General features: G+C 40.1%; 1 protein-coding gene across 1 annotated transcript; it reads left to right on the top strand.

Moving 5' to 3' along the window:
- Positions 1–43,960: 43,960 nt before the first annotated feature.
- Positions 43,961–71,206, top strand: ube2e2 (ubiquitin-conjugating enzyme E2E 2). The gene is made up of 6 exons (XM_038710626.1): positions 43,961–44,116; positions 45,615–45,798; positions 46,871–46,921; positions 63,156–63,288; positions 68,610–68,757; positions 70,356–71,206. Exons 2-6 carry the CDS (start codon positions 45,623–45,625, stop codon positions 70,451–70,453), a joined length of 606 nt encoding a protein of 201 aa, XP_038566554.1. The 5' UTR covers positions 43,961–44,116; positions 45,615–45,622; the 3' UTR covers positions 70,454–71,206.
- Positions 71,207–72,089: the final 883 nt, after the last annotated feature.

Raw genomic sequence — 72,089 nt, 5'->3', positions numbered from 1 at the left:
AGCTCAGTTGTGGGAGAAAGGCTTTGGAGGCCACTGGAAATGTGTGACATCTTGACACCAAAAGCTCTGGAGGAAGCAAAGGTTTCAGGCCAAAATCACTTCCCTGTTATCGGAAAAAGGAACAGTAAGCAGACAAAGTACCATCTATAAGCTGGATCCGATCTTGGAAGATGGACTCCTAAGAGTTGGAGGGAGATTGAGCAAAGCAATGTCATTGGAAATACAACAACCACTCATTCTTGTGAAGGAGCAGCATATTTCCAAGGCCGAAGCCAAAGCCAACTCGGCCGTGAGGAAGGTCAATGCTGAGTGTAGTTTTTGCAGACGTTACAATGGGAGAGTTATGGAGCAAAAGATGGTAGACTTTCCTAAAGAGAGAATAGTCCCAGATTTACCTGGGACTTGTAGAGCAGTTCATTTGGAGGTGGCCAATTCTCTTGAGACTGATGCCTGCAGAAATGCATTATGACGGTTTATCAGCAGGAGGGGTTAACTTGTCCATGTTACATCAGACAATGGGACCAACTGTCATGATTAGACTTTGCCTCCTGTCCCTTCCTAGTGTGTTTCAAGTTATCTATCCCCTGCTGTCTCTGTCAGTCTTGTTTGTCTTGTCCTGTCTCTGTTAATGTGGGCATTTCCGGTCCTGGCTCTTCACCACCTGCAGCGTCTCGCACCTGTGGTTCATCAAGCAATCAACCCATGCAGCCAAATACTCTGGTTCAGCTTCCACTCTTTGCCAGTTCGTCCTCCCGTGGTACAATTGCTCCTGCCAACTGTTAGAATTTCAGTCTTGTCGAGTGTTTTTGTGATTTGTGCTTAACGACCTGTTTTTTGTCTACCTCAGTTACCACCTCAGATCAGTTTTGCACCAGCAGACCTTGGATAATGATGGCCTCCACACCAATATGTGTGAAGTAGAAGCCATTCTCAACGATCGTCCTATTATATAGCTATCTGACGATCCAAACGATCTGGAACCTCTCACACCAAATCATCTCCTGCTACTAAAGGGAAAACCAGCTTTGGCGCCTGGACATTTTGAACCCTCAGACATGTATTTGAAACCGTGATGGAAACAGGCTGAATATCTTGCGGATTTGTTTTGGAGAAGATGGATCTGAGAGTATCTGCCATTGTTGCAAGAAAGACAGAAGTGGAGCCAAAGGAAGAGGAGTCTAGTTGCTGTAGATGTGGTAGTCATCATGGATTCAACAGCTCCACATTGATCATGGCCACTTGGCAAAGTGCTGGAAGTTTATTCTGACAAAAGGGGCCTAGAATGTTCTGTCAAGCTAAAAACATTATTGAGAGACCTATAACTAAACTGTGCTTAATCAAAGAGTTGTATTCTGATTTATGGTGATATAAATATGTATGGGTATTGCACATTGCTCTGCTATTGTTTTTGTTTGAATTTTAATCTGCCAATTACTATTAGGGGCCGGTGTGTAAGAGCCAATTAGCACTCTTGGCATTAGTGGGAACCAATCTTTGGTTCCTCAGATGCTACCTGGAAGCATAGACCAACGCACCATGCCCACACGGACATACACAGACGTACACACGGACATACGAACACACCACACCATATCAGTACAAAGCCACATATGTACAATGAAGTTTGTCTGAAGAAACAATGGAGATGGATGAAAATAAATTGAAACCAATGGTTTTAACTGCAAATACGACTTGGACTTTCATAAATACAACAAGATAAAAAGTGTGTCAATTACTCAACCCTGGGGCAGCACCTCAAGGGCTTAAAGCTTGGTCTTAGCCTCTACAGTGGGTGTGGTAGTGAGGTTGGAGAACCCAAACGCAGGACACCGAGCAGAGCAGGTACAGTTCAAGAGGTTTACAAAAAGTGAGCACACTTACAGTCTGAGTCAAAATAATCCAAAATAATAAATAAATTCAAACTAACCAGGCATCCAACTGAAAATCCAAAAGGGGAATAACCCAGAAATCAGGGGAACAGGCAGGACACAACGAGACAGAGCATGAAAAGCTACACACGGCAATGACCAGGGACAGATTGAGCGGAAACACAGGCAATATATACACAGGGTTAACGAGCTAGGACGGAATACACAGGTGATAGACATGAGGGACTAATCAAGTACAATAGACACAAGGGCTGCGGTCGAAAAGTGTTTTTTGCTTAGGAAGGTTCCTAACTGAGTGAAGTGAACCAGAAATATTTCATTGGCAGCCATGATAAGAGCTGGTTGAATTCTCTAAAAGCTAAGGAAAGGTGCTTCAATCCTTCCTTTCACCAGACCATCCTTTACGAAAGGATAAGAGATAATGCCATCCCACAGTTCCTTGTGGCAGCAACATTTAAAGCGACGCACATTCTCAAACTCAAACGATAAAATCCATTGACCACATTTAGCAAAATCCTTGCGATACAGAAGCACATCATGATACTTGAAAAAGACACTCACAATTTCCTTTCTTTTGGTTTGTTTTCTTTGGCTTTGCTCTAATAGAATTCTGTTTTAACACCATTTTAGTATTCGGATAGTTGAAATAAGTGTTGAATTAGAATTTTCTACAATACAAAAAAAAAATCACCAACCATGACGGATAAAGAATGTTATCAAGTTACCATTGGCTATTAAGCTTTTTCTCTCTTATGCCATAACTTGCTAATATAATAATAATAATAATAATAATCCTTATTTGTAGAGCACTTTTCAAAAACAAGTTACAAAGTGCTTTAACAAGTGTAAAGAATAATACAAAAAAAAATAAAAATAAAAATATATGCATATGTCTTGAACTGTCAACAATAACTGAGACCCATGTGAGCTATGTTACCAGTTTTGCAAAATGATCAAAGTGAGAATAATGTTGCAGCGTTTAGGCTCACATTATGTATTGCCAGCCTTCAGCGATTCTTACCTTAGAGGTGGTATTATGCTCATTTTCAGGTTCATAATCTTATTTAGGGGTTGTACCAGAACAGGTTTACATGGTTAAATTTTCAACAAAAAACATATTTTTTTGTCATACTGCACATTGCTGCAGCTCCTCTTTCACCCTGTGTGATGAACGCTTCGTTTTAGCTATGGAGTGATACATCTTGTCTCTAAATGATCTTTGTTTGGAGTTGCACATGCGCAGTTCCTAGTTAAGAACTACTAGCCAATCAGAAGCAGAGAAGGGCGAGCTCTACATCACAGTAACATCTTTATGTCCATTGATAGCTAGTGTTTGGAAGGGAGAGGAGAGTGTGTGCTGCAGCTCAGTGTTTTTCCACCGGTGTTTTTGAGGGTGTGTCGGACTAGCCGCTTGGCGAGCCTTTTGACATGCATTTTGACATGCATTTTGCTTTCATCCCTGTGACGTCACAGGGATGAAAGTGAAACGGCTGGACTACAAATGAGCTTCTTTTCGGGCAGTTCAGAGCAGTGTTTTCTGTGGGAGATGGGAACTCCCTTTGGGGTGGGCTTTTTCACTTTGCAAACCTATTACATGCACAACAAAGGTATACAGAGGGAAAAGGCCAAAAAGCATAATACCACCTCCTTAATAAAGGCAATGATCACGCTGGATAACCTCTACAGTAAATGTAATGTATTATTAAGTGTTTCCCACACATAGATTTATTTGTGGCGGTCTGCCACATTAGCAACGCTGACGGCCACATGTTGATTTTTTATTATTGTTTTTTTTTTACTAGGCTATGGGTAAAATCGTATTTGATTACAGACCTGCGCGCAGCGCATATATTTGCTCAGCACCTCCTCTTGCTCGGTCGCTCTCTCTCTCTCTCTGTCTGTCTCACCACAGTTACGCCTTCATTCTGTGGGAAACACTGTGTTTACATACAATAATCGTGATTCATGTTGATAAATATGGGTGGGCAGGAGGGTGAGTATGACCACCTTTAGATGGCCTGCATTAAAACAACACGGGCCGCAGTGTGAAAGATGCACTTTTTGTAGTCTATCTTCAGAACAACATACGCCATTGCATAATTACGTCACTTAGAAAAGAGCAGTTGAATTCTCTTAGACCTGCGATCCCATTCCCTTATGAATTCTCCTTAACATCTTTCCTTAACCTCATGACATTTTCCATCGAGGTCAAGGAAAAGTGGTTAGGAAAGGAGATTTTTTGGACTTTTCAACCACAGAGAGAAAGGCAGAGAGAAAGCAGGGGAATCAGACAGGACCAAACCTAAATGCAGAATACAACTCAACATCATAAGGCAAAACTAATTAACAACAGGAAACAAGCAAGCAAGACTGAACAATGAACACAAGACACTGGCCACTAAACACAAGAACAGAAACCAAGCAGAATAAACACTGTCAAGTAAACCAAAAGAAATCTACGATGGCAGCCAAGGCAGTCCATTGTTTTGTGTGTTAGTATGTGAGATCGGAGTTTTGATGTTTTTATGCAAGATATTTTATCATTCGGGCCCGGATGAGTGGAACTTTCCAAGAAAAACATCTCTCTTTTAGCTTGGATTTTTGGATGGTCCATTTTTTATTAGATACCTTTGGATTGCCACAGAACTCTGGACGTCTGGACTGTTTGAGGCCTAGACCTACCTGGACATAACACTTTGCAGATCTCCTAAGTGGGTCAGTGGTTGCCAGATTTGTATTATTCTGCTATTTCGGTGCAGATCAACACTCACTGTGGATTACATGCTTCATTTAAACCAAAATTAAGGTCTCGTTCCTGCTGCTGGATTTTGGATTTTAAGGTAGTAGCTAGTAGCACGCTGACTGTCATAACTGTGGACCCTGGGTGAGGTGGAGCAACTGCACGTTTCCTGGTTTGCAGATTTGCCCACAGCCATTGTTTCAATCTGAGATTCCACACTGCTACCTCGTCTGTCCGCGATAAAACAGCAGATAAATTGGCATCATGTATTTCTTTATAATTCTGATGCTTATTCATTGCAACCTGGGTCTAAATGTACCAACTGGGGACAACGGGGAGAGTGAATCCTTTTTGTACTTGTTGAACTCCAGGCAACTCTGAATTTCTCAGACGAGAATTCTTGAGTCACATCATCAGTCTACTTCATCAACTGAAGATTTACTACTCTGAAGGGCAAGTCAAAGAGGTCCTGTATCTTCAGAATCTAATGCTGTTGTCTGACTATTTTACTGTCAAAGGGGACTCTTTCTCACAGTTTGCAGGTAACAGTGGTTCTGATAATTCATCTCCTGTTAAATTAAAACTGCGATGTATAGTGATGCTTTTATTGTTGTTATCTGGAAATGTTCAGCCAAATCCTTGGCCTACTACCTCTGTGCAATGTCTACCCACTCTCTCAGATTTCAAAAGTAGATCAGGCCTTGGTTTCATACATATAAATGTTAGAAGTCTGGTCCCTAAAATGGATATGATCAAGATCTGGGCAAATACGACAAACGCAGATGTAATGGTTCTATCAGAAATTTGGCTTAAGTAATCTGTAACTGATGACTTAATTTTTATAGATGGTTTCAAAGTCTATAGAACTGATCGGTTGGGTAAAGGAGGTGGGGTTGCCATGTATGTCAAATCCAAGCTCATTAGCTCTGTAACTCTGTCAATTACTAAAGCTAAACAGTTTGAGGTCTTGGCCATCAAAGTAGGCGTATCAAAGGATTCTTACATCACTGTGGTTGGTTGCTATAGACCCCCGTCTGCTGCAAAGTTTCGTTTGAAATCTATTTCAGACATTTTACATGAAATAAATGACTCTGAATTCATCCTTATGGGTGATCTAAATTGGGATTGGCTTTCAGGAACGTCAGACTGAACAACTCATTAATGCTCCAACAAGGCCAAACGCACAACATAAATCTACCTTGCGTGATTGAATTATAACAAATACATCTCACAAATGCACCTCAACTGGCATATTTTGCAATGATGTCAGCGATCATTGTGCAATTGCTTGTGTCAGGAATACAAAAATCCCCAAAGTAAAACCCTGGTTCATTTTTAAAAGATATTTTAAATGTTTTCAAGAACAGGCTTTCCTGCCTGATTTATATCACAGTGATCTTAACAGAGTAACTCTGATTCTGGATGTTGAACTGGCATGGATATATTTCCACTCAATTTTTCTGTCTATCTCTAATAAACATGTTCCCATTAAAAAGTTTAGGATCAGTGGTAGGCAAAATCCCTGCTTCTCAGACAGTCATTCAGAGCTAATTCATTTAAGAAATAAATCGTGGGCCCAAGCTAGATTTTCCAACTCCTGTGCTGATTGGTCTACATTTAGAACCCTAAGGAACAAGTGCACCTTGATGATAAGAAATTCCAAATCAGAGTTTAATCTGAAGACAGTTACAGAGAATCTAAATCACCCCTCAAAATTCTGGAAAGTAATTAAATCCATGTCAGGTAAACATGTTGTTTCAAGCCTCCCTGAACACATTCCGGTTGGCTCAGATGAAATAAATGATAAAGCTGGTATGGTCAATCAGTTAAACAAACACTTTATCCGTGCTGGGTCTGCAGTTGAAAGCTCAAATGTAAATGCACCTACCCCATGTTCTGCCACCACTGCAACTGATAGAAATCTGGATTTGTTTGATATTAAAACTATTTCAGTTGCTCAGGTTTGTAAAGCTCTTAAATGTATCGACCATAAAAAATCCTGACAATCTGAATCCTTATCTCCCAAAGGTGGCGGCAGATATTATTGCTGTCTATTACTCACATTTTTAATTTGAGTCTTATGTCCAATTCAATACCCCAAATCTGGAAAGCTGCTCATATTCTCCCCTTATTTAAAGGTGGGGACCCCTCAGAGCTAAACAACTACTGTCTGATCTCTAAACTCTCAATCCAAGCTAAGATCCTTGAATCCCAGGTAAATCTACAGTTAAAACAGTTTTTACTTGATAATAATATTTTAAACAATTTTCAATCTGGTCTTACAGTACAGTACAGTATCATTGCTGCTGCTATGGTGGTAATAAATTATCTTATTGGTGCCTTAGACAGAAAACAGCATTGCGCTGCCTTATTTGTAGATCTATCCAAAGCGTTTGATTCTGTGGATCATGAATTGTTGCTAAACAAACTTGAATTGTTGCTAAACAAACTTACCATTTAGCAGCATTAGGACAGAAACCAGCATCCCGGTTTCTGTCCTAATGCTGCTAAATGGTTTAGCAACTATTTTGTAGATTGGACTCAGTGTGTCTAAGCAGAGGGCCACAAATCTGAGTTTCTTGAAATAGCTAAAGGTTTCCCCCATGTTTTTATTTTGGAACCTATTCTGTTCTCTATTTTTATAAATGATTTAGGTAAGGACATTCAAGCAAAAATACTTTTCTATGCTGCTGACACTGTCATTTGTACACATGCTCCTTCCATGGCACAGGCTGTGCAAGAGCTTCAGACTGCATTTCAGTCCTTACAAGCTGCTCTGCTCAATTTAAAATTGGTTTTAAATCCTCACAAAATGAAGTTCATGGTCTTTTTGCTTGATAATCTTAGTATTTTTACGTCTGATGGTAAATCCATTGAAAGGGTGCCCATGTACAAGTATGACAAACTTTTATTTAATGTACATATGGCTAATCTAGTTAGGAAGCTCAAAGTGAAGATTGGCTTTTATTTTAGAAATAAATCTAGCTTTCCTTTCAATGCCAAAAAAAAGCTACGCTACTCCTAGTGGTTACTTTTTAAAGTACCCAGGGTTTTGACAGATCTGGGGAAAACTGCATTTTCATACTATGCACCCTGGGCATGGAATAATTTCAATCAATTAATAAATTTAAGAGCGTCATAAAGAATGTGGTGAAGGAGACATGTGGTTTTTTTTCTGGAGAGGTTTTTGAATAGATGTGTTTTTTGTTTTTGTTTGTTTCGGTTTTTTTGTGAATTTTGTCATGATTGTATGTAGCATTTTCACATGTTTTGTTTATGTATGGCTGCTACCTTGGCCAGGTCTCTCTTGTAAAAGAGATTTTTGATCTCAATGAGACTTAATAAAAAAATAAAAAATAAACAACAACCAGAAAGAGAACACAAACCAACACTTAGCAGACAGAAAATTAATAATACAGATAAATTACAACCTAAGTTCCCTTAGGTTGACTGAGACTGAGACTAGGATAAAATAGAACACAAAGAGGACAAGACCCAAATAATACAAAAACAGAATCAGGAGTAAATACAAAGACATGAACTAAGACACAGAACCAAAATGCAGGACTAAAACTAAGATACATGACAGGACAGGTACTAAGTGAACTAAACATGCAAACGAACAAAATAATAAACAAGGCTTAATAGAGGAGACACAAGACAAGGATCAAACCCCTAAAACATTACAAACAAAAGCCAAACCCAAGATAACCGACTAAAACAGGAAAAAAAACAAAATCCTAACAAAAATGGGCTAATTGGGTGGAAATGTGTTGACATTTCCCCAACACGTCTCTCTAGAAGTGGCATGAGATGTATCCAATCAATTATTCCGATATGCTAAGCATGAATAAAACGTCTCGGGTTACGAGAAGGGGAACGAGACACTGCGTCGGTTACGACACTATACTGACGCAGTTTGAGCAGCTGGAGTTGACAAATCAAGTGGGTATCTTTCAAAGTCCCTTTAGCGCAGCTGAGAAAACACTGTCTGTGGAAAGAGAGAAAATGTCATTCTACAAAGACTTTTGGAAGATCCCCACTTGATATAACTATAGCTTTTCCTGATTGTGGATTCTTTCTATTTGCAGCTAGTATGACAAGAGGAAGACTTACAATGACCAGTAACGCTTGCAATGTTCATAAGGGTATGTGAGTGTTGTTTTAAAACAGGCTTGAAAAACCAATGCAACCTACGCAATCTGCACAAGTGGAAGTTTCATTCATAGTACAGCAGCAATTTCCCATGAAGTCTCTCTTTTTCCTGGTTTAGCTATCTGGCTTTCCAGATGAACAGTTGTCTAATTTAAAATGCATGTATATTGCAGTATTATACACTAACACCACTTAAACATTTCCCTTACTGGCTACTTCATGACAGATAAATATTTTATTTGCTTCTGTGCTTTGCTGCCTCATTTTTGACTGCTGTTCAATACCGTCTTTTTAAGAGAGTATGGACAATAAATGACAATATACATTGAATTATTTCAGGATCTAAAAATGTGCAGGAGACTGATGTGTTTTTACAGCCCTGTATCTGCAGGTCTTCCTCTCAGGCTGCAGGTATAACCTCCGCCTGTCAGAGTGTAGAACAGTAGCCTGGAGCAAAAACATTTCTTCATAAAGAACAATTACTGAAAGCACGGTGAGCTACTTAGATGAACAGATCAACATTTTTATCAAGTCCTCTCTTCTTCCCTTTGGATATTGGCAGCTTGACAATACAAAGATTTGAGTGAGTAAATAAAACTAAATCCCCAGCAGAAATTATACCCTTGATTGTAGCTGTCAGAAATTGATGATATCTGAGAGGAGTCTGACAGAGGATGGTTATATTGACTATATGATCTGTATAATATGACATGAACACAGACACAAAACAAAAAATAATCTACTAATTTCACTGCACAAGTCTGCAAGCAGATCTCTTCTCACATAAAACCCGCCATATCATGGAAGGTCTCTCTTCTCTGCACCATTTTCAGCACCTAAAAACATCTCAGATTTCAAAGCCTGATATGAATACCACATTTCTGCACACACAGCAGTTGCCCACCACCACATCTCCACTCTGTCCCACATCTGTTCCGTTCTCTTCATCTTTTACAGCACACTGTCCTTGGATAGTCTGATAGGTCCTTAAAATCCAATTTATCATTATTATGGGTTTCTGAGAACAGCCTCCAGCCATTATTTAAATGGCTGTGGGTTCAAACCCAGTGAGCCAGCGGAGAAACCGGAACTGATCTCCCTGGATGTGATTGTCCCAAAACGTGAGCTTGATTAGGAGCAAATACTGTATATAGCTGACTCTATACTCTGTGTGTGTGTGTGTTGGGAGGAGAGGGGAGGAGGGGTGTTGTTGATGTGAGTGGCCATGTACAGGATGGCAGGCTGGGGGATTGGGGGGTGGAGAGGGGGAAAGTCAGGCTGACGGTGGCGTTCATTACACGCACCAGTGCACACACATAACCCCAGCTCAGACACACAGCCATCACTCACACATCCACATCCACTTTCCTGCAGGAGAGAGGACAAACCGCCTGAGATTCACCTTCCTGCCTCACGCACCTCTCACAGGCGAACATGAATACAGTTACCTGCTTTTCTGTCTTTCTTTCTTTCAAAGAACTGCACATCTGTTCCTCTCTTTAATCTTTCACTCTGTCTCTCCTCCTTATTCCTTCAGCAACATCATGATTGAGCTAAAAAGATAAACAAAATAAAATCATGTTTATACAAAAAACAAAACTAGAAATACTTTTGGAGTGCAATTATCTCTCAGCTGCTTTTAGCAGCTTGTAAAAGCTTGTGAAAGGCTCTCAAACACACACAAACATCTCTATAACTCCCTGTTTTTACAGAAAGAGGTTTTTGACTTGCACTTGTAAAAGTCTCCAAAAAACAACGTCCAACAAAACTAGAGCATTAAATGGATTCAAGTGCATGAACACGTCTCAAAGAGCCAGATATGGAGGACGACTAGGATTCACTTTAAAAAGGAAACACATGTCAAATTTGTGTTTTCACACATGAAATGTCTGAATAACACATGCACTTTTATGTGTCCACATAAAACTGTTCAAAAATCACATTCTGATGTAAACGTATCACATGACACGTACAAAAACCAAATGAACCTCACATTTCTTTTTCGTATGTTTTTTATATTTTTTTAAATTGCAATTTTTTTGTGTTTATTTTGATGAATTTAAAAACCAGTTAAAAGATCTGATTAAAAAAAATCCCATTTGCAGCCTTCTTTTCCTTTTAAAAACCAATTTTATACTTTGTTTGATTTGATCTGTAAAAATTGGTTTAAATCAAATTACCGGTGATCATTAAGGATAATCCATCTTGTAAAGGCCCCATGCTTCCCGCCATCATGAAACTATTCACCGTGGAAGGTGCAGGGAATTTTGTTGGTTTCCATCACTGCTCGTCACCATCCCATTACAACAGATTCAGGTCAGAGAACTTGACAAATGATTGGCTGTGTCTCAGTGACCCACCGGCCCAATCAGCACAGGACGTGTGGATGAAATTGCGGGGCAGATAATGTTGCTGGCAGAAGTACCATTAATTACTGCCCTTCTATCAATATCTAATTATACTGGCTGTCTGGCTGAGTGAGAAGGAAGATGAACCTCATACTGGAAGTCTTTATATTGGCAATATAGCCACCAAGCCGTGATGCCATCCCTCTTAAAGCAGCCGTTTTCCAGCCGGGTCATCACTACCCAGAGCTCTGCCCGATTTCATTTTAGCTGTTTAATCAGAGGCTATTTTACTCTCGGGATGCAACGTGAATGCAATTAATTTCCATTAACCACCTGGCAGGAAAGATAAAACAGCAGCAGTGTGAGTCTGAGAGCCACTGCCTTAAAATAAAGCACATCTCACATCTTGTGTGTGTTCAGTCTATATCATGTTAATTGATTTATTTTCATGGGATATTCTTTTTACAGCATGAACACTATGAGAAACTGTTACAACATTCATTCATTCATTTTAACTGAAAAATACACAAATGAGTGGATCACTTTAAAATGATTTTCACCTGGATGTTTTTTCTCCATGTAAGTGTGTTTCCTGCTGCAAGAAGATGCTGACTACACTTTACATTAAACAAGGTCCTTTTATGATAAGCAGAGCTCAAATTGAAAAAATGTAAATGCAAAAACGCTGCTGAATAAGCACCTGAAGCAGAGTCATAGAAAGGATTTTAGTAGTCCCCTGAAGGGAACCTATAGAAATCTTTGGCTTGGCCAGAGAGAAAATTAGAAAAATTCCACATGTATTTATTTAGTTACTGAACTTTTCAATTGTGTTTTCTGTAAACATTATTTCCCTAGAAATGGTGTGATTCTGTGTTTATAATTCTGGTGGAAAGTACTCATTTATTTTAATTTATTCAAGTTTCTGCTTAGAAAAAGTAAAAAGTCCTCCTGAATTATAATTATACACCCTTCAAATTTACAGAAATATTACTGTGTGCATGACCTCTGTGTCTTCAATGGAAGCTGTAGCCCTGGCCAGATGTAAAACAAAACAAAAGATTGGTTGCATTGCAAATTAAAAAATTTTTCTTAGTGATATTTTAGTCCAGTGTATTAAAAAACACTTTTTTAACATAAAAAGCAAAAGTTAGCCATACATACTTGCATACTGCAGACATGTATGTTATGTTTTTTTCTGTTGCAGATAATGTTCTTCATGTTACTTAGTGTTGATTTTTCTAGCATTTGTAACATTGTTCTAAATGTTTTCAACTCGAAAAATTTACTGTCACTTTAAGAAAGAAAAAATCTCTTAAATATCTCCATCATTTGTAAAACAAAATGAAACCTGTTCTCTCAAACCCACAAAAATAAGTTGTTATAAAGATGAACTTCATGTACTTATTTTTATCAAGGATTATGGCTAAGGACTCTTTCTATATTACATACAAAAAAATAGCTGAGACGGAGGGTAACGCCAGATAAAAGTTTGGACCTGTAACAAAAACACCATTAAGGTTTTGATCAGTGTGGAATAGGAAGAGACACAGTCCATTAGCTGAGGTATGTAGCAGGGAGCAGGCTGGTTATTTTGGCAGTTAGATCACTGTTGCATTAATGTGTTTCCCTTAAGAGGACGGTGCAGATGTCCTTGAGTAAAGCACTTAAACGCTATTGCCTCAGTAAACACTCAGCGGCCGACCGGTCGAACAAGGGAAAGGACAATGGATGGGTTAGTCGGACGGAGCAGTGTTTTAATGATGTGCAGTACACCTGCATCCAGACTGTATGAATGTTCAGAGAGAGTAAAAACCTCATGTCATATACCCACTTTCTCAGGTATAAGGAAAATAAGCTAAGCTTTAATGTATCATATCATAAATCATATTAAAGATTAAAACTTACATTGAAATATATTTTGGTCCAGGCTTTATGAAATGATGCTTGCAGCAGCTGTGGGGGAAAACTCAATAATAATTTCATTTTAGTGCTTTACAGGAATTCAGTATTGGGGCGGGTCGTCCACATACATTTTCTAACCAATTTAACATCTGCAAATCAAATTTCAAACAGTTATGCAAAATATTAAGCTTATTTTACATAGGCTATTGATTTCTTTATTTCTTATAGTTTTGATGTGACATACATAACCATGTGACCCCGGCTGATACTGAGTGTGTTTAGATATATTGGCAGTACAACAAGAGTCTACCTGACCTGATTAGTGATTAGTGAATTACTTTGTATAATGTGCCTGACTGGATGGTGGAAGGGATGACACAGTGGATGAGATGCATGCCTTTGGTGTGAGAGACCTGGGTTCATCACCCCACTGTGAGACGTCCACCAATAGCCATGTTTCTATTTAATTGTCATGTAAATTTTAAGAGGACTTTTGAAATGTTGCATAAAAGGAAAATAATGTAAATGAGAAATAGGTGCTTTTCCATCAGCTCGTTTGGAGTGAATAAACCAGGCTACTGCAAGCATAGTTACATCAGTAGTTGACGTATGGGTTCCAAACAAGAAACAAAACCAGTTGCATGAGCCTGAGGACAATTGATGAAATTGATGAAAAATGGAGAGAGGTCCTTAGAAATGTGTTTCAAGCAGGCAACTAGCCATGTCTCCGCACGTTATGGGAATATCCGGCAAGACGCCGACAGCAGAAACAGCTGATGAGACATGAGTTACAAGTTTGCTACTTCAGAACTTATTTAAAGTGTTTCCATCTCCCATTTAGTGCATTTACTCTTTTTCAACAAAGCAACAACCACCTCAATTAAGTGTAAAAACTTTTTTTGCTAAATTTGGGATTTCAACTTCTTCAAATGCGATACTTCAAAATGCGAATAAAAAAACAGTAATTGAGACACAGCTAATGTGTCCCTGAGCAAGACACTTAACCCCTAGTTGCTCCAGAGGCATGCAACCTTTGACATAAATACCAATTGTTGTCGCTTTGGATAAAAGCGTCAGCTAAATGAATAAATGTAAATGTAAGTCAAATGTTTGCAGGTTCAGTCAAATTAAACACTATTCCTCTTTGCCCTCTTGTTTACAGTTCTGCTCAGTGGAACGCTACAGGCTCTGGTGCCTTATAGATATGGGGCCGTTATTGTAGCAGAACTATTTACAAAGGTGAGTGAAGAGTTGTGTAACTCTATCTAAATGCCTATGTGTGTAATCAGATTTGTAAATGTGTAAAAGAATCTCAGGTTTTGGTCTCAGTTGCTTACAGTCAAAGACCAACAGCTTCTCTTTTTATACTCACAATTTTGCACCAACATTCAATGATCATAAAGGCAGAAATCCATCAAAGAAGAAAAGACAGTAATTTCCCCTCTGACAGCAACCTCAAAAAGCCAACAAGCAATGCAGCAAAGTTGTGTTTTGTGTGAGCAGCAATTTTATACTTTCTTCATCTTTCTGTCGTCATTTTCATTTTCTGAACTTACACGTGAAAGCAAAAGTACAGTTTCTCTCTTGGAAGTCCAGCAGATGATGTGCAGGTGAATTAGAGAGGCTGAGTGGAAACCAAGAAAATGTGGGGAAAAAAAGCAAACACAAACAAAACACGTTTCCATAACATTTCTGCCAAAGAGCGTGTGTTGAGAGACAGACAGCCAGTCGTCCTTCACTTCCTTGCTGTCTTACCTTCCTGCTTCACTTAAAAGAGCATAAAAACCTTAAACTTAATTATCACCAGCAAACCCCTGAGCGCAGATTATTTCGCGACTTCGGGGAATGATAATCAATGCTCCTGGCTGTCAGCAGTAGCTACCTCTTCTCATTAAAAAGACCAGAATAACTCCTGGGGGTTTGTTAGGACAAAGGAAATGTTTTGTCATTTCTTGCATTGTTCAAACGTGTCTTGTTACTCTGTCACATCAAATGATTCTCCCCTCCTGCGTACACCAGTCTTCAGATCTTCCAGGGAGGCTTAAAGGGAGGAGTACTGTGTCCATATTCTTGTGAGCATAAGATGTCTGCTCTTATTTTCTTATACAGACAAGTTCATGTGGTGTTCTTATAAGGACACGTTTGCACAAAGCTGTACAAACCATGTTAAGGTAAAATACACTATAATAAGATTCACTTAATTGACTCCCAAGGGGGAAACTGGGTCATGGTGGCAGCAATGAATAAAATGAATGAAAAGGCAATTGAGGGTATAAATATTTATAAGCCTCTGTGATGCACAGAAAAGTTTCCCGCTTAAAAGAAACCTCACAATCATGGAATCTGACAGACTGCAGTTTCAACATTTACATAAAATGAAAAAATTATGAGGGGGAAAATTCATACTGACTCTTTTCATAAAGAAAACTCTTTATTAAATCTGAGCAGTGCTTCTTATATGAACAGGTTTACTATACATAAATCTACATAGATCTCTGCAGTTACCCTGTACAGACAAGAGAGGATTAAAGAGACTCTGCATAAACATACTGACATAAACCTCTGCTGCTGATATTGAGATTTCATGGTTATTTTAGATATCCTTCTGTCTTCATGTTCTCTCAAGATGGAAAGATGGCAAGCATTGAAGTGAAATCGTGTCTTGCTTTCTACAGTATGGTTAAGATTAGGGAAAATCTGTGGTTATAGCAAATAAACTATGGTTAAACTATGGTTAGGTTGGCCCTATTGCCTTTGTGATATTTGGGGAATCCTACAACTTATTTATGCACTCTAACTGTATTCATAGTGTATTCTATTTTCATTTCATTGTATTGTATGTATTTTATTTCATTTGTTAGTGGTGGCTGTTTAGTATTTAAAATTTGCCCAGCTGTGGTGTATTTTGGTGCCCAGCACAGAGCGTTCACGGTGCACAGGTGGGAGGACTAGTGCAGTTTCATTCAAATGAGGCAGATGTTGTTATTTTGTTTGGAAATGGGTGTTGCGCTAAGAAAAGACATCTCAGAATGTTTACTTCTGGCGCAGTCTCACTCTGCTGCCTCAAAATAATGCAAATAAACAATTTTAATTAAAAACCCTCCATCCAGTAGATGTTTTTAAATCAGCATTTTATAAAAACACATTTAATGTGTTTAAAGCAGGAAGTTCAAAGAAAGATTATTTCCTCCCTCCTCATATGCCTCACAGTGGTTTGGTCCGCTGCCTACCTTTTTCAGACACTCAACAACTTTATTTCTAAAATTCCCCGGGTGGGAGATTATTTTATTGTACTCACAAACAGTCACATGAAATATCCGCTCTCCAGTCCAATGATGTCTCATGAGATTACATTAATATACTACTAATTTGCAACAGCAAATATGTTTGAGGAGAAACATAATGCCCCCTGAAATACTTTTTTATTATACGTATTTCCAGAACCCCCATGTTTTTAATGAACCAAGCTGCAAAATGTTCTTTAAGAGTATCTGAAACGCATTCACTGCCAAGATATTAAAAACATCATTAAAGGCACTCACAGCACTTGTCTTAGGCTGGGAGCGAAGATGGTGGTCTTGCTTAAATATTGAAAAAGCCAGCCGTGTCCGTGTTTACTATAATTAATATGGAACCAAAATCCCAACAGCACGTGAACCCTGGACTCCAGTGGCAATGGTTCACACTTTGTAGAACCTCCGTCCACCCCAAACAATCGATGTGGCACATTGAGTACACTTTGGGCAGCAATTATGTTTCCCTCAAAACATAGCTGGTGAAAGTTAACATAAATTGTGAGAGGCATTTTAGCAAACTACTAAAAACTTGTGAGGACGGTTTCAAAAAGGCGAAGCTAGAACCAGTAAATGTTTCGCATTCTTGCTGGATAAATTAACTTAAACAATCAATAAATGTCTGTTTGACTACACGATGTTACCAAGAATAACATTGTGTTTGTGGTTGTGTTTGTGTGTGTGTGTGTGTGTGTGTGTGTGTGTGTGTGTGTTAATTTGACTTAAATCCTTTGCGTCCACACTTACCAGTAATCAATGCTGCCAATTTTATTCTACAATTATCAAAATGTGAAGGAGGGAATTCGACAGCTGTAGCTGCCGGAGACTGAACAGAGGATTAAGGTTCATTGTATTCCTTTCGCTGTTCTGAGGAAAATGTGAGAAATGAGAAGCTGAAGAGCAGCATTTCCTCGTCTGTAGGATTATCTCAGCCAGCTGCGTTGTATAAGGCACTCACCACAAGATGTTCCTCGTGTTCCTGCAGACACTTGACCTTAGGGGGAAAAGACACACTTGACACCTCAGAATTCATGTCTTTGTTGGCTGTACCACCGACCTGAAAGGAGTTAAACTAGTTCAACATGGACAGCGTATCTGTCACGGCACACTTGTACAGTATCTGATGAATTATAGCTACTTTGAGCACAGTGTAAGATAATGAGATCACTGTAATTAGTGTTTGTGAGACATAAATACATTAAAGAGGTGGTATTATGCTTTTTGGCTTTTCCCCTCTCCTTTATTGAGTTATATCTCTTTTTTTGTGCATGTAATAGGTTTGCAAAGAGAAAAAGCCTAAACTCCAGCCCAAAGGGAGTTCCCACAGAAAGCTCTGCTCTGAACCGCTTGAAAACAGCTCAGTTTTACTCCAGCCGTTTCCCTTCCTTCACTGTGACGTCACAATGAAAACGCGTCATAAAGCTTGCCAAGTGGCTTGCGGGGTAAGGCACGCCCTCAAACCAAACTAGTCTGAGCGGAGGCCCTTTGATTTTAGTTAAGCCCCTTTTCCACTGCACATCCAGCTCGACTCGCCTTTGTTTGGTTTTCCTTTGTAGAAATGTTGTACCTGTACCTGCTTCCAGGTACTTTTTTTCGTATCACCTCACCTCCGTCGAGGTTCCAAGCGAGCTGAGGGAAACTAAAATGTAACGTGAAAACACGACAGACTGCTGACTGGTCAGAGAGAATATTCACTATTCACTGCATCATCATTGTGTGCACCAGACAGAGGCCAGCAACAGAAAGTTTTATATTTTACAGTTTATGTATGTAATTTCATCACTAAATCCACTTCTGAGAAGTTTTGAGGTGAGAAATCAGCTGTGTAGATTTCGAATATTGACAGTTTTAGGAGAAGTGATGGCAGAACAAAAATGTGCTGAATATTTTCTGAGTTGAGGAGCTCCGCAAGTGGCTGCGGGAGAAGCCTACTCCAACCCGCGGGAGGAGCGTGTGAGGCCGGCCAGCCGCCCGCTCACAGAGCCCTCTGCTCCCGCCGTCACACAGACCGCTGCAGCAACAACGGCAGAGGAAAACACAGCTGGAAGGTTTTCATACCGCTTATCTGTCTTTACATTCTGAGGAAGGTTGAAACATTTTAACTGTAGACTATATATTTTAAGAGCTGTGTGGATCGCTGGTGTGTGTGTCGCATTGAACATTACGTCACCGCAGTTGTGTGTGGCATCACTATGACGACAAGCTACGTACTATCTCTGGGTACTATCTGCAATGGAAAACGGAGCAGGGCCGAGTAGAGTCCAGTCTATCGATTTGTGCTAGGGATGCATTTTTCGGCAAGACAGCACAGATCGTCAGAACACCGGCAACAGTTCAACGTTTAGTCCTAAAAGACGATGCAACTCCGACTCTGTTTGGGCCTGGAAATTCACAACCTGTAAGTATGCTTTATTGGTTGTGAATTATATTTAAAATAAACACTGCAATGTAACTTCACAGACTGTTCAAGTGCAGAGTTGTTGTAAACATTGGCTAACACAGCTAAAGTTAAAATTATAATGCTAACGTTACACCCGATGTGAAAGCTACTGAGCAAACGTTCAAATTGTTGAGTTGAAATATGGTGATTTTTGTAGTGGTTTATGGTAAGATGTGGAACAATGACTGAAGGTTGTGGACTTGTGAGTAACTTATACCATCTGCTAGGTTACAGTCGCAGTCTGAAGCGGCTTTGATTTGGATCACACTACTTTGTTTCTTACGACCCGCCCTTCTCTGCTTCTGATTGGCTTGTAGTCCTTACCTGGGAACTGTGCATGTGCAACTCCCAACAAAGATTTTGTCCAAGTAAGATGCATCACTCAGTAGCTCAAGAGCGGAGCGTACAACACATAGGGTCAAAAGAGGAGCTGCAGTAATGTGCAGTATGAGAAAAATATGGTGTTTTTTGAAAATTAAACCATGTAAACCTGTTCAGGTACAACAACCCCTAATTAAGATTTTGAACCTGAAAATGAGCATAATACCACCTCTTTAAGGGTTTTCAATTTCCCAGAAGGGTGCTGAATGTCCTTAAATGGATGTACAATTTTACTTAAAGATACATTATACTGGGGAAAATGGTATTACTAGGGTAAAAAATAAATACATGTACAAAGTAGACCGCTAAAAATGTTAGGTTAGTTAATGAATTACTTTTAAAGTGTTCTTAGTGTTCTTAGTTGATGAAAAAAAAATCCACTCGTGCTTTAGTTGCCACGAGTGGATAACAAAACAATTATAACCTCATTATGTGTGTGCTCACTTTCACCAAGTGGTTTACATAAACTTGTTAAACACTGTGACCTTTCAGATTCATCTTATGACCTCTGGTTTACACCCCTCAGGTTAGGAACCACTAGTTCAGGTAACATGGCTAAACTTGCCATTTGTTTATACTCTGAGTGATTGGCTCATATTTCTTGTCCAGTTGGACTGTGTTGTAGTTATGTTACCGTGATCCCAGATGTCATTAACTCATTGTAAAACAACATTGTAAAAATTCCAAGTGATTTTAGTGAAAACATCCACATGTATATACAGTGATTCCATGTGGTCACTAGGTCAGATTAGGTGAGCACGGACTACATGTTGAACCCCAACCAACATTAGCTCTTTCTCAATGTACATAACGTTTGCCTTCTGCAAGGCAAGAGGAACAAACTACAAACAATATTAGTATAAATGTTAAGTGTATCTACTCATTTATGATACTAGTGCCATGCCAATTCACAGGGGCCCATGTGACGCCTCCCTGCTCTTTTTAGACAATGCTTCTTCAAAAAGTGCATCTCACATTGGTTTCACCTACTGCATTAAACACTAACAACTCCGTTTCAACACATCCGTTTCTAACATATATCAAACTTGCATGATGATGAAAACTCCTTTTAAAAAATTCACTACATGGGAGAATATAAGCCCCACCTCTGCGTCACATGAGATCTGTTTTGAGGTTGAACAAGGGAGCTGCTCTGGTTGGGGTCATTCCTAAGTTCCTCAGTTCTAGGGTCTAGGGGCTTCGGGAACTTATCCTGTAACCTGACAACATAGAAATGCTACCCCTTCTCATATACATGCTGCTACTTGGTGACATCATTAGAGAGCAAAATGCATGTTAGTTATGCAGATGACACACATCTCTGCTGAAAGAAATGATGCTGTAGTTAAAAACTCAATTAATACCTCGTTTGGCAATATATAAATGAATGAGAAATCATTTTTAAAATCTTAAATATTGAATCTTAAATTGTTACAGTTCTTGGTGTTATCTGAAATTCAGATTAAAGCTTTAATTAACACATTAACAAGGTGATGAAAACCAAATTTTTCCACCTTAGAAACATATTTAAACTTCGACAATTTATAAATCAAAAAGATGCTGGATAACTGATCATGCCTTTATTTAAAGCCAACTCAATAAATGTAACGCACTTTTTACTGTCCACCCTGAAAAACACTCTAAGAGACTTCAGCTTATTCAAAATTCTGCAGTCTATTAACCAGAACCAAGAGGAGAGAGAACATTAGTTCATTTTTAGCTGCTCTGCACTGGCTTCCTGTGACATTTAGAATTGATTTTAAGGTCGTCCTCCTCATAAACAGAGCCCTTAATGGCCTAGGACCAAGCTATGTTGCTAACTCTCTTGTCAATTTACCTTCAACAACACTGCAATCATCTGCCGCTGGTTTATTGGAGGTTCCCAGGAACAGCCATTGTCAATGCCCCAAAGCTATGGAACCCACTATAGATCTATAGATATCAGGGAAGCCAAATCTAAACTAAAAATGTTTCTCTTCACTGTAGCTTTTAACTAGCTATGACTTTCCTGATACAGGCATGAAAATCCGTTTGCATTTTGCTTAGCATTTATGCACTGCTGCACTTCTGTGAAAATGCTGTATTTTACTTGATTTTCTTCATCCTATGTATTCTCAATGTATTCTAATTTTTAACTTTATTTTTATTATCATTCAGAGGCTTTTGGGTTTTTTTTTACATTGATTATGGCATCTCTGTTTTTAAGTTCTTTCTAGCGTGCATTAAAAAGAACAAAACAAAACAGAAATACAAAGGATTTCCCACCAGAAAGGCTACAAGCCTAGGTATTGAAATACTGTTTTGTTTTTTTATTTGTTCAATAACAATAATCAATTTTATTGGCCATCTACAATTTATACACAGTACAACACATGTGACAACACAATTTGTTTGGGTGCAAATGCCTCCTATCACTCCATCAATCTCAAAACAGTAAAACTATCATGTGAAGGATGATGTAAATGTTCCGTACTTGTATAGCACCTTTCTAGTCTTTTCGACCACTCAAAGCGCTTTTACACTACATCTGCATTCACCAGTCATACACTGAGCCTAAGTGCTCAAACGGAAACTAGCATTCACACTCATTCATACACTGGTGGAACAGCCGCCAGGCACCCCGGCAAATCGGGGTTCAGTATCTTGCCCAAGGACACTTCGACACGCAACAAGGGATTGAACCGCCGACCTTCCGATTAATGGCCAACCCGCTCTATCTCCTGAGCCACAGCCGCCCCATGTATGTAATTGATGTATGTAATTTAATTTTGTAAAGAACTTTAAGCTGTTTATTTATATTATCAGAGTGACATGATTACTCATTTACTTCACACCTTCACACATTCATTACTTTCTTAACCAATCACTATTTATTTTTTATTTTATTTTAATTACTATTTTATTTTATTTAATGTTTGTTCCTTCAGTCGACTTCCTCTGAATGTAAAGCTGCTCTGGAGGTCTGATGTACGGCATTGTGCATCGCCATGCCAGCAACCTGGACTCCCAACGCCCTGAGTCAACACGCCCCAAGGACAAACCAGCAAGACACATAAAGCCTGAAGCATTAATTATTCAGAGTGGAGACAGTTGTCTGAGGCAGATAAATGTGTATTACAATTCTACTCTGTTTTTTGCTGCAATTTAAGCTGAAAAAAAGGAGCGCAGTTGTCCATTACTATGCACTTCCTCTTCTCAAATGAACAAACCCCCCAAAACAAATGCATTTCAGTATATTGAATGGGAACAAATGCAAACAGTGAGATAGAGGGCTTTGAAAAGCCGTGTTAGCATGCGTGTGAGAACATCACATTGTCGGGAGAAAACCTTGTAACCCTTATTTTGGTGATTTTCACAAATGCACTGGAAACTATTTTGGAATGTTGTTTTGGGGAACTGAAAGACACACAGTGAACTGAGAGATTACAAAGGAGAAAAGTAATTTTGAAATCCTTTCTTCAGCAAAATTAAATTACATATCATTATTATCATTTTTGGTGTTTTATGTCTGAATTAAAATTTTTGATTTAAGAAAATGCTGTTATGTTTTTATAATACATTTATAATTCAGAATAAAATTACAGTGCAGTAATGGAAGGGAATAAGCTTTCACTCCGTCCTCATACCAGAAAGCATTTGATCAAATAATCAATGCTGTCAATCAGAGTTGGATATCAGTTTGGTCTCTGTGCGCTCAGTGGACAGACTGCTGCAGAACATGTTAGCTTGGTAGAGGAGCTAGACACAGCTAGCCTCTACCGAAAGAGGAGACATGTGACTCCCGGACTCCAAAGTTGAGCTGAGGTCCCCAAAAAGGTTCATGAACTGGCCCTGGTCAAGGAACCAAAAACAAGCCAGTAGTAGTTTTCCTACTCCATAAAATATTTTGGAGATACAAGCTTTCCCTTCTGACTGTGGTGATGTGTAAATTATTCAAGTGTGCTCCAGATTATGTATGCAAGCATGTGTATGCCCCTGAGTGTCTGAATTTATGTGTGTGTGTGTGTGTGTGTGTGTGTGTGTGTGTGTGTGTGTTCACTTCTTGCGTGGGCAGGAAGATCTCAGCATTGCTGCATGCTCTGTGACAAAATGCTCCACCTAAATGCCTCTACTACTTATCTTCCTCTAGGGATTACAAAGCATTGCAAATAAATGCCGAGCGGCGTAACTGACAACAGACACATTATTGTAGCACGACTGGCGATAAGGCATCGTGTGCACCGCAGGGTACTCTGTGTGGCCTTTCTGCTGCTATCTGAAAGTGGAACACACAGTGAAATGAGCGTCTTGTAGGAGAATCTTTTCTGTATGAAATCTCTGTGATCTTAGAATTACCGCTCATCTCAGAACAAATTCACAGACTGCTTCTTTGCCAAAATATCACCGGACCTGAACAGGTTTCTCTGCCAGCTGCTCCACTCTTCACATAATACAATTCACTCACGTCTTTCCCTCTTAATTTCACCACGACCACCTCATCGCTTTCTCCCAAAACACAGCAGGCCCCCTCCGCCCCTCTCTGCCAGCCAGGAGGACGGAGGATGTCCTTACTAGAGGTTATTATGGCACGTTTTCTGTGTCATCCAGCAGAAGACAAACCCACACTCTGATCTTCAGCAGCAGGGAGTGTATTCACAGAGGATTTTACACGAGGTTAATACATGGATGTTCTTAGTTGATGATTTGCATTTTTGCACAGCCCGAGGGCCCTTTATTCTCTCCATGGGAGGCTTTTTAAGGGCAGCTGAGGTTTTTGCTAAATCTTAGACTTCTCCTCTTATTCCAAAATCCTTTCAAGTCATACAAAATTACTTTATGAGATGGCTTCCACTTCCAAGACCACCCAATAAAAGCAAACTAAAACGAGTGATGTATGTGGCCTTTGGCTTTTCAAGGGATCTTCTACGGCTCTTAGCAGAAAATGGGATCACTTAATCCTTTTGTCTGCAGAGCTACCTTATGTGGCCACTGCTGTTGCTGTGGAGAGATGCAAATAACAGCCAGCTGCTCCAGAGGTGGAGCTGGGCAGCTTCCAGCTGAGAATGCGTGCAATTGTATGAACTTGATGCAGGCCGTCAGTGGAAAACAACATGCACGCTCAGCAAAACCGTTGGCTGGGTGAAATAAGGTTAATAAAACCAACAGCTTCCCAGAGCAAAGTCATGATGGAAACCTTGTTCTGCACTGAAGGTTTCTACCAATTATATCAGATTATCTGCCCTTGAATGCTGCGCTCTCTGAAAACTACTGTCCCAGATGTTGGAAACTGCCTCAGAGCGGTTACCATGGCATCCTAGTTAACTCAATGCAAAGTTTAGATGTGATTTTTTCTCTTTTTTTGGAGCCAATGAACCTGTTTTATAAAGGGCCAAATGGTAGCAAAGAGTACAAAGAAAACTTAATTTTATTTGTTACCATTTAAACCCAGGGGGAAGGGCAGCAATTCTGCTGCTTTCCTTTAGTGAGCAAGTGGGAAAAACACAGCTGGAGTCTGGTGAAAACAGCAACAGTCAGGGTTTGAGTTGCTCCCCTCAGCACTTTAAACCTCAAAAGACATTGGAATTGTGCACAACTGTGAAAGAAATGTCTCCATCTTTGATTGAAATGGATTGTTTTTCTGCTATATTATTTCCACACACAAGTACAGATCTGCTGATAGTTTGTTTTGTTGTGGCAACACTCGTTCGGACAAAAGGGCACAGAGAGACATGAGCTGGCTGAAGCAGTCACAGAGCAAAAGCTGAGTGTTGACTTCTGGAAAAGAACGAAAGATCAAAGATCTGTTTGTATAATGATGGAAATAAACTAAATCTGGAATATCTCATTTACAAGATGTTAAAATAATGAGGATTTGATTCTCCTTCTTTGTGTCCTATGTGCTCATTCGATATGTGTGTGTGTGTGTGTGTGTGTGTGTGTGTGTGTGTGTGTGTGTGTGTGTACTGTATACGTTTGCATGTTAAATATGCTACTGCTGTCACCTGCAGGGCAAACACAGCACTGCATGCCATCCTCACTGTGTCCTGGTTTGTTTTTCTTCGCCAGGAACGTCAACATCATTAAATATAGATGTGGCTAAAATAGAGCAAACAGCTTCTCCTCTGTTCATGTTTGCATGGATTTCTTGCCACAAATAACATCCAATGGGTTGTTAATGACATGTCGACAAAATCTAAACAAACCCTGCTGGCCTTCCAAAGAACAAATTGATAGCAGAGAACATAAAGTAGAGCTTCAGTCCAGATTCAAAATGCCCCCCAAAGAAGAGTTTTCAGGCAGCAATGTAGACGGAAACAAAGATTGTGACTATGATCAGAATCAATCAATATCATGCAAAAAGAAGAAAATGGAGTCCAGGTTGAATATGGAAAGAGTTATGTTTTCACTTCTAGCTTCTCGTCTTGTGTTACAGTATCAGAGTTTCTTTTACTGAGTAGCTCCAACATCCGTAACTGACTGGATTTGAATCAGACAGCTGCTGCTGCTGATGAACCAGGTCTGAATCCACCGTTCTGACAGAAACACGTTTTCTTGACAGTAAATTAAAAACACCACATTGTTTAGTATTCAGATAGTATTCTTATAGCTTGATCAGAATAAAGTCTGTCAGGCAGCAAGACTGTGAAGCTTTGATTACACCTGATTTGATCACACAAGTTTAATGCCAGTCTTTTACTTCCACTGTTCTTCCTCTTCAAAATAAAGCAGATTATGAATTGTCATCTTCTTTGCCTCCAATTAAATAATGTTTTGATGAGGAAATAATTATTTCCTTTTGAAATGTTGACTGAAATATTAATGAAACCTTTCACTTTTTCAAACACATTTATTCAGTGTTCTGCTTTTTCATTACACAGATAAGGCACATAATTAACATGTAAAGCTACACCAAGACCTGTTTTAAGTCATTATTTTTCATTCATCGCCTCCTTTCAACAACTGATACCAATTGTGTTTCAGTTTAAAAGGGGATTATGATCATGTTGTTGGACTTCAAAGGCTGCCGTCAATCTGTCCTCAAGGGATTAATGTGCAAACCCACCAGCTTTCAGAGATGAATAAACAAACATTTTCCACATTTTCTCCCGCCAAACATCTTGCTTGGCTACAAAAATAACATCATTTTCAAAGATGCTGAAACAGCTTCTGCTCACCTACCAGGGCCAGAACAAGACACTGTGGGCCCTGAGCAGGCTTTATCACAAATCCCAAATTTGGAATAGCATCACCAAAGTTTTGTTATAACATAAAAAATTGTTTCTGTGCCCCTAAATCCCAAAGTTTGATATAGCACCCCAAATCTGCAATTTGTCACAGCTTCCCCAAATCCCATTAAAAACTCACAATCTCATAATCTAGTGAAACATCCCAAAAGTATCCCAAAATGTGCTATAATTCATATACCACACTAAATCTGTACGTCTGTTTATGATGTAAAAACAATTGTTTTAGCATCCATAATTTGTGAACAACACCAGTAGATTCCAAGGTTCTGTATAATGTCCACCAAATTTGTCATAATTTTTAGAATGCCATTACTAAAAGCATTCCCAAAAATGTGTTAAAATTTGTTCTGCATAAGTTATTTTGTTCTAAAATTTGTTATCTCCCTATGACCATGGCAACCACAGAAACCACAGCAAATGAAAAAATAGACCGAATCACTGCGATGTCACACTAACAGCTCACTTCCAGGCAGACAACAGGCAGTTGGTATGAATTGTAGCAATATGTAAAATTGGCAAGTTTATTTCAGTTGTCATTTTCAGCCATAACTGCAACATTTAAAAGTATATAGAGTTAAACACGGTGGTCTGACCTATCTGACGTTTCTGCTGCGCTTATTTTATGTACTGTGTTGCTTTGCTAGTGTCTTTGATAAACCAAATCTAACCAACAGGTTTTTGAAGGTACAGCTACTCTATTTAGCCTCGTAATGAGATAAGACCGGATCTTTTGACAGAAATGCTATATAATACACATATCATAATATTTTCAGACCTTACATAATGAACCATTAAGAGAGCATGTTTTGTCTCTACGTTTAATACGTTTGAAGAAGTAGTAGTTGTAGTAGTGGCAGTAGTTGTGTGGTTTGTTAGACGTAGGAAGAGACTTGAAATTTGAACAAATGAGGACCACACGTATTATTTAGCACAAGAGCCCACAGAGCATGTCGGCCACCGTAGCTTCTCCTGCGCGCTTGCAAAGGGTGGGGTGAGCAGTGACTGAGCAGCTGGTTGTAATTAGGTTGCAATGCCCAACCCTCACCTCTAGATGCCGCTAAAACCTACCTTTAACAGTGCCCCACAAACTTGTTACTATTCGTAACATTTTTACAGTGCCCCAAAACCTTGAGGTGAACTGGTTCTCACGGCATGGTGTCCAGTCCCATCAGAAATCAAAAGTGTTTATAGCAGGTCCGAATGGAGCGGGGCGATATGTGATATTGTTTAATGTGGGTATAACTGCACTCATTTGCAGTGTTGCTCTCGGTTGTTCACATGAAAAGTGAGAGAAAGGTTCTGTTAAGAATTTTTTTTAAAGTGCTAGAGAGACTCCTATTGGGGGGTGGGGGCGCTGGGGTTTCTGAAGCTATTCCACCATCTGACAAGCTGTTCTGATGGAGAATTCTGGCTCCTTAAGCAACCACTTCATTTAGCCTACTTCTGCATTATGTCTCTGTCACAGATTATAACATCACAGTGTGTTTAGTGATGAGTCTCCACTACTGTCCAGAGGTCAGAAGCTAAACACACAGAAAGAAAACAAGCTGTAAAATGAACATAATGACCCAACATCTCATCTGTTAACACAAAATTCATCTTACACTGTTTCCTATCCGCAATCCCCCAGAAAGAGTGTCCCCACTCCTGCCACATTTATCTTCCATTATATGTCCTGTATGTATACAGCAGTGTGCTGCTTGGGACAGCACAACGATGAACAGCATGCAGGGAATGCAAACAAATCATTAATCTCCTCCCGCAGAGCAGAAAAATAACCCACACTGTGAGCATTTCCTAAATACTTTAGACTAAGACTGTGAAGTTGATGCAAACGATAAGGCCACAGTGTATTTGCTTTAAAAAGGAACCTCAAACAAAACAGTTTATTAATATTTTACTGTGGGGAACAGAGAGAGAAAGAGTCTGGTGCCTGGATGTTAAGTGGTTTAAAACCTATGTGTTTGTGTAGAATATGAATAAATAACTGGGAATAAAGCAGGACCATCTCTCTCGCTCTCAATTACGGTCACAGTTGCAGCTTTTGCTATTGGCCTGTGCTGCCAAATTGTAAATAGGAAAAAGTAATAAATAAATGAAGGAAAAGAGAAACATCTGGTACTAATAGTAGAACAGTAACCTGTAAGGATATCCCTTACAATATGGCACAATGTCTGTGTTCTATTTTATTTAAATACATCAGATCTCTTTCTGATGAGCAGAAATCAGGCTCCTACACCGCCAGCGAGCACAGGAACCTTCTGAAAACTGACCAACATACACATGATGGGCAATCAGATCTGATTGTGTTGGTAATTGGAGAAGAGTTTTGTGTGGCTCCTTGGCACAGTTGTGGTTGATTGTGTCTGAATAGCCACTGATTGCTGCAGCCAACTGTGCACACCGTGAGTCCCATAACAAAAAAAAAACATGTTCTAAAAATTGGTTCCCAAAAATGAAGAGTTATACACTTGCAACACCATTCAGGTCGTAGGTTTTGCCCGACCGTAGGCAATGAAATGACTCTATTGAGTCACCGTTGGAAATACATTTCAAGGGTGGATTTTATAATGACACTTGGGCAAGCTGAGTAAGGTAAAGCACCATGCTGTGTCAAAAATAACACTGTAATACTCACTGTCTCCACCTTTACCAGTCACTGGAGTCACACAATATGCTTTTGTTAAGGGACATATTTTTTGTGTCTGATACAAATCAACTTTGTTTCAAGACTTTTCAAGAAATGTGTGTAATTTTCTTGATTCAACTTATTTCTAGAAACAAACCAGGAACAATTGTAATTGTTTCACCTAATTGGCAGTTCTAGCTTGTGAGATACATTTAAAAAATTCAGAGGGAAAATTGGTGAAGTTGACAAGTTTTTGGCGATCAGACCCCTTCATTAAGCTATGATTTTCATGAGACATCAACCCAGTATATAACATGTGTATGTGAATACGCATGTTCATACAGATGTGTTTGTGTTCATACGTACATGTATAAGTGCACCCATGTTATTAATGTAAATGCTTACTGGGCTCTGGTGTACTAAGAACATATTTTTTTCCCATTTTCTTACTTTGCCAGAGTGGTGCCTTTTTCTCTAGCCTAAGTATAAAGCATGGATTAAATTGTGTTTATCTCTCTAAAGTAACAAGTTTCTCCCCTTTGTAGAAGTCAGCCCTGGATGCTATCAGAGTGTCAGCTAACATTAGTAGCTCTGTCCTCCTGCACTATTGGATTTGGGGAAAGCTTATGCTGTTTACTGCTAATGCAGTAAACTAAAGTTAATTTTTGTATTTACAGAATATCAGTAGAGGACTTCCAAGCTTGGTGATGACATCTTTTCGTGGAGAAAGAGGAGACCTCCTTATGAAAATAACTGGATAAATGTGACCTGGGGGGTATTCCATCAAGACGAATAAAGTCTCGCTAATTTAAAGCAGGAGTGTGGGACTTTTACATATAAATGAACGTCTGTTACTTTCAACCCAAACAATGCTGATTAACCCTAGAACTAAATCTCTATGTATTTCACAGTATACCAGAGTTTTTAAATCTGGTGTCTGTGGTGACATTCTCATGATGGCGCACTGCTAATGATGAGTTTTAACAGATTTTTATATTTGAACTGCAGAAATGTTACATTATTGTGGCTTATAGGATTCCCTGCTCAGTAACCATGGTAACTTATAACACTGAACTAGTCTGCTCTGTAAAAGACTCGTTCATTTTCACTTGTTGCCGTGTTTTTTCTGGCTATTGATATGGAAGAGAAGAATGAATGTTGGCCGAGGGTTACTAGAGTCAGAGTCTTCATTCATAATTTTAAACACATCTAATATTATCAAGGCTGCTGATAATAGATCCAAAGTCTTACTGTATCTAGTGATCTGAATGTTCATTAACATGTACAAAGAAAACAGTAAGTAAGCTTGTGCATTTTTTTGCCAAGTCACCTCCCTCACCTTGTTAATTGTGGTATTATTGCCCTTTTTGGCGTCAAGCCTAGTTTCAGTAAATGTGTACTAGACACAGCTGAATTGTGTTAGTGGAACGGCTTGAGCCTTGAGTGGAAGTCAAAGTTAATTCAAACCAGGCTTTTTCACTTAAGCACAGATTTCATTATCTACCTTGATCAAATACCTCCCTGGAGCAGGATTCCTTGAGAGCTGACTGAGCCAGGACTTTGAGCTTAGTCACATTTTGGGACCGGCTCTGAAGAAAAGAGGCCGCAGAGAAATGGAGTGTGTCAAGGAAGCAGTGAAATGACAGCTGAAAGCAGTAAAGAGCAGTTTTAAAGTCTTGACAGTGACAGTGTAATGGTTAAATCAGATGGGTTCAGAGTAGTGGGAACACAATAAGCTGATCCTCAGATGACAGCACAGGAAATATGCATAAATATGTTAAGAGCATGCACATGAAAAGTATTCTTTCTGGATGAACTTTCACTGAGCTTTTAAACTTCTACTTCTACACCACTCCATTTTGAAGGCTGAACTTGGGACTAAATTGCTGTGACGTGCCATGACAGATGTTTCTGCTGGACTAGCCCATGGAGGACAGGGTCCCTAGTTTGAATCCAACACCCAGCTGCCCCATCACAGAAACTGACTGGCAACAAGAGCTGGGGAACTCCCAGTTGTGGTTGCGTGTTGAGTACATGAATAAAACTCAGGTTGCCGATGAAAAAACAGCATGCACGCTCCATAAATCTGCTCCCTGGATGCATTAAGGTGAAGAAACACAGAAAAAAACTAATTTATTTTGCTAATAGAGCAGCAGGGAAAAGAAGAAAAGTTAAAACCCATATGTCTCAGATGCGATAATGGCAACACAAACCACTTAATTCCAATAAAAGAAGTGTTTTCTCATTTTTGCACTGCAACAAATTCTTCAGCTCTGACTCAGAGCATTGGAATGTGTCCAGCTCCACTTGAAAAGTGAGGTTCACCTGATTGACCCTGAAATAGAACAAAACAGCCATAAAGACCTCCCCCTGCACCCTGGGATGGAGTCTATTTTGCTGCTGTTGTGGAAAAACCTCACGCCTCCAATTTTGATGATTTTAATGTTTTATTCTAAAGGAATTAATCAATATTGAAGACCACTTTGGGCCCAAAAATGTCCAAATTGGGGATAAAAAGCAGGACATGCAAAGTTGTTAGTGTTGTTTAACATTCAGCAAACCATATATATATACTGTATATGTAGCGAAGGACTACCGCTGCCGACAGGTTGGATTGACTGCAACCAATCAGAAAAGCACAGCACTCCGCTATATCTATAGCCGTTATTCAGCGCGGGACAGCCAAGGGAGCTCTGGCGGGGAAGACTGACACGTTTACAGTGGGGGAAAAAATTATTTGATCCCCTGCTAATTTTGTACGTTTGCCCACTGACAAAGAAATTATAAGTCTATAATTTTAGTGGAAGGTTTATTTGAACAGTGAGAGACAGAATAACAACGACAAAAAAATCTGAAAAAAGCATGTCAAAAATGTTTTTGCATTATAATGAGTGAAATAAGTATTTGACCCCTCTGCAAAACATGACTTAGTACTTGTAGTTGGCCACCAGGTTTGAGTCATTAAGGTTTCGAGGACAACGTCTGGCACCTCGAACCGTCAGCTCCCTCCACAGATTTTCTATGGGATTAAGGTCTGGAGACTGGCCTGGCCACTCCAAGACCTTAACGTGCTTCTTCTTGATCCATTCCTTTGTGGCCTTAGCCGTGTGTTTTGGGTCATTGTCCTGCTGGATTACCCATCCACGACCCATTTTCAATGCCCTGGCTGTGCAAAAGATCTCCCCCAAGATCTGACGGTACATGTCCCTTTGACGCGGTGAAGTTGTCCTGTTCACTTAGCATAAAAAAACCCCCAAAGCATAATGTTTCCACCTCCATGTTTGACGGTGGGGATGGTATTCTTGGGGTCATAGGCAGCATTCGTCCTTCTCCAAACACGGCGACTTGAGTTGATGCCAAAGAGCTCGATTTTGGTCTCATCTGACCACAACTCTTTCACCCAGTTCTCCTCTGAATCATTCAGATGTTCATTGGCAAACTTCAGACGGGCCTGTACATGTGCTTTCTTGAGCAGGGGGACCTTACAGGCGCTGCAGGATGTCAGTCCTTCACGGCGTAATGTGTTACCGATTCTGGACAGGTGTCTTTTATGGAAGTAACAAACGTTACTAGGAGCACTCCCTTTAAGAGTGTGCTCCTAATCTCAGCTCGTTACCTGTATAAAAGATACCTGGGAGGCAGAGATCTTTCTTATTAAGAGGGGGTCAAATACTTATTTCACTCACTAAAATGCAATTTATAAAATTTTTGACAGGCATTTATCTGGATTCTTTTGTTGTTATTCTGTCTCTCACTGTTCAAATAAACCTACTATTAAAATCATAGACTGATCATTTCTTTGTCAGTGGGCAAACGTACAAAATCAGCAGGGGATCAAATAATTGTTTCCCCCACTGTATATATTGAAATAGTGTTTGCTGTGCTGCTATTTGGGTGTTCCATAAGACTGTGTGTGCTTGCAAACAACCAGTATATAAACTTAACATCCAGCTAATTTACAACATTGACTTTACTGTATAGTATTAGCCGATTTACTATGATGCCTTATTGTTGTATGTACCTATTTGCCAGTTAAATTTGAGTAGATATTTCAGAGATATGAACATTTCCTCATTTGAGTTTGGATCTGCTTTGGATTAAGCCTGTGTTATAACACTAGTTAAGTCATGTCTAGCAGTAATGTGATTTAGTATGGTTGTTATAGTGTATAATTGTATAAGGCATTAATCTGTTGAATATATATAGATAGAGTGTACTAATTATATTTCATTTATCTCTGTTGTAGAACCACACACACAAACAAACCTTCTCAGCCTCTGTTTCAATAAACAACTAAAAGGGTCATCTTGTCTGGACTGCAATCTAACTGATGCTCCTGAGTGGCCACACAGCGTCCTAAACATTATATACAGTCCCTTTCCAGTCACCGAAAAAGTATATATAAAATCCATTTTCATACCAACTTATAGCCGTTTTTAAGGACTCAGTACTATCAAAGAAAAGCTATAAAACCTCTTAAGACCAAATACCTTCCTGTGACATTTCAGGGGGGCGATTACACCTTGTAAAATAATTTAAAGCCTTGAAGGATCATTGAGCATCAAATGATTCTGTGCCGGGAGTTCATTTTTCCATGCTTAGGGGACTATAGAGGAAGCTTTTATACCTCCAGCCCTCCCTATGCTTCACTGCGGAGCCCGACCTATTCTGAATAGAAAAGATGATGGGTTTGAGTGACCTTGGTGGGCTATGGTTTGTCTCGTCACTGAGCAGCAGTCCCGTCCAAATCAATGTCTCCCAGACTCAAGTGCTGCCATCCCTGAGTGGGAGAGGGAAAACAAGACCCCCAGGAACCCTCTGCTCCCCCCCCCCGGACACATACACCCGTCTCGCACTCCAGTCACGCCTTCTTCACCCCACCACTGTGACATCAAGATGACAGCAGCATCAGTGTAATGTGAAAAGGTATATACAGAGATGAGAAACATGAGAAAGGCAGGTCAAGTGATGAGCACAGGTCTCACAGCCCCACCTTGTGTTCAAAAGCGGGAAGTGACACACACACACGCACACACACACACACATCACACACACATCACACACACATCACATCACATCAAGGTGGAGATCGAGAGTAATGCCATACCAATGGAGCCAGAGAACAGAGTTGTAAGTTAGTTAGTGTGTAAAGTAATTATCATGCCTTGTTGTCACTCTGGGTCCCAGTGGCACCTGTCATGCAACTGACAATTGTTTTACACTGCATCTCTCTAGGGATGGCAATTTTAGTCAATTTGAACTGAAATGTCTAATAATATGTATCATATATTCGAGAGATTGAAATTTTGTAAAAGCATTCAAAGTACACCAGAGGATGAATCCTTCTAATTTTGGTGATCACCTGGCTTTTCCTCTGGCACCAACATAAGGTTGACAGTTGTGGTTTGAGTGAAACTGCACGGATTGCCTTGAAATTTGGTACAGACAAAAATTCCCTTAGGTGGAATTGTAATCACTTTGGCAATCCATCCTTTTCATCTACCACCGTAGTCTTCAGACTCAACCGACGTTCACCCAAGTGACTTCACGCAGCGGCCTCTTTATGCAACTTTTTTCACATATGCAGTTCCAATTGTGAATTTTCACAACGAAAAGCATTGGATTCCGTGTGTAGGCTTTCTGTGTGTAACAATTTTTATTGGATAAAAGATTAGAAACACATTAGAAAAATATGAACTTGGTGTGAACTTTAGTCTTTTCTGCTGCTGCTTCTAAAGCCGATCATGTCCTCAGTTTTTAATGTGTCATTAAACAGTAGAGTTTTATTGAAGATGAGATTGTGGTGAATCAGCAACACAGCAGAACAGAGGAATTGTGCTCTTGGAATGAAAATATTGCAGTCAGCCAACTGACGTGGAACAGATTTACTTTTATATGAATAGTGAGGATGTATTAAGTGTTTGCAATGGTAACATTTGGTGTCTATACTGATTTTATGCTTCCTGCAAGAACAAAAACAAGCTGAGCTCACAGGAGATTGGGTAGTGGCAATATTTAACTTTCCTCTCCCAGGGGGAACTCAGGGCTGGATCACAACCAGCCCTGAGTTGCTAACATTTTTTAAACTTTTCTTGTAAATGCCACTTTGGGACAGTTGAGCCAGATTTTAGCCTGTTTCTACATTCCTTACAGTTTTAATCCCCAGTGAGTCATCTTGGCACCAAGAAAATTTCATTTTATCACAAATTACATGCTTGTTTTTTGGTTGGTTGCCTTAATTTCACAAAAATCAATTGCACATGAACTGATCATTCATGCACATTATTACAGATGGATTTCATTCTCTCTGTGTGTTTCTCCCTTCCGCCCCCCTTCTTTTTCCCTGCAACATCTGTGTCAAATCTAAAGAATACAATGTCACCGCACTCAAGCATACTTAAAACTTATCCACCCAATCTGTAGGCAGGTCCAATAACAAGGATCTGCCAAGGGACTCACAGCTTATTGCTTCTTGATTGGAGTAGAGGTGACCGGGTGGGGGGCTAGCAAACATGGAGGACCAGGTTTTGGATTGTTCTAGGGGTTAAACTTTATCCACAGGATTTCCATCACAAAAGCCTCCTCAGCAGCAAGCAGACGTGACCTTGGTGCCTGCCAGGGACAAACTGAGGAAGTGAATTCACTGAAGCGTCCTCTATTCACGTGCAGGCCTTATAGGTCGCTGTCTATCACACCAAGTACCCGACCCTTGCCCCACCTCCTTCTCCTCTTACACCGGCCAGAGTCCCTTTATTATGCTGATCTAATGACTGTGGAGGGTAATCCAAAAGACCTTCATTGGAATGAGGGTGGCATGTTCCGCACCCAGCCAGATCTGAACTGACACTAGGTGCTATACCTGCCAACTTGGGTGAGCTTCAAAGGGAGCACCAGTGGCAGAACCTTTTGTGTTTTTGTAATTAATCAATTTATTTATTTTGATCTCACAGTGGGAAATTTCTTTAGTAACTGAAATACCTACAGAGATACAAAGAGCAATCAATGCACTGCCCACACAGACAGAAAGCACAGGAAACATGCGCCACTCTAAGAGAACATGTTGCCGGAAGAAACATACAAACATACAAGTTTGTACGATGTGTCATTCAACTACAGTACTTCTGAGGGCAAAAGTGTTCTGAGCAGCCACACTCAAAGGCAAAAAACTTGAATTGTTCACACAAAGAGTGACTGTGACTTTTGTCATGAATGAAAATAAGAACTTGTGAGAGAAGTTCAAATCCTGCCTACTTTCACACCTCATGAAGTGGCCGTGATAATGAGATTGTCGATCTTGGAAAGTTACAAAATTATCTGAAATTTGGAGGGAGGTTCCAGATACTATTTGATGATGCAACAAGCATTTTGTTTGAGGCACACCAATCCCTTTACACAGTGACTGGCACCATGAATGCCCTCGAGGAGAGACTGTCTGAACGTATGTGCTGTTTTCCCTGTTTGTGTATTGAATTGCATCAAGAAGACAAAGATATGCAACAAAAGACACGGGGGAAGCAGTGTGATACAGCCAGGAGGAGATATTGTGGAAGTTTTTTTGCGCCTCAAAGTGTGGCCATTTCGAAACAGTATAAACACTTGCCTTATACTTGATCGGATTACACAGTGTATGATTTCATTTCAAGAAATTTCGATCAGTCGGTCCACCACTTTCCACAAACTATCCACAACTATCGGATGGATTGCCATAAAATTTTGTACAGACATTCTTGGTCCCCTGAGGATGAATCACAATGGCTTTGGTGATCCTATGACCTTTCCTCTTGCACTGCCAACAGGTCCAGTGAAATATCTCAACACCTACTTTGATGGATTGGCAAAACATTTTGTACAATCATTCATGGTCCCAAGACAATGTATCTTAATAACTTTGATGATCCCCTGACCTTTCAGTTAGTGCCACTATCAGGTTGATATTTTGGCTTTTTAATGAAATACCTATTGGATGGATTGCTCTGACATTTTGTACTGACATTTATGGTCCCCAGAGGATGAACTATAATAACTTTGATCCCCCAACCTTTCATCAAGCGCCATCATTAGATCAAAATTTCATTCTGTCCAGTACTTTGGTTTATGATCAAATACCTGCGAAACTAATGACATTCCCATCAGCCTCAGCTGTACTTTGTGTTTAGTGCTAATTAGCAAATGTTAGCACATGAACATGCTAGCGTTATCTTTGTGAGCATATTAGCATGTTGAGATTAACATTTAGGTCAAAGCACTGCTGTGTCTAAGCAGAGCCTCACAGAGCTGCTAACAGGGCTGTAGACTCTTAGTCTAGTTTAATTGATAGTGAGAGCATTGCACTTCATAACTTATTGTTCTCTCACTGTTGCTGGTAAATGTGTTCAGCCCAACAGACTACTTGGTGAGTCCATTATTACAAACTCATATTGTGCACACAAAGATTGTGCAAACCCAGATCATAATTGTTAATTCTAGTCTAGAGCCCAAGGTTTCCCAGAAAACTAAATATGTTAGTCTGAATTACAGGGCAATGTGCTTATAATGATGCAGTAGACATCTGCAAGAAAAAAATGACTCCCCAAAGTTCGCATGTGTAATACACCATCAGTAAAGGATAGGAACAAATAAATAGAGAATACATACATATATATATATGCATATACATATATGTATATATCTTGGGGTGGTACGTCTCATCCTGAAACTTGGGTCCTCTGTGAGGGTTCTGTGCAGTATCTTAGCTGTTCCTAGGACTGCACTCTTTTGAACAGAGAGCTCAGATGTCCTGTGCTTACATGGAGTTTGTGTTGGAATCTGTGTTGTACTGGGAGCCGGTAGTTTTTTGGATTTAGCAGACTCCATCTCGTTAGCTGCTGTGTTGTTGCTGCATGGCTCAGAATCAGAAGGCAAGAGGCTCGGGAGCGCGCATGCGGGAAAATCCGACCCGGAGTCTTCACATGGGATTAGGCATACTAGCCGTCAGAGGTAACAGAAAAACTCGGCAAGTGGATCTTATTTATGTGATGTTACAACACTTTCACACACAAGAAATAAAAAAGTGATTTACTTTATTAAAAAAAAACACATATTGCCCCTTTATTGAATTGCCATTTTGTTTGGGAATTTGACTCACTAAATCATAACCACCATGTTATGAGTCTGAAAGCGGATACTGCATTACTATTTTATTTGTGTCAAAATTTACATGTTACTAAATTAATGTGTTTCACCAAATTACCACAAACAAGGGGTCAGTGGGGGCATTGAACAGATGTTTGCCCTGGGGCCCCCTTGTGGGTTAATCCAGCCATGTTTGTGGGTCAAGCAAAATGAGTCAAGTTCATGAGCGAGATGTTCTGTGGTCGAAACGTCACAGTTTAGCAAAATGAAATGCAGATTTTTGTCCAAATTCTAGAAAAGTTTGTAAGCTATCTACATGAAGGTGTTTGCATGATCATGTGCCACCTTCCTCAGTCACCACTTGTGGGTACGTGTATTTCTTGTACAAAGTGATCTGTTGAGACCAGAAGAGATTTTTGACTTCGTCCGGTCTAAACTCCTTCAAAGTTGTAAAGGAGATTCAAGGCTTGAAAACATATCTCGTCAAGAAACCATTCATATTATTTTTTTCTACACCCTCACCCCTCTTTACCCACATTTGAACATTTTCACCTGGTCTTTTTCTTGTCTAAGGATCTGTTTGGCTTTTCTTTAGTTTGGTATTTACATTATTGTGGGGAAGGTAGTGAATATTTCTTGCTAAAGTTCTCTTGTACTTTTTATTGATGGTTAGTGTTCAACAATGTATTAATGTTGAAATTAGATTGTGTTTAGTGTTACGCTCATAGTAATTCACTTTAGAAAGTGCATTTTACAATGTAAAAAGAAGTGAAACGTAAGCACACCTTGTACAGCCTTAAAGTATACTCATGTAAAACCTGTTGCTGCGACAGACTGTCAAATTCTTAGGCCATAAATTTCACAGTGAAAATAAAAAATCCTCGGTCCTATAAATCTCTATGTAAACAAAACAAGAATAGCATGCTACAATCACACACTGAGCCTTTATGTGTTTTATTGATCCTTGAACAATCACCCCCACGGCTTGCTTGTCTCCTCGTGACTGTGAGGCATTTTGGATAATAGTGATTTATTATTTTTCTTTATTTGTGGAAATTGTGCCAAAATAGGCATAACTATGTGTGACATTTCACACAGGAGGAGTATGTTTCACATCGAGTGCTGGTTTGGAGCCAGTTATTGAACAATTTATTCCTCCTAGTTTACAACTGAGCTTCCCCTCAGGCGTTTCTACAGATCTCAGTGGATTGACGCCTTGAGAAGGCAGAAGAAAAGAACAGTGCTTCCAGTAAGCTATTACCTCTGACTATGGGGTTATTAATCCAGACAATAAAGGCTTTAGCTCTCAGCAACCCATGTTTTACATTTACAGTCTGGGATTTTAGCTGGCGCTCAGAAGAGAGTTACAACAATTTCAAAAACAATGAGTGGTAACAGTGGTAACTATAGGTCTTATTAACAAGTGGAGGAAATATATAGATCTTTTAAGTAAAAGTAGCAATACTGCAACAAAAAAATGCAAATTATTGGATTATTGTTCCTGATTACTCATCAATGTATAACTATAATACTATGCATCATATTTTATACCTCATATATTTTGTATGTAAAATCTGTAAAGTAACTAAAGCCGTGAAATAAATGTAAATGCTCCGTATAGCACCTTTCTAGTCTTTTTGATCACTCAAAGTGCTTTTACACTACATCTGCATTCACACACTGAGCTTAAGTGCTCAAACCGAAACTAACATTCACACTCATTCATACACTGGCGGAATAGCTGCCAGGGGCAAATTGGGGATTAGTATCTTGCCCAAGGACACTTCAACACGCAACCAGGGGGAGCCGGGGAGTGAACCGCCAACCTTCCAATTAACGGCCAACCCGCTCTACCTCCTGAGCAACAGCCGCCCATGTGGTGGAGTAAAAAGGACAACATACAAAAATATCTTCGAAATACAGTGAAGTAGAAGTGTTAAGTAGCATGAAATATAAATATTTTAGTACAAGTACCTCATTTTTGTACATTTGTCATTAACGAATCAATAATGAGGAATAATTTCATAATTTCAATACAATTGTTAGTTTTTACATTTTACTTTTATTTTCAGTAATCATTTTGTCTTGTTTTGTTTTGTTTTTTTGTTTGTTTGTTTTTACAAAATATGAACCACATAGTTTCAACAATTCAATTAAAAAAGTTTAAAGGCTTTTACATCCCCTGGTCACCTAGCAGAGAGTAGGCCCTATAAGGAAGATGTAATGGGAACTGGCAGTCATATGGTTGCAGTTATCTTGTTTTAGCTGTTTTGTATTAAACATAATGAGGGCCATCAAACGCCACTGAGGACTTCTCACATGTGACACTATAACAATTACATGTAAATGAGGCCAGCAGGAATGTAAAAACAAATACTGAGATCGGATAGAAATGTAACAATCTCTGTGGGGAATTTAGGTCATTTCAGCAGCAGAACTGAACATCAAAGATAAATACAAGTAAATAACATTAGAGTACACATTCAGGGTACTAGATCAGATAAATTAATGCAGATGGTAGATACACAGAACTTAAGCAGACGTGCAAGTGTTTGTTGTTATCATTTCACACTTTCTGATTCAAACTGAAGTCTATTTTGTTTTCAGGAACTCATATATACATTAAAGCTAATGTTTATTAATGTACACTGTCCCTGTAAACCATAGATCGTGGTTTCGGTTAATTATTCAAGTGACTTTTTCCAACCAAAACCACAATCTTCTCCTAACCCTTAACCAAGTGCTCTGAGTGAGGAAAAAAAGTTAAATAATGTTTTAGTTGCTATTGTCATGGAACATTTTGCAGATGCGTTTTGGATGAACATTTTATGTTGTGTCAGATTTGTTAATTACATTTCCTCATTATGGCGGCATTTCTTTCAAAACATATCTGCTGTTGAAAATCAGTAGTGTATAAACATAATTTCTAGGATACTAGTTGGAAAAATGTGAGGATTCATGTAAATCTACACAGTAACCTGTTCACAGAGAATGAGATAACATCATTATGTAGGCTACATGTGCTCGCTGAATATTCAGAGCCATATGCCTGAACCTAAGTTGCTCTATATTTTTAAATGTTTATTAACTATATTTCAAATTACTCATGTTTGGAAATGGGGTAGAAATTTGCAAAACAGTCTTTAGCAAAAATACAACAACTCCTGTAGAGAAACTGGAAAAAGCAAGTTTATTATACTGTTTATTATTCAGATCGAATAAAACCTGGAGTTTCCTGCACAGATTGTAATCAAGAGACTATTAGGCCATGTATGGGTTTCCCAGCCAATTAACAATAAAGATTGTGCCCCAAAGCTGTAGTTTAATTTAATAAAAAGAAATATGTCTGGTCATTCACCTGTAAAGTAATGTGTGGAGGTGTGTGTCAATGTCAGCTTATGGCAAAAGTAAAGTCTGCAAAATGGATCCATTCCTGGTTTCTGATTTTACTTGATCATTTGGCAGACATTTGACCTGAAACCAGTGTGGACTGAAACATGGTTTGCCTCGTGGTTGCACGATGGGGACTGGTGTTAGAGATGGAGTAAGTGTTTTAGTGCTTTGTGGGTGCTTGGCTGAATGATGGGAGAGTTTGCACAGTTGCACAGCAAGTGGGATTACACTTACTTTAAATATTCCATGAAAGTGCTACAGTAGCACAGTGATGTTTGAACTGAGAGAATTGTTGAACAAAGTATTTAATTCATGCATTGACTTTTCCCCTACAGTTTAAAAAACATCACAGAACTATTTCTTGGTTTGTAGATGTTCACCAGCCTCTGGTTGGTCGATCATATTGTTCTGCCTGCCTGGTGTCGAGCCTCAGGCCCTGTTCTCATTTGTTACACCAAAACAGACAATGTTATTCTGTTTCAGTGCTGTAGTTATTCATGGATAACGTGGATTAATGGAGTACAGTGAAAATGTCACAAACCACTCTGTCAAAAAAAATGCTGATAAATGTCATCCATCCCCAGACTTCATGGTGTATTATAAAATGTATGCAGACTGGTTCAAATTGGAAAGTTACATGTGGATGATGCCCTCTGGATGGTCCTACACCTTTGAGGTGCTTTTTAGTAGATTGCTGTGCTTCTCATAACAAATATGAGGCCTATAAGTACACCATATTACTCATACTGCAGGAAGATTCAGCTCCCCACATCCCCTCAGAAGAATTAAAAAAACTCACCTCAATGAATCACGAGTTTCAGTTCCTCTTTTAAAGGCAATCCTTGCACAACCTTGTGTGTGACTCTGTGTGACACATGCACAGTTCTTTCTCCCACCATTTACACCGTGCTGTGTCCACTGATGATGCAGCTTTTGTGCAGGCCTCACTCACACACACCACAAAAAAAATGCTAATACTAATCTTGACAGAAAATGTAGTGTGACACAAACATCTCACCTCAACGCCCACTTACTAGCCTTTTTCACAGCTTACATATCATGTAGGTAACAACTACATGTGTGACAGGTCAGACTGATTAATCCTAAATTCAAGTTTTAAGCATGGAAGTACATTCTTCACTTTTTCCAACAGTATGTGTCACCAAATAATCTATGCTTAACATCCACTTACTAGCGTTTCTGAGATTGCTGCATCATGGTCTTCTTCGCTGAATCATGTGACTGAACGCTACTAAGGGAATTGTGGAGTTTATATGATTTTATTAAATGGCAGTTTTTTTTCCTCTTATGCTTTCGCTCCTGCTGTTTATGCAAAATCATGAAATAGCCATACTGTTCGGAATAAAACGTTAATTCTTAGTACCACTTGAGAAATTTTCATCTCCAAAGTACACCATGAATTGGCATCACGAAGGACAAATCTGTTAATGTTTGGTTGCATGCATTCTCTGAGCTTCTGAATTTTCCTTCGTGTTGAGCCTGAAAGCACAATTAGCCACCCCACCCCCATTGCTCGCTGTCTGTTTATAAGTACAAAACAGTACTGCTGGACCAAATAAGAAGTAGTTTGAAGTCACCATGACGTTAAAGTTGGCGACAAGAGTTTGTACTAACCAGGAAAATGTCTTCTTGCCAACTCCTTTTTCATGATGCAGAATTACACTGTCATCACTGTTTTAACTGTCACAATGCTATGCAGTGTGGGTTATTCCCTTGAGCAAATTCTGCAGACTTAATGGAAAGTGTGTGTAAAGAGCTCAAACACTTGCTGGTTTCACAGTGGGACAAGTCTGTGAGTGCTTAACCTGGAATACTGGAGCATGGGCCCCCTGAGTGCAGACTTTAGCCGGTGACCCCACATTTTCATGGCAATACCTCATTCTGATTGGCTAATTGGGTGAATTAAAACATGTTTACCCAAAGTTAATGATGTGATGGGTTAAAAAGTTAGTCTGTTGTACAAAGAGGATGGTTGGCAAAGAGGATGGCAAACCAACCTTTGTATTTTGGTCATTAAAACTGTCTACTATTGTGTCCTAAAGGCAGGGATGCCTGGATCAATCTGTCAAAATATTGGAGCAAACTCTGTGTGTGCATATGGTGTGGACATTGGAACTGGGCCCATAGTAGCCCTATGATGTGTGCATTGCAATAAGGGAAGAAAATGCAAAGGGCCAACATTTCCTGCAGATCGGGGCCCATCTGCAGCTACAACCCTTTATACACACAGGAGAGAGTGATAAAGACATTTTATAGACACTGTCAGCTTACATGTAACAGGACCAACACTGTTGTCTTTATTTATTTTTTTTGTTTCTTCGTTGATTAATTAGTCTATAGAGCATGGCCTCCTGCAAGCTACTTCTCTTACCAATGCAGCCCACGTGCACGAGCAGTGCGCGCAGGACGGGAGCGCGCGTGGAGGCGGTCCGGGGCTGCCTCAGTTTTCTGTAATCGTTTTTCTGCTGCTGCTACCTCCAGTTAAATAGCTAGGACACGGGAGCGAGCAGACGGCCGTGTGAGGATATACTTTTTTCGGTACCTTGGGATTACGACGCGGAATTGCAGCATCGACGGCCAGCCGCCAGGTAATATCGACACACGCATCTAAACGCCCCCCGTAGATACGCGAAAAGTAAGTAAATGTCCCGTGAAAAGTGTCGTTTTCCAGTGAAAGAAAGAGGAGGAGGAAAGGAGAGAGGGGGGAGTGTATGTGTGGGACGAGCCTCCCTTTGTGCCGAGGAAGGGTCACTGCTCTTCAAGGCACAATGTGGACACTCCAGAAACGGCCAGGATCCGCACATTTCCCCTCCGCTGTCCCGCTGGCCCTGCTGTTGACCGTCCTCCATCAGCCCTGCCGTCGGCTGTTTCGGACGAGTCCGGCAGAAACGCCTTCTTCTATGCGTATTTTCTTTGAGTTTAAAAACAGCGAGGCCTCTTCTGCTTTTCCTTTCTTTTTTTTTTTAAATACCCCCCAGCGGTAACGCACCCTACTTTCCACCTCCTTCCCCAGGCCTCGTAACGTTAGCTAGCTCCCAATGATGTTTATAATCGCTTTTGTAGGACGGCTTGATTTCAGCCCCCCAGACGACCCCTATTGTGTTTTTCACCCCGACAAATGTGGACCTACACGGTTTGACAAAGCAATTAACTGATGTCTGATATCACACAAACATCTTAACTTGTTTCTGTTGTTATTTTGGGGGGCTATAACGTCCCCGCCTCGACGCTGGCGTCTAACAGGGCTAATATTGAACCGGGTCCATATAACCGTTGATGTCCCTATCACCCCCCCCCCCCCCCCCCCGGGAAAGGCGGGCTGTCCGTCACTTCACTTTGTCGTTTTGATTAACTTCATGCCTATCATAGTTCATATCGGTCTGCTTTTATATCACATTTCAAGCACAACGCATCTGTGTCAGCCGTGTCTTTGTCGTCTGTAAAGGGGGGAGCTTGAAATAGTGTTAAACAAAACCTGGGCAATGCTCGTCCTCACGGATGGTATCTTCAAGTGTCGTTTCTGATCTGTCACTGATGATATGTGTATTACTTTTGTTTGTACAAATTCAGCCTGCAGGGCTATTAAGAGTTATGTCGTCCATCTGTTTGGTCAGACAATTTAACCCCAAAACCTCATTATTATCCAATTGTTTTGTTTAAAGAAATGGGAAAACCACAACACAGAGCAGCAAATAGTCTGTCTTATAAACCTAGGCCACTAAAGCTACTCATATAAAGTCTTCCAAACAACTAGTCTGTAATTTATAACCTGTAGTAGATCATTAGGTGAGTGGCTTATTATATTGTTTTTAACAAGGGCTCTATAGCTGTAATTTGCAGCACTGTGTGTTTTGACAAATGTCTTTTAATCAGCTCACACTTTGCACAACCCTGCTCTGTTTGAGTCTCCACATCCAATTGTAAATTGATTAAATTTAACCCTTCTTACTGTGGCTTCCCTCAAATCTACCCATTTTGCTGAGATGGCGCATGCAAGCAATTTGACATTATATAGTCTTTATTGCCCATCCATAGTGGAAACTTGCTTTGCCTTGCTCACGTTGCTTGTTATGTCTTTTCTTTCAGGGCCCACGATGTCCAGCGAAGTGCAGAGACCGGATGACAGCCCCAGCACGAGCGGGGGAAGCTCAGATATTGAACAAAGGGAATCTGTACCACCTGAACAGGAGCGAGAGCAAGCACAGCCCAAAAAGAAGGAGACTAAGATCTCGAGTAAAACCGCTGCTAAACTTTCAACTAGTGCCAAGAGGTAAGAAAAGTCAAAAAGGCCTGTATCTGGCTCTGGAGAGCCGAGCAGCATTTACACAGGAGTTGTTTGTTAAAGTACAAGCCTCTCCCCTTGTGCCCAGAGGGTGTGAAGTTATAAAAAAAGACTATAGTCTCTCAGGCATTGTCATTTCAAACATCCACGCTATTCAGTGTGACACTAAACCCACAGAAAGGTGGTAAGTCACACATCCTGGCACATGAGTATCATTGCTGTCATTAGAAAGAGATATTCCCATTCCAGGCTGTTTGTTTGAGTAGACCGCCAACACCAGCACCAACACTTACCTCCACCTGTCTTTGCATTTATTCCCCCCCAAAAAACAGGTGATAACATAATTCTGCAACCGTATGAGCAAAGGGTTGGCTGAGGTCGCTGAGTCTTATGATAATGGCGACTGATATTATGAACATCTCCCTTTTGTATGTCTGTGCCACTTAAAAGCAGGCTCTATGAGGGCCTTTAGCACAACAAGGGTCTGTAAGATGGAGAGGCTTCATTGTTGTCTGAAGTACTGTGTTTATATTAATGTGAGTTTAGCAGCAAAGTTTGCACTCAGTTGCACTCCACAGTCTGAATCATCATTTTGTACAGTTATCTGAAAGTAGTCATAATGCAGTCATTTATCCTCAATCATGATGTTCCTTTTAATTCTGTCTTTGCACCTCAGACACGTGGCAACAATGAGGAAGATAAAAGGCATAAAACTTTAATGATTTATCTTATATTTAAGCTGGTATGATAAACTGAAATCTGTGGCTTTACTTGATTTATGCCCTTCATATGGACAGCAAATAAAGCACCATTTGACACAGTTTACAACCTGCGTGTTATTTGTTATTATATGAGATCCTCTCAGCAGCTATGAATACTGTGTTGTTAACAGATGTAAGTCCACATGGTTGAAAATAGGGATTAAGAGCAACATTTACCTCATCTCAAGCTCAAAACACTGACTTGATGTACGAGAGAATTGTCCATTCCTTCATCTTATATCCTCTGGAGATTTGCCCTCCCAGCACCGCTTTTTTACAATAAAATCTTTCTCTTCCAGGATTCAGAAAGAGCTTGCAGAAATAACACTAGATCCACCTCCAAACTGCAGGTAAGAAGATGTTATCTTTTCAAAGCATTTCTCCTTTGAATCATAAGTCTGTATGTACAGATGCTCAAGCTGTAATGGATGTAGACGGCAGAAATGTGCCTTTTAAAAAGTAAAGGCTGCGCTTCGATGCACTCGCTTTTGTCTCTTTTCCCATAATACTGTTTGTGTTTTTTGTTTGAGATAGTAGTCTCAGGTGAATTAGAGTAACTGTAGCCTATTCTTGCGTTGTTGTTGTTGCTGCATAATGCACACTGCAACCTCTTGATTAAAACACAGCCTTTTAGGTCACAGGGTTATGGTTGCACTGAAATGGTGGAAAATGAGCGGCAGTGTGACTTTAAAAGCTGTTTCGATTCTCATGTGGTTCCCCCCTCACTCTGCTGGGGATTTACCACAGACAATGGTTATTGTGTGCTACTCTCAGCCCTTTGAGGAAGAGATATGGTCGCTAGCGAGTGGCAGACCACATGTGCATCAGTCTCTCTTGACTTTACAAAAGGAATGCCTTTGGGATGCAGCGCAGGAGCCAGCTTTTATTAACCTAAATAACACAAAGTGACACTGATTACGACTCTGTTTATTACAGCACAATAATTACTCTCTGAATCAGCACTCCACGGCAAATTAATAAAGAAAATGAAAGCCGGTCCTCGCAAGATCGAGTACACTCGAGATGCTGGTGTTTTTGGACCATGTTGGGTTGGTCATATTCGTTCGTAGGCACCTGCTTCAAATGATTAAGGAAAACAGCTTTGTATGACTCATCTGGCGATTTGGAATTACTACACCCTAGACGGATTTGTTTGTTGCATGAATTAATCACCCCTGCTTGGTCTCATCAGAACCCCACCATCATTAACGATAAACATTGAGCTAACCTTTTCATTCCAGCACATAGCCCAGTTTTGTTATTGTACTGGAGGCTAAAAGATATGTTGTTTTCCTCGAGGACTCTAATCTATTTCAACCCCCCACCCCCCACCACAGGAAAAAAAAACTAGGTTGACTCACATGGAGGATTTAGCTGGAGGACACGAGTAAGTCATTTGAAAGTAAAATAATCGCTAGCGGAAATTTCACAGTCACCGTCTTAGTGGGGAACTAGTTGCCTGGGAAACAATTAAGCTACTTCAAGATAATCCTTTTCTGTGTGTGCATACGTGTTCCCTTTCTGTACACTTATAGTGATACCAAAATCTAATAATGTGTTTTCACTGATGTACCCAAATAGATTAGCCGTCTGTTAACAATGGCGGGGGGGTCAGATGCATCAACCACCAAATTTCTCATGCCAATGATCACAGCACCATTTACATTCGCATGAATGAGTGCACACGGTGGAGCTAGTGTCATCATTTGTATGCCACACGCTCCTCGCTCCCGGCCAGGTTAGCCTGAAAGGTTATTCATTTCATTCCCCGCGACAAATGGAGTCACCGACTGTTGGCCCCCTTCAGGAGGCAGGCGGAGAGTTATGTTAAAGAGATTCACTTAGGTACATTCAACAAACGCGGTGCTGCGGGCCAGTTGATGTATGTCATCTCATCTGTTTCTCAGCTGAGGAGCGTCTCAGACTCCCTCGCCACTTTGTCCTGGTCAGAGAGAATTTTCCATCCTCATTGTGTAGTTAAAATCTGCAGTCTCCTTCGCATCACCTACAATCTTTTCAGTATCACCTTTGGGGCTGTAGACAGGATCATGCGAGTTTTCTCTCTGCAAAATGGAGAGCTCTGCTTCGTGTCTTCCAGTGTAGATGTGTGCTTTAACACCTTGGACATGTTGAGGATCTAATTTAGTGAAACATCTGTGACAGGAGGTGTCCATTTGATAAGTCTATTAAAACCCCCCACGCCTTTTTCTTCTAGCATCCATCTAAGGTTATTGTGTTAACCATCAGCTGCATTTAATATCACTGTCTGTTTGTGACGTCTCTGTTAATAAATCACACGCTTTCTAATGTTTCCTGGAATGTAATATAAATGCTTAAGTCGTTTTAAAATAAAATCAATTTCTATACAGTGTGAACAAAACTGTCATACTTTTAGTGCTATGTCACTACTTGGAAAACGATAGCAAGTATTTAAATTAGTCTCCAAGCTTTATCTCACTCTCGGCTTTGTGACAGCTCGCATGTCACCTTGGCAGTTGTCATGCATCAAACAAACGGGAAAACACTGAAGCCCAAGAGGATTTGACACGGCAATTATTCTCCCTGTCACACACTTCATGTATATTGTACATGCAGCTTGTGCTTTTACACCTATTGTTGCAAATGAAGCAGCTTCTGTTTTCCTGCATGCAAGTTGCACAAATATTACTAGGAATAAAACTTTGATTTGATATGCTAAAAGAGAAACATGATGGCCTCGTTGCTGTTATTTCCAATGCCATAAAGATTCATATTCATGCTGTCATCATATGAAAGAGTTGTGTTGCTCCGTAGATAGAAAATACAGTGACTGAGGTTGAAGTCTTTTTTCCCCCCAATTTTTGTTTTTAAATTGTGAACCAAAACTGTAGTATAATGCCTCTAATTCACCTGTGTACTTCCTCTGTGGAAAAGTTTTACACTGAATGCCTGATACTAGTACTGCAACTATCAATTATTTTCATTATCGATTTATCTGCAGATTATTTTCTCAATTTATAGTTTGGTCTATAAAATTTTTTGTCCGCGCAGCGGTCCAAAACCCAGATATATTATGTTAGTAATGCTATAAACACAGAAAGGCAGAAGCTGGAATCAGAATCAATGTTTTATGGCATTATGGCTAGATTAAATAACTTTTAAAGATAAAATAATTGCAGATACATTTTTTCAGCTCTACCTGACATCAAGTTTGAACTTTAGCTAAATTGGTTAAAATATTATGTGTCTCCATAGACCATAGAACAATAGTAATACTAAAATGTAATAATAATAATTCTTCTTTATCTCACACTGAAACATTCCACATCTCCCACATATGATATGCCCCTGTCATAAAAATACTCCTTTCTGCTTCTCAGTTTATTTTTACCCACCTATCACGTCTGTCTTTTGCATTTGCATTGCTGTCACAGGAATTGTTTTAGCTGCATTTGTTTGTGATGCCGTGTCTGACTGTTGTGACTTGTTTCTATTCCTTCCTTGTAATGTTGATCCACCAACGGCAACCTTTCAAGCAGAAACCCAAACAAAGACACTTTTACATTGTTAAAATAACAGCTACTGGGGATGTACCGTGCAGTTCTGGACCACTGTGCTGTTTGATGTGTTTATCTTCTTCGCACATGTGGACAAACAGATTTTAAATGCTGCTACAATGGAGTGGTAGCAGAACAATGTTCAGCAGCCTAAAACATGAGAGTAAATGTCAGGTTTTGGTGTCAACCCGTCCAGATTCAAAGATGTTGTTTTTTTTTAAAGCTGCCTACTGCACACTGACGTTCAGCAATCACAAGAATAATCCATTGCAGAAGAGGCACAGATAACATTTTCCCATCCCGAGACAACTCAAATAGATTTAATGCAATGCAGCTGCAACCCATGGTGCATTTTGAATAACAGGTCACAAGTCATTCTGGGAAAATGTAAGAAACCACAATGAAGTGGGTGAAGATAAGATTTGAGGGAGAGCTGATAAAGCAAAAGTAATTTATAAAACATCACAGAATAGCTCATGTAGTGCTTTGAACATTTAGGAGTTGTTTCTGTTTGTATGGAAGTTTGAAATTAATAAAGAAAATAATCAAATATGGTTACCATTTCTTGATTGAATTTACAGAACCATTACTGTGTAGTGATAAATACTGCTCTGTTACATAAAAATAACAAAGTGATAGAAGATTTTGGCCATATTTCCCACCCCAGAGTTTTGCTGTTATCACAGGCCCCTGCCCGCTGCTTCAGCGTGTGGTGAAATCCAAAGCTTGACAGGCCGATTTACAGGTACTAAACTATGATTGGACAATCTCTGTTTGGGGGCGGGGTTTAGCAAACTATTGTTAGCGTTAGGGCTGTGCGATCTGTCGAAAACTTCATATCCTGATGTAGGTCATTTCATATCCTAATAATGATATATTTCCCAATACGGTGTTTCCGCCATAGTTTCAAAATGAACCGAAACACATTTTTACAACTCGTAATATATTACAGACCTCTAACGTTGTGTTTTGTGGGCGCTGTTCCATGCTACTGTAAGCTCGCATGCTCAGACACTTTGGCCTCCGACTCGAGACAACCACTTTTCAGAACTTCAGAACATTTTTTGTAAATTGATTGAAATATGGCATTTCCAACTGTAACTTGGGATATTATCTGGAGAAATCCGACACCAGGACAAATTCCATGTCATAGAGTAAACAAAGGATTAGCAAACTGATGCTACTTGCGGCTGCAAAGCTAACATGAGAGGACAAGAGCATAAGCAGCATAGCAGGTCCAGACAGTGACACTCACAGCTCTCCTGCTACTATAGCTAACAACACTGGTGGCACGGTGGTCCAGTGGATAGCCTCACAGCAAGAAGGTCCCGGGTTCAAACCCTGGTCGTCATGGCCTTTCTGTGGGGAGTTTGCATATTCTCCCTGTGTCTGCGTGGGTTTCCTCCGGGTGCTATGTTTTCCCCCACCATCAAAAACATGTCAGGTTCTTCAGTCGGTGCCATTGACCAGCGACACTGATATAGATCTGGAATTGGTCCCCATGCGCTGTACAGCGGCTGCTCATTGCTCCCCTAAGGGATGGGTTAAATATATGTGTACGTTACAATAAAGTAAAGTACCTTTCTAATCACAACAACAGCATGTCTTTGCAAACTATAAAGTAAGCTAAATATCCATGGGCAAGTCATTTAACGTTACCTGACTGACACACACATCATGGCTGGCACTGCTGGATAGTGTTGTGTTGCTTGTCCATTATTTTTAATGTAAAATTCTTCTTTGCAACACCTGCACGTGTGGAAGAACGGACCGCAGTGAAGTTAGTTTCAAGTTGGATATTAATTTTATGTTGGGCATTGGATAGATGTCGAATTCCAACTTCAAACTTACTTTACCTCAGTGCAAAGCGCCTTTCCCTCACCAAAAATGTACAGTAAAGTGTGGAATTTGCAACACAACCAAATAAACGATAGAGCATAATTGTAAACAATTTTTCTATCGTCAAACGATAGATATTATCATATCGCACAGCCCTAGGTAGCGTATTGTTTGTCTCTTGATTAGAGCATCAGCTGAACAACTTGAATGTAATTCCTCCTTTAGTACAGCTGTAATATTTGCCTGGTCTTGGGAAGAAATAGCCTTCTTGGGTCCCTGAATTTTCCTGCCGTGATGTAATGCCCCCATGATGCCCGAAACAGAGCTGTCACTCCCTGATGACATCATGCAAGCTGCAGGGAACAGGTCTTCTCACAAAACACACACAGCTGGTCACTGCATCACATGCTCGCTGGCTTAAAGCCTTGACATGAATATGTATCTCCATCACCATCAAGTCTCCCCAAGAAATGAGGCACTCTTTATTGCAGGTTCTGACCTCCAATTCTCTTCTGGCTGATGGGATCATCTTCATGTCTGTGGAAGCTGCATATTAGTTTTGTGCCATGCCTCTGAGGGATTATGTGCGAGTGACACACCCAGCATCATTTTTCACAGCGTAACCATTAAGCACAGCGGGGAGTGTTATCAATATTCATGAGGGGGCGGAGGGATGTGGACCAGGGGCAGGGGGGAGGGGGGGGTGAGCTGCAGGAATACCTCCTGGGTGTTCGAGTTGATCACTGTATTGTGCATGGCAACTTCACTGACTTACCGTGGTTAGGATCTTTGCAATGTGATGTCAGTTTGAAGGGAGTAAAAAAACGTGAATGCTTGCAGATGACAGCTACATTTGACCTTGAATGAATCGGACCTAATCGATGTCTTGTTCCATAATCACCCCCTTTATAAATATTGATGAATTATAGGCACCCATCTGTGTCAGACAATGGCATGTTCCTGACCTTTCAGTGAAGGTCTTGTCCATTGACTGCAAAATCTAAGAACTGTCATGAAGGCAACGCTTCAGAATAATTTTGTTCACCAGGCAGAATAAATAAAAAGGCACAAGGTAGGGTGAGAGACTAATGACGAGGTGTGGACAAAATTGAATTTAAAATTGACGAGGAGGGAGCAAATACAAATGGGAAACTAATTGTTATAGAATTTACCTCATAACCACATTTTTTTTACGGTGGAATTACTGTAAAATAGTGTAATGTATGTATTAAATCTCAGTTAAATAAAAGTGCCCTCAAAGGATCAGAATACAGGGAGAAATATGCTATCTGGAGAAAAAAAAAAACTACCTTAAGATAAATAAAGATGGTGTAGCTGGTATAAGAGCATAATGATGTTGTAGCATACAGATGGATGGTGCCAGACTAGGGTCTGCTGGTTTGTTATGGCCACTATTCTCCTTCTGCACCTATGAAACATCTGCTGAAAATAATTTTCTTCCAGAGCAAACCAGTCTGCTTGAATATATTTCTCCTCCCACAAAGTCGTGAGTGGAAAAGAAATATATTTGCTCCTATAGAACAACGGTAACATATGTTCTCCCTCTGACACCGGCTTGAGTTTAATTTATCCTTAATGTTTTCCACTGCGGCACTTGTTTGACAGTGAACATGGCCTGCCTTGATTCATGTGTGCCACTGAATTCTCAAAGTTCTCATTTGTGAGGTAGTTTTTTGGCAAACGTTCGTCCAGAATGTTATTAACGCATTTGTGGGGAAGCCAAACATGAAGCACGGCGTGTGGATATTTTGTGGTGCAGTGTTGTCATTACACCGCCGGTTTCACAGAAGAAGTTTAGGTCATTGAGAATGACTGAATGGTAATCTGAGGCTGGCACAAAAGCAAACAGAAGAATCTTCTGGCAGGAGAACAAATACAGTAACACTGAAGTAAACAATTGCTCTAAGATCCCATTACCCCTGTGACTGGGATCTCAAAACTCGAAAAATAGATTTCCCCCTGAAGTCACAAACCGTAGCTCCTGCCAAGAAGAGTTAAAGTGTCTTAAAGACGTATTTGCGGTTTGGGGGATGAAATGTTAACACTCTTAAACATTCTGTTGTAAATGTTGAAATGAATAATTACCAGTGAATAACATCCCAACTGAATGCCTTTTGCCTCTGTGCTGATCTGTTTAACCTACAGATTAAAAGTCTTGTTTCACAACCTGCAAAACTTGGGCCAAATATGGTGTCATTGGAATAGACTAACGGAGTATCAGGCTCCACAGCAGATCCGGCAGCTCAGCTTGTCCTGATCACTGACCTTTTGGTAATAAGTCCGTTCTCTCGGCCACAGGGCCAAATGGCTGCCCACGGTGCTTTTGTGGAGGGAGCAGAGAGGCTTAAGAGACTGTCTGAATAGGCTGTTGTGGCTGAATAGACTTTTGGTGCTGGGCTGGGAAATTAAAAATATTAACATCATACTCTTCACTAATATAGATAATAAAGGAGCAAGAGGCTGCAGTTTTGTCTTGTATGCAAATTTGTTTTTAGGCAGTTTCCTTTCCTGAAGCAGTGTTCCTGTGAATCCCTGACCAGCAACACAATTTGCATGTCAGCACAAATTCTAACTTGTTTTATTCAAGCAAAGCAAATGTTTATAATTACCCCTCAACTAGAGACACACACACACACATTTTTTCTTTTATGTTCTTACAGAAACTATTTAAAAAAACGCTGCTGTCCACATCTGCGATAAATATCTCAACATGCTCTTCAAATGTTTTTATTTTCTGCCAAATTGTGCAACTTTAGTTTGAGTCATGAGGTCCTCCTTTATTTATTTATTTTGTACTATTAGTTGTTGTGTCATCCTTCACCCTGGGTACACAGCAAGGCTTTGTTGGCTAAGTGATATTTTTATGACTCATGATGTTGCCTTTATGCAAAGCCTGTGTATTATGATAATAATATATGCTCTGCATTATTCATTTTTAGCCAGAGGCAAACATTTGCACTGCATCAGACGCTGGGTGCATGTAGCAGCTCGGATGCGGAGAAGAAAAATGCTTACCACACCAAAATCTGTTTTACCTCAAAAGCATCTTGCTGAATTTAAAAGGAAGGCTGAGGATAATAAACAGATCCCCTGCTTTATTTACAGCTTTCTTAACACGACTTTAAACCCCAGTGAGAACAAACTTCCTGAGTGAAAGGCCAGTTCTTCAAACCTCTTTCGAAGTATACTTCCTCAGTTCAGTACTGGCTGCTTTTGAGATTGATTCAGCCCAGCATGTGAGGTTGCCCTACTGTGGGAATAGAATTGTGTAATTCCGTTCAACTTGGAAAGCATGCAGCCACCTACTCAACCATTTCCCTTGTTGCTGGATAAACCGTCCGGTCAGTAATTTCAGTATTCACTGTGCAGATGAACAATATAAGGCTTGATTAAAAAACAAACCATGTCATTTGAGACAATAAAGACGAGCGCACAGAGGAAGGAGGTGTCACCTCGGCCGTTGAGCTGCACAGTAATTGGTCTTGGGGCTCTTTCACGGTCGGGGAGAAAGAAGATTGCTTCATTAAAGTTCCTCTCCTGATAACTGCAGCAGCCACACTGATAGAAAAGAAGATCTTAACTGAATGACGGTGCCATTAGGGGGGAAAAGTGCCTGTGGGGAATGAACTGGAATGGCGAATAATGCAGTTAATGGCTTTATTTGTGCATGGCGGTATTCACAAGCTCCAAAACATACTGATTCACATTCAATTACTGGTTTACTTTCCTGTTTTATTAATCAGCCCCGTGGTGCAGTTATTGGCTCAGTCAGGTATTTACCTGCTACAGTAAACAGCTCGCTGTGAGACAGGCTGCTTTAGCAACACATTGGTTTAATGCTTGGTGGTATCTCTGTGATTGTGTTTGCATGATTAGTTTTCTGAGCTTTTTTATGTTGCTACGTTAGTGATATTCCACCTATCCGATCTTTAAATGTAACCTAATCTTTTGAGTATTAAACACTCACCTCCTTTAGACTATAAAGGTAGCTGTAAAAAGTGTGTAATTTCTTATTTCACAGATCGCACCAGCCGTGGTCAGCTTGGATTCATGCCAGTCACAAATGGATTCCTACAGGGACCAGTTTTTACGGTGGTAAAAATAAAATCATACAGGCTTTTCATACCACTCCTGCAGCACGTCGCCACTATCCGTCCATATGCTCAGTATGTTCCAAAGAATTATATTTTCACGTAAATATGACTTAATACACTGCTTTCAACTAGGTGCATCTGTTACAGCTGTTTGTCATTGTAACTAAATTCAGCCAAACATTCTCGTGTTTGTGAAATCAATATCAGTATCAGCTGCAAAAGGCGGAGAAACACATTTCTTTGAAAGGGTGTGAATGTGTCTTGACAATTTTCTGAGAAAAGAGGTAGAAGAACATAATTTTACAGCATTTTATAAGGCCGGACATTTCACAGATTACCCAACACCACCACAACATCTCACATGCCTGTGAGTTACATGGTTAGTTTTATATAACTGGGCAGTGAGTAAAAAATTAAAAATCCTAGAAGCCTGAATTGACAGCCAGCACTAACATAGCCGGTAATCAGAGAGGCAAAACTAGTCTTTGAAGCCTTACTAGTGCACCTTTTGGAGCCGTTTCTCTGGCAGTGGGCAGGCAACTGTATTTTTGTATTTTGTCTAAATTACTTTCTGTTGGACTTTCTATTCGTACCACACACAGTCATTTTAGGTACACGGTTTCAAGTTTCACAGCAAATGTGGCTTTAACTCTTGCATTCTTTTACAGTGGTTGCTTGCAATTTTGTCTTTGATGTAAGAACTTGAGCTTATTCTGGTCCATCATTTCAATCTGTGTGAAACTGTGAAATTTGAATAACTAAGATAATTTTTTCTCCCTGTAAATATAATCAAAGCCAATCAATTTACCTCACCTTATGAATTCACCTGTGAGTGGCACAGGCCTATCTCATGACTGCATCTCTTTCATCTACTTAACCTGAGCCCTGATGTCTGTGGGAATTGGCTCTGGGTGACGAGATAGGGTAGCGATTTTGTGGAGATTATCCCAGCAAGATAAAGGTTATCTGTTGGCATTGGCACCAATCAGCAGTTTGCCCTGTCTGTGAAATAATAAGGCAATGTGGATGATTAAATGGCCAAATAACTGGTCTCACATACTGCACTGTATCATGGGAAGGAAAGGTCATTCAATATATATGGAAATTATTAATGCTGTCTGTGATTATAGGGCGCAGCTCAGATAGTTCAGCAACAGAGAACGAGAGGAAAAATGACGAAGTAGGTCTATTGGAAAGTGTTCCCTTATATTGTATGAAGAAACCGTTTTCTTAGTCCTCCTACTCCTCTGGGTTTCAAAGTGTCCATTCTTTCTCAACCTTGTGTCGCTGATGAGTCTTTGTTGAGGTGAAACACTGAACAAGGTCGGTGTGAGATGCAATTACTCGCTCCCTCTCAGGTGCTACAAACACAACCTTATGACTGAACCATGCTGACTACACAAACTGGTGTTTGTACTACGTTTAGCAAAGAATCTAATCCGTTGTTTCTATTAAAAATAAGAATAATCACAAGTCCATGAACTGTAAGGGAAAAAAGGACAGATCACAAAGAAAGAGAGCAGTGCGAATACGTGGTTAAGCACTATTTTGGTGCTCTGTTGCGGAGGAAGCAGCCCAGCTGTCAAAGTGGGCTCTTACATGAGTATAATCTCGGAGGACAGGGCAGTGGCAAGATTCTCATGGACACCCGCGCCCTAATGTATCCCAGACCCTTGAAACAAATGACCCAAATACTCACTGAATCAAGGCGTTTGGCTGACAGTGCACTGCAGATGTAGTTTTACTTACACAGAGGTTATTATTAGTGCAGACTACAACAAAGCCCATAAGCAGCACTGTTACACCAGTTAACGTCATGGATTTGTGCTGAGCAGATCTGTCTGCTTGAAGAGAAGAGTGTTTTTCCCTAGAGAGATAAAAAAAGACAGGCTGACTGTCGCTCTCCGTTCAGGGGCTTGGTGTTGCATTATAGTGCGGTTGTTGTTCTTAATGCCCTCATTGACTTCAGATTGATTCAATGATACAGATTTTTTTCAAAGCACAAATAAACACTTTGCAGCAGTGCATGACAATACAGAACCCTGACGTATGGAGAAATGAGCCTGGTTTAAAGTTTCACTTGCAGAATTGAAATCTATATGATGCCTCGATTACCCAGTAATTATTGTGAATTGAATATGTCAATTGTAGAACATAATGCTCTGCATAGCTATTAAACGGGGTCAATGAGTCATCAGCCATTTAACTCCTGATTAAAGCCTGGTGAATGGGATCTCATACAAACACTCACTGATGCTACGAGTCTGCAGATTGACATGACACAACGTGAGTTTCTTACGACAGCCACACCGCTCAACTCTCCCAAAACTAATGGCCCAGTGATAGACTGTCAGATCCTGAAAGAGCTGGCCCTGAACCAGCTGCAACAAAGCACCACAGGAACGCCCCAGACGGTGGGGGGAGGAGGTCTCCAAGCAACAGCCAGCGGTGGCATGCACATTCAGCTATTGACTTAGCCTTTATCCACAGTCTTGTGTGGTTGTCAGATCCCCTACAGCAATCTCGCTGCTGAGCGAGGACCTCTGCCATGCCCGCGCATCTCTATCTTTCCATCCTGTCTAAGTTATTATCATCGCTACAAACTCATCTGCCTCAAAGAAAGTGAGCATCAGTCTCAATTGGAGATGTTTGAAAATAAAATAGTCGGCTGTTTCTTTCACTGTGGTGTCAAGGAAGCTTTTGAATAGTGTGATGGAAGTGTTACCTGAGGTGTGTGTAGCACAGAAGCGTAAATGTGAGTTTCAGAAAGGGAAGATTGTCTTGACAGGGCGCTACGCTAACCTTTTTCTCAAGGAGCACATGTGCTCCTAAATGAGAAAATTTAGGAGCACACAGAGTTTAACAAATTATTTATTATATACACATTTATACTATGTGTTTGCTTCTTCTCCTTGTGTTCAACTATGGTGTGAAACCATTGGAGGACTGGAAGTGAAGACCCTTGTATCTGTACACTTGGCATCGGCCTTAAAATTTGTTAAAGCTTTTTAAAATATTGAAACAGATGTTTTGAAAATTTGACACTGAAAACAACATTTAAAACACTGATGACTCATCACAAAAAACTTTACTGTGATTGGTGTTTGTGTAGTTTTTGAACCAGAGATGATTTCACAATACACCAGCAGCACCCACATAACCCACACTTAATGTAAACAAACTACTGAACAGTATTACAATAACTTTAGTAAATCAGAACAATGGTTGCTCTCAGGAGGAGGCTAGAAGGAGCACATACTGGCACCCTGGCATCCTCTGCAGTGGAAATCTGCATCTTTCCACTGCAGAGGCTCTTTCACACAACATGGAGGAGAAACTCGTTTAAATGAGTGTATTCGTATTTATATTATTATAATAATATTAGATAAAAATGTCAATTTTAATCTAATAGTATACTGTATGTTAATATATTAATGATTTAATTTTATTATATGCATTGTCATTTTATGTAATGGTATACTATACAGCCCACCACTAGTATAAAATTAATTCCAGTTGGACAAAAGAGCATTTTCATTTTCATTCATTAAGTCCTTGTGCAAGAAAAATGGCGTACATTTGCCTCTTAACTTGTTAATGCTACTATCTCCTCAATAATCAGAACTTTTCATGCAGAACAAGTTCAACATCTGGAAGTTTACTGTAGTTCGTCAATCTTTCTTTATGTCCAGCTGTGATTGGTCTGTTGACAAAAAGTGAAATTGATAAGCTCATCGACTTTATGAAAAGAACATGTTTCAGCAAAAAGCACCTGATATACCTGAGTAGGCAGCTCGCCAAACCCACAGCGTCCTTATCTTCTCCCTGCTGTCTTCTGTCTCACCGCTCCAGCTGCTGACAAGTTATCTCTGTCTTTGTTTTAACGAGCTGCTCAAGGGGCCACCGAGAGACCCGCCCACCGGTGACCAACTGGCTTTTTTCCTGCCAGAGTTTCGACAGCTCTCATTTGACTGACATCACCTTTGCGTCGTGCCGTGCACGCTAGTCAGGGCGGAGTGCTTTGAACGATAAGCGGCGCGGTGCACTGCGGCGGGCGAGGTGGAAGGGGGGTTACGGTAGGGTGTAGTTACTTGCACATGTGCTCATAAATAATTAATTCAGTCATCAGCCACATTTGAAACTCAGATGTTTCTATTAATCAATCTGTCAGGTTCACACTGCCTAATTACAAGCCAAACAGCACTTGTATTCAAAAGTCACACAGAATCATAAGTAAAGGCGGGTGAACGCTTGAAATGAACATGTTTGTACAACATGTTGTCCGACCACGTCTGAAGTGTTGCTAGTGTTTATAGCAGTTCTGAACTGCCCCACACAAAGACGGGGTGAGAAGCAGGCTGTCAAAAGAGACGAGCGAGATGCGATAATCATTCAAATATGACGATATAGGAGCAAACTTTAAGACTATCTTTCCTTGAAGGGATTCATAGTGTAGCTATCATTTGTAGAAAAAAAGTGCCAGAAGGAATTTTATGAAGAGTGAAAAAAGAGAGCTTAACCCTTGCCTACTTTCTCACCTCCATACACCTGGCCAATATCTGCTTGCAGTGGACATGTGTCATCTTGTCGGATTGAAGCATGTGCCTTAAGGCTGCCCTCTCTCGCAAAATAAATGGAAACAATGTGAATGTACTTGTTCGGTATTCTGCAATTTTTTTTCCATTATATTCGGTTTCGTCTTTGGCCAAGAATTTTAATTTCGGTGCATCCCTAGTAAATATCGACTGCCAATATGATTACATTTTAACTGAACGAATTACATCTGTTCATGTCTTTATCCTGGGCCTATAATTGGAAAGAAAACATCCCAAAAAGGTGGGGTTTCCTGCCCTCCACTGACACGATTAATGCCTTCGACTCATTGGAGGTAAAATTGAATGCCTGTCTTTTCTTGTCCATTATAGTAAACTAGCTAACTATTGACAAGTGAAATGAGACAGGTGTTGTCAAGGATACATGCAGTCTCGTGTACATTCCCAACATAGATACAGGCATGACAGGAGGAGTGTCGATTGAACAATCAAGTGTACAGTTTTAGTTAGGATTTAAGATCCTTTAAGTCAAGATATGATACAAAGTCTGAGATAGGATAGGACAAAGCCATGCGTTTAGGAATCACTTCTGTAATAGGAAGATAAGATTTTTCCTAATTTCAACAAGCAAGTTATGACATTTTATCTCCAGACATCCTTTTGCATGACTGCATTCATCTGCAGAGGGAAAATAAATACTGAAGAAATATTTGGACCAGTCAAAGAACTCCTGCGACTAGGAGAATTAGAATTTCTTTAGTCAAGGACAAGCTCTTAGGCCATTTAGGCCATTTACTGAACAGACTTTTGGCAACCTGACATGTTAAATGTTATGGAAATATGGAATCCCTCTGTTAAATAACACAACAGAAGAAGGTAGGAACAGCTGAATATGACCAGCAGTTTGTGCCGTGGTTTGCCCTCACTTTATATTACATGAAAGTCTTTCCAAGCACACGTAACGGATGGTTATCAGATGTCAACATCTGTCTCTGTGTACCTATAAATCCCTGTATTTCGAGGTCATTTCCTGTTTTGGTTCAGATATTGCACGACCAAAATGCAACACCGTTTGTTTGGAAGACAATCAAAACCTGCAATTTCTGGGTATTTGGTGCCATTTGGTCAAATAGGGATAGCAATGCTTGTGCCTTCCAAAACAGATGGAACCAATATTGTTAATACAAATAAAACTCCATTAAACATGTTTAATGTGAACATCTGCTTTAACACATTTGACATCTGTCCTTTGTACAGTAAGCTTATATGTGGTGGAAGTTCAATTACTGCGGCACCAGTTTAAGTATTAGGTTCACAAAGACGAAAGCCCAGTATATGTCCCCTTGCTATGCACCAACATTGTCCAGCGCGATCCGGGTACATTCTTTGCTTTTGTTATGTTATTTTCACTCTTTCAAAATTCCAAGATTTTCTTTGTGCCTGAAACAACACAAGTCCAGATTGGTCCTTATCGACGGTGTATTTTGAAGTAATTCCCCAGAGAAGAAGTAATCATAATTAGCTAATTAAAGAAGGCTTAAGAGAGGGGCTGAGTGAAAGAGTGGCAAAGTAGATTAGTGGAAATGTGCATGTGTTGACACTGAAGGAGGAAGGAAATGTCTACTGTCTAATTTCTATTTATGGAGAATGATCTATTTTCAAGGGCATGCTTAGAGCCAGATGCTGCTTTTAACAGTTTGCTGTTTGAGATTATTACACAGTCTCGTTCAGGAAATCTCTGTCTGTGATTATTGGTTTAACTAAAGGTGAACAGTAATACAACGGCCTTGAGTAAAAGCAAAACCCTGTGTGTCGGGCAGTTCGTATACACATTTGTGAGCCCATCTGCCAGCAGCTAAGGGTTTGCGTTAAACACCATCCCTGGTAATTACATGAAATCGGAGGGATTGTTTATTGTCCCGGGCTTTGTGATCTGGACATTGTCCCGGTTTCTTCCTGGCTCTATGCCAGCTCAGGGTCTTACCACAAACAAAAGTGGGGGAGGGAGCCCTTAATATGGAAATGGCATTAATTACTGGGCCTATATAACAGATGTGACCTTCAGTCTCCATTCAGCATAAATACTCATCTCATGAAAAAAAACTGGATCGAATATGAAATAATTTTGTAATGGTTGGCCTATAAATACCATTTTTTACACAGTATCTCCTTTCTTATTATGTAAAAGTCTTTCTTTCAATCTTTGGTTTTACTGAGCACTCAGTTACAAGCTGAAACTGGTTCACTGGTGTGTGTCAGTATGGTGTGTGCTTTAGTAACTCAACTCCCCAAGCAGGTGATCTAATCTTCTAATCAAAATTTTGAAAGATAATCTAAATTCTACTAAAATAGACATGAACTAAAAACCCTCAAACCTCCATGGCTTTGGCATTCCCCAAATCGCCGTCATTAACTTGTCAAAAGCTAGCATTTACTGCCTGAGCTGCTTTTTCACTGGCAGTTTGAACACCAGGCTGTCGATTCCAATGCACCGTACTGATTAACATATTAACACATTCATTTTTTTTTTCAATTTTCTAGCGCTGGCCCCAAAGGAGACAATATCTACGAGTGGAGGTCGACTATCCTGGGACCCCCGGGCTCCGTGTACGAGGGAGGCGTCTTCTTCCTGGACATTGCCTTCACGCCAGACTACCCATTCAAACCCCCCAAGGTCAGCAGGCAGTAGACAAAACTGTTAAAATATTTGTATGTTTGGGTAGCTGATCAACGTCCTGGGAAACAGTGGAGAATATATGTAGTCATTTAAAGATCTGGAAAAGTTCAGAGATGGGCCACACAATCTGTGACCACACATTTTCTTCCGCCATCGATAGGCTTGGGCGGTATCATGGTAATATGATATACCAGGGTATTTAGAAATCCTTATGATACAGACACTCCACTGTCTTTTAAACTGATATGGAGGTGCTGTTTTTAATTGATGTATTATAGTGTAGTCTCTCAATATAGGTAGGTGACTATAAACTGTAAACTACACCTCCCTGCTCTCCTTTTCATATTCTCTGCTGGGTTCTCTGTTCTCCGCACGCTTTCACTCAGCCACACACTCATTATGTACACAATAAGGGCTCGTCAGCGACTGCAAGTGATGGGATAACGTTACAGGACTAGTAAACTAGAAATATGCCTCTGCCCCTGTTTGGGAGTATTTTGGTTTTAGTCAGATGATAAATATGAACCAGCCAACACAGACAAAGCTGTGTGCACATTAGGGGTCGACCAATAATCGGTTTGGCCGATTATCAGCGCCAATATTCAGCATTTTAGCAATAATCTGCATTGGTCATTTCAAAAACAGCTGATATAATCCAGGGATGTGATTTTTTTCAGTACAGGTACAGGACCTGGCCGAGTGAAATAGAAAGGATTTAGGGTGACGTGTGTAAAGTTTTCTTCCTTTCTAAGTATCAAGGATGTTCGTTTACGCTCAGCTGCCAATTCCACACCTGCGCAGTGTGTACCACAGGCTCTCTCGCGCATCAGTGGTACGTAACGTGTTGCGACCGCGCTGCAGCTCAGCGGCACCGGACTTTATGTTGTTAAAGTCAGCTGTTAGCCAAGAAGCTAAAGGACAACTGGAGAACAGGGAGAGAGAGGTATTTTCGACAGCTGTAAGTAACGTTATTGCCATTACTGTGTCACAGTCTAAGATGCAAAGAACGTACCAGCAAAAAGTTTTATATCGCGAACAGTTCTACATTTCTACTTGGGCTAATTGAAGCATCAGCTAAAGCAACACAGCAACGTGAAACTGCTGCCAGTGATGCTTGGACTCATCGGGAGAGAGTGTCTATCACCCAGAAGTGGGCCTAATAGAGTAGCTAATATTACTTTTTTAAAGAGTATGTCTATAGCCTATGCTAAGTAACTAGTAGGTAATATTATTTCCGATCTGCCGGCTTGCTGCACTTTATGAAAGGTATGGAGCAGATTTTATCCGCCTCTGAGCGGGGAAAGATGGTGACAGACACAAGACAGAAAGACCGAAAAGCCACAGCTGACATGCCACAGCACGGCGCTGGTTCCGGTAAAGCCGGACCGCTATGTGAAAGCACACATGATTACGGGATAAAGCTGCAAACTTGTTCAGTATGAATAAGCGAATGCGACATATATGCGGATATTCTTTCCGCGCTGATTTCTGTATGAAAGCGACTACACTCTCACTCTCCCTTCTCGACTCCCCTAACCCCCACCCCCTTACAAATCTACGCCAATCATACACAGGTAACATGAAAGAACATAAACAAGAACCAATGAACGCCCCTAATCAGTGTGTTACACGATTTTAGATACCTTGGTACATCGGGGACCAATTTAAGTAAGATACACAACCAGCAAGCACGCCGATCTGATGCTAATTAGCATCAAATAGAAATTATATGCCGAATATATTTACTCATGAATGTAGCGGGTAGACTTCCAACATTTGGCTGCCAAATGGGAGATCCACCCGCATGTGGCGGGTGTTCATTTCATCCCTGCAGCAGAGACAAACGAGCAAAAAAAAGTTCAAGGTAATTCCCACAAAACAGCCAATAAAATCAAGTCATTTTTATTCAGTTTTTTGCCAAATCATATTGTTTCATTGCACCGCCCAAGCAAGTAAAGAAAATTAAAGGACAGATGGACTGATGATGTGTAAATTTTATGCATGTTGACGGCAGCATAATGTGAGAAAATTGAAGTACCATTACAAGGAAGTTGCTAGTAGAGCACATTATATCACACTGGTGTAAGACTGCTGCAGCTTTTTGACACAGCTTCTTCACAGCTTGGTTTGCACTTTTCTACACTTTTGTTTTATGGAGAATCATTGTGATTGGAGCTCGGAATCTGGGTCGTGCTCAGCTTCGGAAGAACTCCTTTTCTTGTTTTATGTGGTGTTTGTCTGCAGAGTACTTAAAGGATGTGGAGTGGATGTCATTATTGAACATGCAGACTGTCAGGGCCAATCTCCCTTTAGTTTTCAGTGCACCCCATTACCCTTTCACTTGGCCTTCATTTTCTCTCCCCTCTCTGTTATGCACACCCCTCCCCATCCTTGCTCACCCTCTTCTCTCCCGCTTTCTCGCTCTTTGTGCTGTGTAACCACCAGCTCTGTGTTTGACAGCAGACTCAAACAAATCCACAGGCTCCGGCCCAGCTTTCTGTTGCCAGAGGGACTTGAGTGTTTCCGCCCCCTCCAATACCTCCTACCCCTCCCTACACACTGTCATCTGCAGCCAAAACCCCCTGCACACACACACCAAACCCTTCGGCCTTTAGCTGCCATACACCTCCCTCACTATAGAACCGCTCCACTGAAGCTGTTGAATATACTCAGACCTCAGACATTTGGACCCAGAACCCAACTTTTTTAAATCTCAAGACTCTAAAAGACAAACAAGAGCTGACAAGTTCGCCAGGTGGATGTGTTTCTGTCTCTGAACTCAGGCCAGGAGAGGAGCACTGTGCCTGCAGAGGCGGTGGGGGTGGAGAGGTTATTTTAATGTCCTGCCCTGGGTGATCTTTTAGGGGGCGGGGGATGCCAAGGCTCATTAGAGGTTTCCTCTGGAGGGTCAGGGTGGCCAGATGTTGGTGAGTGGTCCTGACACTTGACACCAATGTTTGCCCCACTGCTCCAAACAGATGTCAAGCTCAAATCTAAGCCACGACAGACTACATAAACAGTGGTAGGTTGGTTGTGTGCTTGTTGAGGGTGCTTGAGATGAGCACAGGAAACATTAGTCTACATGTTTTGGGGTCAAGTTATTGGCTGTTTGTGGTGCTTTGATTTTAAACCATGCTGCCCTCTGTTGGCCAGTGTGATTCAGTAAAATATTAATAACTTCAATAGGAGATGTTTCTCTCTGAATAGATGGAGTAAATGCTGTTTTAAAGCCATCACAAAGCCCAGAAACCAAAAACCTAAATTATATATGGTTCACTGACTGCAATAAAATACTGTCCTTTTAGATATACTGTGTATTTGTGGCTACATGCTCATCCAGCGACAGTGACAAATGGTGTTAAATGGCCCTCAGTGGAGCAATCAAGCACACCCATTATACTGGTAAAGCAGAAAATAGAGGTGGAAGGCCCACAGCAGCTTTTAACTGTCTTCCATGTCTCACCTGTTATTACTCCCCGCTATGACAAACTTCTCAACCTGGCAGACTACACAGCAAATTATGTCTCTTTAAGGTATTAAAGGTAATTTCCAGGAGACATCCCTGAGTCCTTAATTTTTACTTCACCTACTGCTAACATGCTCTTATTTGAGGTTTTAACAGATCACTTGTTGCCCTCTTCTTAACTCTTTCTTTTCTCTGCAGGTCTGTTTTCTGTGATCATGCTAGTGTAACAGGAATATTGTATACATATGAAGATATAAGAGCAGTGTTTTGTGTTCTGTCTTTTGAACGTAATTAATATTGGTTACTTAAAGTGGTGGTAGTTGTAAGCCCATTTCATATTGCTTTTATCATAAAACCTAGTTCACACTACATGATTTTGAGCCCGATTTGCCGGTCAGTGAGCTGTGATTGGGGGTAAATCAGCAATCGATCGGCGGCCACCAGTCATCATGTGTGAACTACTCAACGACGCATCAAAACGGCTCCCCGACACATCACTGCCACATCGCCGACATCTGCCAGATATCTAGCATGCCAGATATCTGGCGGAGTCGGCTGATTCCACATCTGCATCCGGCCAATGAGAGCAGGCAGCTACTTTTCACCGCAAAACCCTTTTTACCCACCTGCAGCTCTCTGTAGCTCAGACAATCCCTGCTATCTGTGTGTGCTAATCCATTCTTTCATCCAGAGTCTTTGTCTTTATAATTGCTATAACAAACAACAGCTGTTTTGTGTTCTGTGTAGGTTAGCGTCAATTTCCATTTCACGTGTTTTCTTGACAAAACGTGGTTTGGAGACCAGCCGTCGGGTGACACAGCCACTGTCAGCTCGGGTAGTGTGTGACCCCCTGTCACCGATAAGTCAAGTAGTGTGAACGACACAAGGACTTCAAGACTCCCGTCACAAGACAACAAGTTGTGTAGTGTAAACAGCGCGGCCGTCGGCCGTGGCTGAAAGTCATGTAGTCTGCACGAGCCTTAAGTTGCTCTAAAAAAAAAACATCAACTATTTACCAAATCTGTAACTGTGCAGTCACTACTTCTCCAGCCACTTTTAAAAGGTCATATTACCTGCCAAACGGATGGACATAATGGCTGATGTAATGGTGGTTTACCTGACAAGCCAAAACTCTACTGCTGTTCTTCAAAATACACCTTTCTCTTAGTGAGTCTGCATCTATTATGTTCTTCATGGTCATGGAATGAACTAGAGCTTAAGTGATAAGTCAGTTATTCAGCAACTATTTTGATTATGTTTTGATTATTTTTTTTTTTAGCAAAATGCCAAAAATCACTGGTTCAACTTCTCAATTTTTCTTACATGTAAGACTTTTGGGAGTTTTGGACTGTTGGTTAGACAAAACAACAGAATGCATTATAATTGAGAAAATAAACTTAGATTAATTGATACCTTAAACTATGATTAGTTGCAGCCCTAGTATAAACCTCAACATCAAGTGGTATCAATCTTCTGATGCCTCTTTTGGCAAGTAAGGTAGGGACAGTATCTCCAAAACTAAAAATATTCCTAATAATTTCTAATTGATATAATAAATGTAAGGGATTTGTGTTAAAATGGCCACATCCTTTAGTTGTTTCCTGGTTATTTTTGTAAATATTTGTACATTATTTATCTAGTACAGTATTTTCTCACTTAGGTGTTCTTAACAGTTCCAGTAAAGTACAAGTAAACAACACTAATGACAGATTCTCATCTTTTCATCTGGATTTTCTGTTCACACAGTTCCTGTATAATAACTTTTCTTTGTAAGTCCTATTTTCTTGTACTTGGCAAATGAGAACATTCTGTTATTAAAGATTTCTAATCGGTACTATTTTTGTATCTGCAGGTAACTTTTCGTACAAGGATCTATCACTGCAACATCAATAGTCAGGGGGTGATCTGTCTGGACATCCTGAAGGACAACTGGAGCCCCGCGCTTACCATCTCTAAGGTGCTGCTGTCCATCTGCTCCCTGCTAACAGACTGTAACCCAGGTAAGGTAAACATCTTAATGCATGGGCATTTGACATTTGTTAAATGGTATTTATCATAAGACTTTTGTGTGAGGTCTGCTGGAGTGGCAGGAAGGGCTCTCTTTATCTGTCTTACTGATCCGTTAGACAGAACAACTACTCTCAAATTGCCATTTATTTTTCTTCTTATTTGAATGTAATGTTTATTATGATTCAAGGCCAAATTACAAGTTGACACGCAGTCAAAATTATGTTTCCAGACTATTAATGGAGTATTAAGTAAGCCAATTGAAACTGTCATTGTTTCCCAAGGCCGTCTGACACTGACAGATCTTTGGCACAGTCGGTGGCCTGTAAATAATAAAATCACATTTTCACAGCAAGTGAGCCGCATAGAGAGGAGAATGTTTTAATGAAAAACTAATATTACCATGTACGATATAAAACTTTCAACATTCACTTTTTTGGCTTGAGAACAAAATAATGTGCATCGCTGCTCGCACTCTTAAAGCACCATCTTCCATCACAAAGCAGTTGAAGTGTTAATAGTTGGGAGGGGAACGAGCTCAGGCTGAGTGTAAGAAGCAAGAAAATTCTGGACCACCATTGAAGATTGTGTGCTGTCTTACATGCAGCAATTTTCATTTCAGTATGAAATATGTGACTAAAAATTAGTCTGCTAAATGATGTAGCAGTAGTAATAGTAGTAGTGTTATTAGTACATGTGACCATAGTGGAACCCAGCCAAGTGCAATTATGAATTGCTTGAGTTTGCAAATGATAGTTCTTGGGTGATAACTTTAAATTTGAAGAAACTTTCAAACGCTGAGCTGCAGCGTTCAAAAGTGCCTTTTGAATGAAACTGTGATTTATTTATTTATATTGCATTCTCATTTACTCGATGTGCCCGCATTGGGAACATATCTTAATATATAAATTACTTAGGCTGGGCTGTTGGACTTGTGAACAAACAAAGCATGTCCCAGGTAAAAGGAAGCAATGCCATGGACAGACAGACATTCATTTTTCATCACCTTTGCACAAGACTTGCTAGCTACAGCTACATCTTGTAGTTTTTGCTGGGCTTGTTTAAGCTAGCAGAGGCAGAGTTATGTGACCTTCAACTTGCTGGGCTGATTTTTTTTATTTTTATTTATAAGAATGGTGTCATGCTATGGCCATACCACAGATGTGGTGGCAGCTGTGATCTGACCTCAGTCAGGTGTAAATGCATCCTTGACCTGGGACATGCCATGTTGTTACTCAGTCCAACTCTCAATAAAGGCTGCTTTTGTCATCGTCCAGATAATGCATCCAGATCACGTTAATAGCAGGTGTAAATGAGTCATCTAAGTCACATCAGTCGTACATCTACAAACAAAAAATATGCACTACAATATTTTGAGGGCATTGGGAAGTGTTTGTCACCAACAAATTATGTTTGCAAAAAAAATTATTTGCATATGTTACCAAAACACTGCATGTTCCAATAGATCCAAAATAAATGTGATCATTTTTGTAATATAACACATCCTCCTTCGCACAATCTGTTTACAGTGATTCCTGCCCCGCGAGTTCTTCACATATCCTATCTTTCTTTCTGTCTTTGTACCTTTCAGCCGACCCTCTGGTGGGAAGCATCGCCACACAGTACCTGACCAACAGAACAGAGCATGACAGAATAGCCAAACAATGGACGAAGAGATACGCCACATAGACTCCCCGCTGCGAACCGTCCCCTCCTTTACCTCCCTCACCCTTCACTGTACCTCTCTCTACCTCTTGCTCTCACCCATAGTCTGTCAAAGCACACTCACTAAGTGCAACGGTATACCTGCCCTCCTATCACCCTCCTGCTCCTCCTCTTTCTCCTCCTCCCCAACATTTTATCTACCTTTTCTGTGTAAAAAAAAAAAATAATAATAATCAAACAAGACAAAAAATGTCCTTTGTTCCTTGTTGACTTGAAAGCTTCTTTTTATACAAAGAGTAGATTGGGATTTTTATTTTCCAGTAACTGAATGTTGGAAGTATTGTATTGGAGAAAAAAAAACACAGAATATTATAATTATCATACGCATTGTCCTCCAGCTATACAGTATGTATTCTCATTTTCTTAGTGGCACCTGGAACAAACATGCAGAATATATGCTTTTACTTTGTTTTTCTTGTTTTGGTTTGTTTTTTTAGTTTTTTTGTATTTGTCATCAATACGTTATCTGCATGGAACAGGAAGGTTTGCATCAATGGATCCTTCATGCTTTTTAACTTCCTCTGATTTTGTTTGTACTGTATGTATTTTTTCAAAGGCTTTTGAGGCAGACCACAAAAGTATAGGTCTGCCTGTGAAAGAGGCAGGACTTGTATATTTACTGGCTACCGCCACCTCTGCAATTGCAGAGTGGTTTGTTGTGCACTTGTATTACTGAAGCACCCAATAAAACACACTGTGGTTGGCTTGTGAGAAAAATGCTCTGCTCTGTCTGGGATTTGTTTGACTTCAGCCTCTACAAATATTTACACCTATTCAGTGACCTTCCATTCACTCAGTCCAACTCTCAACTCAGGCTGCTTTTATGTCCTGATTATAAAACTTTATAGTCGGAAACATCATCTTAAATCAAATAATGCTCTTATCAAAGATTTGCTTTAGTTGGGTGTGGCTCATTATGACTGCCGTATCTTGTGGCTTTTATTACCTCTATCAAGGAGGTGTGATGTTTTCTTCTGCTAGTCCCTCTGTCTGCAGGATATCTTGGAAACTGAATGGATCTCTGTGAAATTATGTGGATAGACTTTTAGGCCAAAGAAGATGTGATTGTGTTTTGGTAGTGAGCCACATCTGGGATGTTCTTAGGGCATGTTTACAGGATAAGGAAGTTGAATTAGGGTCTGAACAGAAGTACTCATGTTACTGTAATTAAAAGTACTTTGATGTAGTGTTCAAGTACATTTAAATGAGTAAGTATTTATTTATTTATTTATTTTTATTTTATTTTATTTTTTTAAGCCAAGTTAGCAGCGTGGCTCTCTATAGGGAATGGCAATATGGATCTGCCGGCCGGTAAGTTCACCACTTTGTTCCGGACTGTAATTTCTCAACAACTATTTAATGGATCGGTACAGATATTCATGGTACCCTAATGAATTCTGACATTTCTTCTAGTGTCACCATGAGGTTCACATTCGTGGTTTTAAGTAACATTTCTGGACAGCAATTAGATTGGCTGTATTGGAATTCTGTACAGATGTTCATTTTTCTCTCTCGACTAATTATAATTATGGTGATCCCTTTCATAACCACCATCAAACCACCATTTATATTTTTTAATTCAGCCTCATCTGTACTTTTT

This window comes from Micropterus salmoides, unplaced genomic scaffold (assembly GCF_014851395.1).
Source record: "Micropterus salmoides isolate LMB-PRFRI ecotype aquatic unplaced genomic scaffold, ASM1485139v1 Ms_hic_scaffold_11, whole genome shotgun sequence".
Lineage (NCBI taxonomy): Eukaryota > Metazoa > Chordata > Actinopteri > Centrarchiformes > Centrarchidae > Micropterus > Micropterus salmoides.
Note: the sequence above shows the minus strand (reverse complement) of the source record. Positions and strands in the feature narration are given on the sequence as shown.

Coding starts and splice junctions, on each gene's coding strand:
- ube2e2 (XM_038710626.1), top strand. CDS start 45,623: ATGTCCAGCGAAGTGCAGAGACCGGATGACAGCCCCAGCACGAGCGGG. Junction 45,799..46,870: donor CTTTCAACTAGTGCCAAGAG/GTAAGAAAAGTC, acceptor TTTCTCTTCCAG/GATTCAGAAAGAGCTTGCAG. Junction 68,758..70,355: donor GCTAACAGACTGTAACCCAG/GTAAGGTAAACA, acceptor TGTACCTTTCAG/CCGACCCTCTGGTGGGAAGC.